At 42.6% G+C, this 72,089-nt stretch overlaps 1 non-coding gene across 1 annotated transcript; it reads right to left on the reverse strand.

Annotated features, from left to right (window-relative positions):
• Positions 1–37,477: 37,477 nt before the first annotated feature.
• On the reverse strand, positions 37,478–37,582 carry LOC121151005. Its single transcript, XR_005883096.1, has one exon. It is a non-coding gene; the product is annotated as a U6 spliceosomal RNA (small nuclear RNA).
• Between the last annotated feature and the right edge of the window lie 34,507 nt (positions 37,583–72,089).

A 72,089-nucleotide genomic window follows, 5' to 3' on the forward strand; every position in this document is an offset into this window, starting at 1 on the left:
TGTAGCTGTAGCAGTCTGATGCAAACAGCCTTTTTATATGTCAGTGTTGTTTTGCAATCACTTATTAGTTTTAGCCTATTTCTAGAGTTTAGAGGGAAAACACCCTCTCTAGAACAATGCCAACCAAAATTTTGCTGATGGTCCCCCAGGAGCCCTGCAACAAACCTTGTAAACCTGGAGGGGGCAGCAAAAGGAGACCGAATTCTATGATCTTTAAAAACCACAGCCTTCAGGTGGGGTGATTCTTGAAGAAACTGAAGATGAAATCATGGGTGTCTCGTGCTTTCTAGGAGAGGAACATCCTCTGAAAGAGGGCGAGATATTGCCATCTTTTAAAAGTTCCAGCTCTGTCTTCAGACCAACTGTTTCTTTCCCTTCCAGTTGGAAGTAGGGAAATCCTGCAGGATCTTGTAGAGATCCATTTCTAATTCTCTCTCTTGACCCAGTTCCGGCCTAGGACAAAACCCCCACCAGATGCTTCAGGCTTGCTTTCCCAGCCCACCTTGGGTAACCTCAGTTTGCAGAAGCACTAAAGGGTGCTTTGGGGCTGTAGGGATGCTTAGCAGGAAGGAGCAGAGTGGGGTAATACCTCCAGGATGCTTAACATTTGAAAGGAGAAGTGTGAACACTGTATTTACATTTAAATTAAAATGGAAACGTCTTATAGGTTCTCTTTCTGAAAGGTGTGTGCAGCGCATCTGCTGCGGCCTATTGTTTATTCATGCTGTAAATCCTTTGAAATGTGTTAAAATGCTCCCCACACATTATAAAGCTCCTGCCACCCCTGGATTACGACTTTGATGTCACCAATCCTGCTTCAAAGGGTTCTCTCTGGGCTATTAATCACAGTTTAGCCTCTGAAGATATCGCCAGGGAAAACATTTGGACATCTTTCTGTTAGACTTGCTAAAACTTTGAAATCTCCAAGTGTCTTGCATATGCACAAATTGCAACATTTCCTTCCATTGACAACTTTTAATTTTGCTGCCCGCGCTGTCAACTGACACTAGAGATACCGATGCAAACAAATCTCTTCACATGCTTGTTTGCAGAGCTGGGGATCAGGGTACTGAAGAAGTGGGGGGTGGGTAGTGAGAGGATAAGTGAATCTGAGAGTTCTAACCTTTCTAAGGTTAAAGGAAGTCAGGATATGAATGGCCTTCCTCCCCCACCATCTAACTAGTTTGTGTGTGACTTTATTTCTGGAGAATAGATAAGACTCTGATCTTCTTTTGCCTTCTTTTTTCTGCTTTGAGACTTATGCAAGTTTGTTCACAGAAAATCATCATCATCATCATCCTGGTAAATTACTAGCTAACATGATGCATTTCCTTATATCAGTGCCTTTCCTGCCTGATCTCATTAAAGTACCTCCCTGTTACCACTCTGATAAGTAGGTAGTTCTGTCCTCGAATATATCATCAGCCAGGAAACTTGTGCTTGGAAGCCTTTTCACTTGTTCAGTGTCTGCTTCTGGCAAATGCAAAACATCACCAAGCTCTGTGATCTGTTAGGAATCCCAGAGGCTCCTGCCTCCTGCTCCCCGTCGCCGTTGATCCATGCCCTGGTGGTGGTGGGGAGGGCACAGTTCCTGCCCACATGCTGAGGGATTGGTGGCTTCAGAATTCGCTATTCCCAAACCTTGTTGCAAGGCATAGACAATACTTGAAGTTGAAGACGTTTGAGAAAATGGCAAAGTATTACCGTCACACTGACTTCTACCCCTTTCTCCTCAAAGCAGGTCATATAATGTAGCAAGACTTTTCTGACTTTATCCCCGAACTCATATCATAAGATGTTCAGGTGACAGATGCCCTCAGTATACACAGAGCAAAGAGGCCCTTGCCTCTGAAGGCACATGGATACTGAGAAGGTTCTGAACAAATGACTTGCTTAAGTCTCCCCGGTTTGTTGTAAGTTGAATATCCCTCATCCAAAATGCTTGGAATAAGATGTATCATGCATCTTGCAATATCTGAATATACATAAATGAAATATCTTGGAGATGGGGCCCAAGTCTAAACAGGAAATTTATGTTTATGTTTTGTGTGTACCTGATACAGCCAGCCTGAATGTAATTTTGTGTGATGTTTTCAGGGTGCCTTTCCACTTGTGGTGCAAGGTGAGCATTCAGAAATCTTCAGACATTGGAGCATTTTGGACTTAAAATTTTCAGATTATGGATGTTCAACCAGTACCGTTGGATCATACTCTTCTCCCTATATTGTATTTTTCTACTGCTCTTCACTTCAGTTCCTTATGAAGATTCTTAACACCACATGAAACTTGTATTTACTAAATTTGTGTGCTTTCTTCGTTGCTCTTTTGTTGCAGAGGCCTCAGCCATGGACCTAGGAAATAATAGAAGCAAAGTTGCCTTTGCTTCCTTTCAGAACTCTTCCTGCCTAATCTGCTTATCAATGTCTGTGCTTCAAACCCTCACAATGGTGCTATCTACTGCCCAGTTTCTTTCTTAGAAAATTCCATTCAGAATCTTTCTTTTCTCAAATTCATTGCTTCCAACAGCTAGCATTGCCTTACCTGGAAACTTCTTTTTATGGTAGTCAAAAACACACAACAGGGCAGGCATTGCTACACCACGTGCTATGTGCCCATGATGTAGGGTTTTTGAGCCTGAATATGGCAGCAACCTCAATTCTTGTCTCGCAGGAAAGAAGAATTTTCGTGCAAACACAGTTTAGCTTTAAAGCAAAATTTATTAGAAAAGCTGAGAAAGGAGACTCCCATCCTAGTGATGGGAGGGGGCTTTGAGATAGAAAAGACCCTTACCCCCATAGTGGCAGGAAGAAAAGTGGAAAAAAGACCCATCTTAATGATGGGGAACGCACCTTTTAAAGGTTTGCTTCAAAGGGGTTTCTCCAAAGACAAAAGGAAACTTCTGGCTCCCATGGTACCTAGCTTTGAGACAAAAGGCCCAGAAAGGTGTCAGACATGCTACTTCCTGGGTCCGTTTTCAATGATAAGGAGACCAGTCTGAGGCCCTCCCACACAATGGCCAGAGACTATGGCTAATCCTTTGGGTGGGGAATTGGTATGTTAATGTCACTCTTGTCTCTTGGAAGAAAGTGCTCTGGTGCATCTAAGACATGGTGGGGAAAATGCCATTTTATCTTTAAAAAGAAAATGGCTTGGGGACCCAGAATGCCCTAACTGCTTACTCCCAGTCTAATTGCTCACACATTGGGACACTGGCATCACATATCTGAGAGCCAGTTTGAATCTTGCCTACTCTACTTCTCATCCAACTCCCTGCTAATGACCCTGGGAATGTAGCTAATAATGATACAAATACTTGGGTCTCTGTCACCCATATGGGAGACATGGATGGAGTTCAGGACTGCTGGCTTCCATCTAGCCTGGCTCTGCCTGTTGCAGACAATTTGGAGAATGAATGAATAGATGTAAGATTTCCTTCCTCTCTGTTTTTCCCTCTCTCTGTGTTATTCTCCTTTTCAGATCAATAAATATATCTTAACACACAACTTGCTCACATACATATAACATGAAATCTACCCTCCTTGTTAGCCTGATCTTGTTCCTACAATAGAGTGCTTGAGGCAGGCTAATTTTGTGAAGCAGAGAGGTTTAGTTGGGCTTGTGGTTCTTGAGATATAATGTGTAAGGATCTCATCTTGCTGAAATTGCAAGAGACAGGGAGTGTATATGTGTGTGTGTGTGTGAGAGAGAGAGACTCTAATTTCTTTATGAAACCACCAGGATTCGGTCTTGAGGACTGTATCCCATTGATCTTCTCTAATCCTTCCTACCTCTCAAGGGCTCTGCTCTAAACATCACAGATAAAGTTTTCACTCTTGTGATTAACAGAAGATTTAGAGAATTAAACTCCTGTGTGAGTTCAGGAGGAGTAATCATTGAACACATCCTATTAAATGGTCAAGTGTACAATAGAGTACCATTGATTATGTGTACATTATTGTATCATAAGTCTGAAAATCTTTCATCTTGAATGACTAAAACCATGGCAGTTTCTCATTTCTTCCTGCTCCCACTCCCTGACAATTATTATTTTGCTCTCTGCTTTGATGAGTTTGACAGTTTCACTTGCATCATCTACTTGGAATTGTAAGGCCGCGCGAAGTGAGGACAGCCTTACCGACTCTTGAGAAAGCAAGTCTCCCCAATGATTAGCGAAGACGAGGCTTGATGCAAAAGCATGAGGTTTTATTTGGGTACCAGCTCGCTGGGGCTGGGGCCAGTTCCTCACGCAGGAGGCCAGACACACCAGTCACTACACAACATGTTTTTTTATAGGCCAAAATCACTTACACAAAGGGCAAAGGCTAAAACCATAAAGCCATGAAATTTTTGGCTTTCTGCTGACCATAGCCTCACAAGAATGCTGTTGCTTGTCACAATTCCCCTCGAGTTTGCTTTTTTCAGACCTTTGGAAACCTTATTGATAAGTCAGGGTTTTTCTGTCTCTGGGGACTTTCCTTCCCCTCACAGTTTCTTAATCTCGTTTCCTTCCGAGATACCCATCTTCAGCTGCTTTTGTACTTTGTACCCTGAATTTCGACTAAGCCTAATTATTTACCAAAGACATCCTATTCAGCTATTCTCAGCAAGTGGGATACAGAAAGCAAAAAAGCAAATTGAACATCTCTATTCTAAATTTTCTCTTTCAGAATCAAGCAGTTTGTGCTTGTATGACTGGCTTACTCAGCAGGCTGTGCTTTAGGCTGACTCATATTACAGCATAGGACAGAAAACTTTTTCTAGGACTGAATATTATTTCATTATATATGTATACTTAGTTTTCTTCATTTATCCATTGATTGAAATTTTATTCATTTCCATTTTTGTGTTATAGGGATAAAGTTGCAAAGAACAAGGCAAAACAAACATCTCTTGGAGACTCTGTTTCTAGTTCTTTTATGGGACTGTTGCATCATGTGGTATAACTATTTTTAGTTTTTAATTTTTAAAAATATATTTGAAAAGCAGAATTACAGAAACAAAGAGAGAGAGAGAGAGAGAGAAATTTTCTCTCTGTTAATCCAAATGGCTTCAACAGCCAGAGCTAGGCCAAGCTGAAGCCAGGAGCCAACAGTTAGGAGTTTCTGCCGGGTCTCCCACCCAGGTGCAGGGGCCCAAGGACTTGGGTCATCTTCCGACCTCCTAGGCATATTAACAAGGTGTTGTATCTGAAGTGGAGCAGTTAGGACTTGAACCAGCACCTGTATAGGGTGCAAGCACTGCAGACAGTGAGTTAACTCCTTGCCATAGCATCAGCCTCTATTTTTAATATTTTAAGAAATCTTCATACTGTGTTTTCATAGCAGCACCATCTTATATTCTGGCCAAGAATACACAGTTTTTAATTTCTCCCAATGCTCTATGGCATCTGTCAATTTCTTTTCTTATGATAATGCACAGCCTAACACATGTGAGATGATGCTTCATCCCATTGTATTTTTGATCTTTATTTCCCAGATGATGAGTGCCACTGCTCATATTCTCATATCCCAATTAGTCATTTGTGTACCTTTTTTGGAGATGTTTTTATTTGGCTTCTGTTAGTTATTTTTAAAGGTGCAAGTTCTAGTTCTAGTTCATAGGATATTACGATAGTTTACGCACAGCTAATTCCCGCATGTTGGCAACGCCCGCGTCGCCATGTACCCCGAGCCCTGAATCGAGCGGAGGGACTAGGGTTATGAGACAGACAAGACAGACAACACACAACACACACTGGGTCATTCTTGTGAGGAGAATGCCAATTTATTTGAAGTCAAGCTGCATCTTTTATAGTCTGCTTGGCCCCTCCCAGGATCCTCCCAATGGTTAAGCCACACCTAAACTCCCCCAAGGACATGCAAAAAGGGGAAGCAGGAAGGAGGGAGATTGCAGTCAAGCCACAGGCTAAATGTATCAGGCCATGATTGCCCCTCCCGTTACACCTTTGAGAAACAAGCTGTGGAGTTAATCCTTGGGAGACCTGGCCGTGCACCCGCAACCTGATTCTTTACTGTGAGCTGAAAATACCAGACACAACAACATATCTTGGGAAGTTTATTCCAGCGGGGCAGGAAAAGGGGAAGGGGAAGAGGGGAAGAGAGGCCAGAAGGAGGAGAGAGGGGAAGAGCAAGGAAGAGAAAGCCAAGAAGAGAGAACCGCACCTGGAGGCCTTTTTGTCTGCCAGGTGTGGGGGGCGGGGATTCAGAGGGATTGAGGTCAAGGCCCCAGGGGATTGGTGCCTGCAGGTGAATGCCTGGGGATGATTGGTGAGTGGGCGGGTTTGGGGAAGGGACTGGGAGATTGGGGGTGGGATTCTCAGGTGGAATGCCAGGTTACATCTGATTGGTAGATGGCTGGACTGGCGCGAATTTTGTGAGCTGTAAGAAGAAATGGCGCAGGGTCCAGGGTGGGATATTGGAATAAGTCCTTACAACTTCTTTGCCCATTTCAAAATGGTATTGGATTACTACTTTGGAGATATTTTTATTCTCATCCTTTGCTCATTTTTTTCCCCTTTGGGTCATTTTTCCTATTTTTGGAAAAAAAAAAAACAGTGGGGTATTAGAAGGAATAATGTTGATTCTATAGATCCTTTGAAATCCAGTGGACTTTTTAACAATATTAAATCTTTCATCCTCTGGATAACAATGTCTTTCCACTTATTTATGCATCGTTTTGTAGTTTTTGGTATATACCTTTTTATGCCTCCTTTGTTAAATTAATTCTGAAGTATTGTATACTTTTTAAAATTTTTATAAATTCATTTGTTTTTGTAATTTCCTTTTTGGGATAGTTTGTATTAGTGTATAGCAATGCAGCAAGATTTTCTAAGTTGATTTTATATCCTGTACTTTTGTTGAATTAATTTATTAGTTGTGACAGTATGTGGGAACTTTAGGGTTTTCTTTATACAAAATGGGTCATATGTGAGGAGAGATAACTTTCTAAACATTTATTTTATTTATTCATTTGAAAGACAGAATTACAGAGAAAGAGGGAAAACAGAAAGATATCTTCTGTTCTGTGGTTCATTTTCCAAAAGACTACAATAACCAGAGCTAGGTAGATCCAAAGTCAGGGAACCAGGAGCCAGGAGCGCCGTCCAGGTCTCCCATGAAGGTATAAAGGAACTGCTTTTTCGGAAACATTAATAGGGAGCTGGATCAGAAGTGAGTATCTAGGACTTGAACCAGCACCCATAAGAGATGGGGGCACCACGGGCGGTGGCTTTATGTAGCATACCATATCACTAGCCCAGAGCAAAGATCTTTCTGACTTAGATGCCTTTTATTTATTTTCCCTGTCCAGCTGCTATAACTAGGACTCCTAATACTCAACTGAATTGAATATATGTGTGTACCCTCCTTGTTAAGTTCCCAATCTTGGAAGAAATATGTTTAGTTTTTGTACTGTTCAGTGTGTTAGCTATGGGTTTTATACATATAGCTTTTACTGTATTCAGGTAATTTCCTTCTGCTCCTGATTTGTTGGAGTGAATGAAATACTGTTTATGCTTTTAAATTGAATATAAATTCAGTTTCTTTTATAAATTATTTCAACATTAGGGCCCAGCGTGGTAGTCTAAGTAGCCAAAGTCCTTGCCTTGCATACACCAATTCTTGTCCCAGATGCTCCACTTCCCCTCTAATTCCATGCCTGTGTCCTGCGAAAGCAGTCAAGGACGGCCCAAAGCCTTGGAACCCTGTACCCATGTGGGACACCCAGAAGAGTCTTCTGGCTCCTGGCTTCAGATTGGCTCAGCTCTGGCTGTTGTAGCCACTTGGGGAGTGAAGTATCAGATAGAAGATCTTTCTGTATATCTGACTTTCCAAGAAAAAAATAAATCTTTAAAAAATATTTCAATAATACTTGAACTCGTTATTATATTTCATGTAATAGAAATTCAAAACTTTACAAATTTTTTAAGTTCATAAAATTGGAAAGTTGTAATTTGGAAATTTGAAAAAATCTGAAAAGTACCAGGTCACAAAGGGAAAAATTATTCAAGGGACCTATCCCTTACATTTACTTCAACTTAAGTTCTTTGTCTTTTTTGTTCAGGTAATTTGGCCCAGACAAAAGCCAGAATTTCGGCAGCCTCCAGATCTCTGCCCCCACATTTCAGCACTGGGAAAGCCAAAGTGAGTAGCAGATTTGTATCCAAACATGGGGTGGACCCGGATACTTATTGGGATATTGCTGCAATGGACAGCCTACTTGTTACCCATACCTGCATGGTCTGATAAAGAAATGGGAGACATTTAGATGTAACAGATTAGGACATTGGAGATAATGTGATTCTCAGATTGACTGCAGTGATGCAAAAAATGGCGCTAGAAAATCAAGTCTGTTCCTAAGAAGAGATGGAACATGTCTCCTTGAGGCTATCTTCATCCTACAGTTGAGGATAACAGGGACCAGTGGAAAAAGTGGAACAGGGAGTAGAAAAAACCCTAATGATTTCCTGGGGCTCTGCTTTATCCTCTGAGGGGATGTTTGAAGGTTTATGAATCCCTGGTTAGTCGATGGTTTTCCTGTTCCAGCCTTACCGATACCCAAGGATCATCTGGCTAATGTTTTTTTTTTTTTTTTTAAAGATTTATTTTTATTATTTCTTTATTGGAAAGGCGGATATACAGAGAGGAGAGACAGAGAGGAAGATCTTCCATCCGATGATTCACTCCCCAAGTGAGCGCAACGGCCGATACTATGCCGATCCGAAGCCAGGAGTCTCTTCCGGGTCTCCCATGCGGGTGCAGGGTCCCAAAGCTTTGGGCCGTCCTCGACTGCTTTCCTGGGCCACAGGCAGGGAGCTGGAAGGGAAGCGGGGCTGCTGGGGTTAGAACCGGCGCCCATATGGGATCCCGGGCGTGCAAGGCGAGGACCTTTAACCACTTGCGCCACCACATCTGGCTAATGTTCACTAGGCATCCTAATGCCCAAAAAGCAAGTATCTTGAAGGTGATGGAGTAAGCACTGCATCTCTCTACACTTTCTTGTCTTTAAAAAGAATAAGCAATCTGGCTACTCACAATACTGTTGGATGTTATTCCCCAGTTGGTATAGAACGTCACTTCTACTGACTTGTCTTGAGAATGAAAGACTACTTGTACATAGTAGGAACTCAAATCACTTTTGTAAAGAAACAATTTTTATATCCAGACTGTTACAATTTATTTTGATACTTTGTTTTTTTACTTTGCTAGTTGGTAGGATATTTAATGGGTGACATGGGCCCTTAGAAAAGATTTTTTGCAGAATGTCATTGGTTCTCAGAGCATCTTGATCTTACATCTAATATTTAGTTTGTGTTTGATATACTAACATCTCATTGCTTCTGAAAGTTATGGACTTAAGAGTTGCTACAAACACAGAATCTGTAAATACTAAGCCGTTGCTCCTAGGAGAAGCAGTGTTAGGTTTCTGCTAGGTTCTTATCAACACTTTCATCAACCAGTCAATAACATAACCTCATTTGATGTGGTTTATTTAGTTATTAATTATTTACTTATGTTTGTTTTGAAAGGCAGAGAAACAAAGAAAGAGGCAGAGACAGTTAGGTTGATCTTTCATCATTGTTCAATTCCCCAAGGACCCTCAGCTGCCGGGGCTGCATCCTGCCAAAGCATGGGAACTCATTCCAGGAGTCCCACACGGTGTCAAGGATGCAGCTACTTGAGCCTCACCTGCTACCTCCCAGGGTGTGCGTTAGCAGGAAGAGGGAATTGTTATCTTTATATAAGACAGTATTTCAACTGTAGCATCTGTGTCATTGAACTCACAGCCAATAACTCTGTAACTGATGTCTGAACAAAGCTCATCTAACATATGTATTTTCTCCTCACAAAATCATAACCTTTTTATGCTTAGGAACACCAGAGGGTAATTTAGTATTATACCTGAGGGCCATTTTAAACAGCAGAAAACAAATAAAAAACACGAACAAAACCATGAAAAGGAAAAAAGGAAGCTTAAAATTGACCTAAAAAATATAAACACATATTATCTTATTTGATTTTGGCTGGACCCCTATACTTCAAGAGACTCAGATTTTCACCATTCTGTGCCTGTCTGTATAGAACCTTGAAAACATTAGTAATATTAACTTCGGGGTTATAAACAAATGTTGGCAAGTGGGCAAATTTACAAATGTAGGGCACACAGATAATGATGTTTTCTGGAGTCCCTGGCCTTCACCAGGTTCTAAAAGGATCGCTTGAAAGTCCACATGATTCTCTTTTCCAGAAGCTGTTCTGCCTTCCACAGCCAGAATCCTGGCACTGCATTGCCTCCTTCCTACACCCGCCATCTACTGTTGTTCACACCCTGACTGCCACCAAAAGTGTACCTTCTGCAGTGTGGCATCTGGCCATACCATTAAAATTACAAAATAACATTCTAAAATAATGACTGTGAAGAGTCTATTTTCAATATCAATCTGCCTTTTGCATTCATTGCATTCATTGTCTGAGAACAGTGATGCTACAGGTTTCTTCTCCCTCTTGTTTTCCTTAAAGAGCACTGTCTCACTTGAGAGCCGTAAAACTTCTTGAAAAAAGGCTCTGTCAGAAAGATAGCAAGTGGATGTAAATAGTGATCATTGACTGAGGCCCAACAAGAAGTATTCAGTTTTCCATTTAGTGCTGAGACATATATGGGACATAGAGTAAATTCGGCTGACAAATGAGGCTAATCTTTCTAATTATAATGTGCTTTCAAACAGAAGCTTTATAAGCTATATTCAACCATGTAGGTATACTTGTATATGATGTTTAGGAAGTAAGATGTAAGAATCAATCCCTAAGCCTGTGGAACTGTATCATAACAAATACATAAATGAAAAAGTCAGAATTGTATTCAGATCTAGGTGTAGCCATAAACTGGCTATAAGACTAAGAAATTTTGATAAAATCTCTGAGACTTTCTCAAACATAGAAAGGGTAAAATATAATAGTATTTAACTCATGCTCATGTAGACGGTTCAGTGACATAATGCAGGCAAAATGCTTAGTTAACGATTTCACATGGAAAACTCAAATGCCTTGTTACTCAAGTTTTGATAACCAAGTGAGATTCGATGTGTGGAGACCATATGTACATGAAGCCTAGCTCTACTGCTGAGGAGACTGCTTCCTTTCCTGGGCTGGGCTTCCTGGGAACTTCATCAGCACTGAGCCCTGTCCGCTAAGGGGGTGGAACAGAGACCTCCAGCACAAGAGGGGTATGCTGACTGCTCTATGGGGAGGGCCTGTGTAGTGCATCTGCTTTCCTTTGTTCAGGTGGGAGGAGCCTTCCTGCAGAACTCATATGCTTTCAGTTTCCTCTTTTCTTACAAAACCATGAACAAGTCTAATATGCCTGCAGGTGCACCCCTGCTTCGAGCTGGCTATGCATGGACTTGGTGATGTCTGAAGTGCAACCCCTGAAACCAAAGCTGCCCTGATCCCAGGGGGTCCTCCCTCGGGTCCTGTTCCTGCTCTCTGTCCTGGGTGATTTTCTGCTTCTAGATAACTTAGCTCTTCCTTCCCTTCTTAAGTAAACCTATTTTCTCTTTTGAAAATCATTTTAAAGTTCACTTTTCAACTTATTTGAAATGCATGCACAAAGAGCAAGAGATCTTCCACTTACTGGCTTATGTCACAACATCATTCAGGATTGGGCCAGGCCAAAGCCAAGAGCCTGGAACTCAATTTAGCTCTGCCATGTGGGTGATAGACTCAACAACTTGCTGCTTCCCAAGGTGTGCATTAACAGCAAGTTGGAATTGGAAGCCAAGCTGGGACTCAAGCAGGATCACTGTGGTCTGGGTGATAGGTGTCCCAAGTGCTGCCTTAACTGCTTTGCCAGATATCTGCCCTGGTACCTCTTTTCTTTATCCAAGCTGGTTGAAGCATTTTCTTCCATTTTGTACAATCTCATGAATGCCCTTTCAGATTAGTCCCATTATTCCCTCATTCCAACCCTCTCTCTCCCTCCATTAGCACCCATCTTTTCTTTCTTTGAGTGAGGCTCAGACATCCTTTCCCTGGATTGTGGAGGTGACCATCTGAGCAGCTGTCCCTGAGTGCTGACAGCAGTATCTGCCAGTCCAAACATTCCTGTTTCTGATACTTGTCACCTGTTAAGAACAGACAGGAACTGCAATTCAAAGACTGAGATTTGGAGCTTAACATGGCATAGTAGGCTTATCCTCTACCTACAGCACAGGCATCTCATATGGATGACAGTTCATGTTCAGGCTGCTTCACTTCTGATCCAGCTTCCTGCGTAGGGCCTGGGAAAGCAGCAGAAGATGTGCTGAGTCCTTGGACTTGGGCACTCATGTAGAAGACTCAGAGGAAGCTCTTCTGACTTCAAAAAGGCCCAGCTCTGGTCATTGTGACCATCTGGGAAATGAACTGGTGGATGGAAAAAATCTTCCTGTATTCCTTCTCTTTGTAGTTCTGCCTTTCAGATAGCAAATAAATAAAGTAAATTTTAAAAAGAAAATAAATAAAGTAAAAATCAGAGACTGGTATTGAAACATCATTCTTATGTTCTGCTAACTAAAAATCAGGGTTTCTGTTGTTGAGGCTGCCTTTGGTAAATTCCTACAATTGTTTTCAACCACATATTCCTTAGAGTCAGGTTGGGTAGTTTGGAGGGATGAGTGGTGATAAGTATATCTCACTGGATTTTTGAATGAATTGACACTTCAAATCCCACCTGCACTGGGCACATGGAAACTCCAAGAGGCAGGAGGATCTGACCAGTGGGAGGTGACTGATCCTTGCCTAATTCCCTGTAGTAAAACCTCAGCTTCAGAGCTGTGTCTTTATAATCACCAAGCCTTGAGGGCCTTTCTTTGAAGAAACAGATCCACCTGATATGCCATCACTGGAGAGCCATTTAGAAGACAGAGAATACAGAAAAGATATTGGGAGTCAGCATGTGGTAAAGAGGGTTAAACCACCACCTGTAATGCTGGCATTCCATATAAGTACTGGCTGTTCTAATTCTGATCCATCTTGCTGCTTATGCCTCTGGGAAAGCCATGGAAGATGACCCAAGTGCTTGGGGCCCTGCCACCTACTTAGGAGACCAGGATGGGGTTCTAGATTTGTGGCTTTGGCCTGATCCAGATCTGTCCATTGGGATCATTTGGGGAATGAACCAAAGGTTGTCAAATTCATTCTCTCTCTTTCTCTGTGTATGTGTCTGTAACTCTGCCTTTCAAGTAAGTAACTAAATCTTCTTAAAAAGAAATAACATTAGTAGAACTATGTATCGTGATCCTAGAGTACAGACAAATGAGAAAAGTACACTTTTTTTCTGTTCTTATAACATTTACTTATATGAAAGACAGAATAGCAGAGAAAAAGTGAGAGAAAGAAAGAGATATTTGATGTACTGGTTCACTTGCCAAATGGCCCTGCATCCTGGGAGGCAGCAGAGGATAGCTGATGTGCTTGGTTCCAGCATCCATGTGGAGACCCTGATGGGGTCCCTAGCTCCTGGCTGTAGCCTGGCCCAGCTCTGGCTCTTTCTGGTATTTAGGGAATAGCTAGTGGATAAAAGATTCTCTCTCTCTCCCTCTCTCCCCCCTCCCCCTCATTCTCTTTCCTTCCTCCCTCTGTCTCTCTCTGTTGCTCTTTCAAGTAAATAAACATTTAAAAATATTCACCATAGTACACTTTGTGTCCTGAATACCATGGCTGCTCAGATGTTTAACCAACAGCCTCCTAGGTTTTGGAAAACATGAAGAATGAGTTAAGTATCTAATTCTCAAACCTATTCCCCCTGCCTGTGTTTCCAGGTGGACACTCTGGAGGTGATCCGGCACCCAGAAGAAACCACAAACATGAAGGGACAAACTATGGCTTCGTACTTCCGGGTATGGATTTTTCTTTGGTAGGGCAAGGTGTATGTGTGTGGAGGGGTGGTTGTACAGTTTTCTGTTTCTTATTTTAAGATTTAAAAATTTTATTTGAAAGGCAGGCTGAAAGAGGGAGAAACACACACAGAGAGATGTATTCTATCCACCAATTCATTCCTCAATGCCTGCATACAGCCAGGGCTGGAACAGCCTGACGTGAGGCACCAGGACCTCTGTCCCACATTGTTACAGAAACACAAGCACCACGGCCATCAGTCGCTGATTGCCCAGGTGTTTTCCCAGGGAGCTGGATCATAACAAACCAAATGAAAGTCAAACTGGTGCTCCACTATAGGATGCTGACTTCATAATCAGTGGCTTAATGTGCTATGCCACAACATCAGCCTCAGTATTCCTGTTCTAAACATTTCATTTCATTTAAGAATTGCATATTTATTTGAGAGGAAGAGCAAGAGAAGAGAGAGACCTTCTGTCTGCTGGTTCACTCTTCAAATACCCACAACAGCCAGCAGGAAGTCACACCAAAAGTCAGGAACCAGGAAGTCCATGTGGGTGACAGGAACTCAAATACCTGAACCATTACATGCCACATCCCAGACATTTTAGCAGAAAGCTGGTCTGGACTTGAACTGCATGCTCTGATATGGGATGCAAGCATCACAACCAGTGGCTTAACCTGTTGTGCCCCAACACTGCCCCCTTAAACATATATTTTTATTTAGCTGACACAGAGTGACTTTACCGGAGGCATTCCAATACACATATGCAATGTGTAATGATCAGATCAGAGTATTTGGCATACTGTGTCCTCAGACATTTCTCATTTAGAATCTTCTTGAGTACTAGTCTGCTACCTCCAAGGAGTCCTTGCCAAGCCTTTTCAGGGATGCTCAGATGTGATATAGTGGTTGAAACATGGACAGAGCACTAGAGCCAGTCATGAAAGAGGGGTGAGGCTGCAGCAGAGAGAGAACATAGTATGTAGCTTTGTCCATTGAGTGTGCTGATGCTGTTAGCATTTGGGCTGTTGCTTCTGAAGATATTGAACTGCAGCCAGGCTTTTCCCCACTTAGCAGTTGTAAAATTCCAGAAGGTGACCTATCAAGTTCAGATGTTGGGAGATTCCGTTTTGGCACTGACGTTATTTTCCCGTGTGGAAATGACTCGTTGCAAAAACTCATTTGCCTGGGCCCTATTATTTCCTATTTCAGCTACCCCAGTTTTTGGTATTTCATCTTGTAAGATGCCCCAGTTAGGTAAAAATGTCACCTCTGGAAGGACTCTTTTTAAAAGCATGCTATTGAGCAAATTTAAGACACAGACATTCTTGTACCAATCTGCCTGATTTGTTGATCTCATAATCTTTGTAAAGCATTGAAGTTGGACGCCCTTTAGAGTTTGTATCGCACTGAGAGCTAGGTCTAGGGAGCTTCACAGAAGAGATGCTGCTGTTAGGCCTGCATCAGAACTTATTTCAGAATAAGGTGGCAAGGTGGCTCACCAGGGATGGAGGGCAGGTGAATGAGAAGCTGGCTCATGAATGGGGGAAGCCAGCACCATAATTTGATGGTCTTGTGGAAGGTTAATAGTTATAATAAGTTTCTAAAGCTAAGAAGTCCAGATTAGCCATTTGTGCTTCAAAACAGCTAAGATTTGAGCTCTGGATTTGAATCGCATGGGCTCCAGACATTTGAGTCTAGGACTCCATCCTTGAAGTGAGTTTTGCTAGATCCTCTCTAGCAGACCTCCTAAGGCATCCAGCCCCCTGTTCCATCACTCTGACCTTTACACATTTCTGACTTGTTTGTGACTTATTTCTTCTCAGCCCCACTGTGATTCCCTCACCTTTAGCAGCTAAATACTCTTCCTTTTAATAATTGTCGATGTGTGTGTGTGCACGTGAGTGTGTTTTCTTATATGATTTATATGTCTATGAATTTGTTCTCAAGATACTACACTCTCCTATTAGCAGATATGCCTCTACCTATAGTTTTTCGGAAATATATATATATATGTATTTATTTCAGAAATACATATATATATATATATATATATATATATATATGACTGTCAGTTTGATGATCTGAAAATACCGATCCTGAGGTACATGTTGTGGTCTAGTGTGTTAAGGTGCTACTTGGATTGGGATACCACATCTCACATTGGAGTGGCTGAAATTGAGTCCCACCTCCACTTCTGTTCCAATCTCCTGCTAACCTACACCCTGTTTTTGGGTCTCTGCCATCCATGTGAGAAACCCAGGTTGAATTCTGGGCTTCTAGATTTTGCCTGGTCTGGCTGTAGCTGTTGTGGGTATTTGGGGAGCATATTAACAGATGGATGTTTGCTCTCTCTGCTTTTCAAGTAAAAATAAATAAACAAACAAATAAGGAAACAAAAAATTAGACTAGTCCCCTCATACTCAGTTTGAAAAAAGTATGAGGCACCAGTTTTGATCTGTGTGAGAATTGATTATTAGAAAAAAAAAAGTAACTGGTTTCCTGTGTAGCTGTCCAGAATATGTGCTCAAGAGAGGAACCCCACCAATAAATGCCCCAAGGGACAAGGAGGCCTCCCTCTCAGGTTTTCCTCATCTTTTCTTCCCCTCTTGCTAGGAGAACCTGGGTCTGACCTCTCAGTACACATCAGCTCATCTTTGTCTTACTGTTTTTCTCAATGCCTGCTTCCTTTCTCTTTCTTTTACTGTGTTTACAGTGTTATAACCAAGGATATCATTGGAATTTGCTTAGATTTCCTGGTGGTTCCCAGGTTAACCCCTTCCCTAAAAGCTGCACACTTTAAAGAATTTTTAGAATTTCATAACTGATGTAAGAGTTGTATGTATTTTTGAGGTCCCATGTGATATTTTGACACATGTATACAATGTGCAGTGGCCAATCAATGCAAATATATCTATCTCCTCAAACACTGATCATCTCTTTGTGACAAAATACTCTAAATCCTTTCTTCTAGTTTGCCTTCAGAATGCACAGCATGTTATCATTATCTGCACTCATTCTACTTTGCCATAGAACACCAGACCTTCTTACTACCTATCTAACTATAACTTAGTGCCAACTAAATAGCCTTTTCCCATCTCTCTTCCCCTTTCTCTTTCTGGCCTCTGGCCAACCACCATTTTATTTCAAATTCTGTGAAATAAATGTTTTTAAGAGTCCAGATCTTAGCAAGATCATGTGGCACTTGTTTTTATGTATTTGACTTAGATCACTTAATATTATAAATTCCATTTCTACCCACATTAATGCAGGTGACGAGATCTCATTCAGTTTTAGGGTTGAGTAGTATCCCTCATGTATATGTGACACATTTTCTTCATCAGTTCATCTGTTGATGGACACCAAGATTGAATCCATTTTCTTGACTCTTGTGAGTAGTGTTACAATAAACATTAAAGTATAGATATCTCTATGATAAAGTCATTTTTATTTCCCTTGGATGTATGTCCTGCATTGGCACTGCTATATGGTAATTCTGGTTTTCTTTTTTGAGAAATTTCTGCAGTGACTATACTAATTTACATTCCCACCAACAGAGTGCAAAGACTCCCTTTTCTGCACTTCCTCACTGGAACTTCTGATCTGCTGTCCTTTTGTGTTGATGTTATTGTTATTCAAAAATTGGCCAATCTAACTGGAAGAAAATGATGCCTCATTGTGGTTTTGATTTGCATAACCAGTGATATTGAGCATCTTTTGTTGTAGCTGTTGATTCTTCTTCTTTCTGAGAAATGTCTGTTTAGATATGCATATTTTAAAATTGGGTTATTTAACTCTTCTACCACAGAGTCGTTTGGTTTCTTTATACATTCTGATTAGCAACTTTGTGTAAGACATTGCTTACAAATATTTCCTCTCATTCCATAGGTTGCTTCTTCATTCATTGAATTTTTCTTTTGCAGTACATCTCTTTAGTTTGATAAAAATCCCATTTGTTCATTTTTGCTCTTATTTCCTGTGTTTTGGGATCTGATTTTAAAAAAATCATGGAACAGTGATGTAGACTGCACCCAGCCAGAGCTGGAAGTGAGTAACTCAATCCAGTTTCCCTCACGTGTAGCAGGGACCCATGTACTTTGGTTATTACCTGCTGCCTCACAGAGTGCATACTCTCCTGAGGCTGGCATCAGGAACTAGACCTTGAATCTAGACACTTCTGTGGATATTTTCATTCACAGTTGGGGAGCATCACCTTGACATAACAAGGACAGGCATTTCAGTTCTGATAATTCAGAATGACCTGGAGCCTGTTCTTAGCTGTGTTTTTGCCACAGGGAGATATTACTTGGCACAGGGGATATTTGAACAAAGCTTTTGAATGTGCAGGCAGATTTCAGGAGAACTTGTATTACCCTCTCATACTGCTGAGCTTGTGTTCTGCCCCCAGAAAGGTTTCTGGGGGCATTCCCAAGCCTCCTACTGCTCAGGAGGTCCCCACAGGCCTGGGTGGCGATGGTACCAGCCTTGCCAACAGTCTCATTCATTTCACGTGTGTCTTTTCCCTGGCAGTATTCGCTGATGGATCTGCTCTCCAGAATGGTGGTTGGACAGCCCCACTTCGTGCGCTGCATTAAACCCAATGACACCCGTGAGGCCCTGCGGTTCTCCCGAGAGAGGGTACTAGCCCAGCTTCGCTCCACTGGAATCCTGGAGACAGTCAGCATCCGTCGGCAGGGCTATTCCCACCGCATCCTCTTTGAGGAGTTTGTGAAAAGGTCAGGCTAATCCCTTTGGGGATCCAATATTTAACATACAGTTTCTCCTCGACCATACAGTCCTCTGGGATTGCTCCTGCTGCAAACTTTCTGCCAAGTATGTCAGACTCCTTAACTACTTCAACGTTGGGGTTTTGTTGTGCTCCCAGGCAGTTGCAGTGACCCCCAGGACAGGGGAAACCTCTTCGGATGGCAGTGTTTTTATGGGTTAGAGTCTTAGATCTCAACTTCTCCCAGTGATTCACAGCTAGGAGGAAAGGATGAGCAGGTCAGAATTCTGGTGGCTTTGAGTGCATGGCAGATCTTACTGCTCTTCCAGGGCCTGGTGGCATAGGTGAGGTCAGGCGACAGGGTATTTTAGGACACTGTTCTCAAACGTATCATCTCATTGGATCCCTGGAAACACCCTGGAGGCTAGGCTCTATTATTGTTCCCATTTTACAAGTGAGGAAATTGGGCAAACAAAGAAATTAAAAGATTTTCCCCAAGTCCCATGTTATAAATGGCAGAACCAGAATTTGAACCCATGAAGCCTGGCTTCCACACTGTGTTTTGAATCTCACCAGTCTACTGCATTCAGTCACTATTAAATTTATTTATTTATTTAGTAAAGTTACAGAGAGGAAGTGGAAAAGACACACACACACAGGGGGTGATCAATCATCCATCTATTGATTCACTCCCCAGATGACCGCAATGTCTAGATTAAAGCCAATAGCCTGTACCTCCATTCAGACTCCTGTGTGAGTGATAGGGAACCCAAGCATTTGGATAATCTTTCACTGCCTTCTGAGGTACATTGGAATTGGAGTACTGTGTCACAATGCCTACCCTCAATCAGTATTTATTGAAATAAATTGCATAGAATTTCCTAAACCTAGAAGCTGCCTTTGTTTAGGAATAAAATGCTAGGGGTGCATACCAATAGCGGGTAAAGCCACTGCTTGCAATGCTAGCATTCCCTATGGGTGCCAGTTCATATCCTGGGTGCCCTAATTTTGGTCCACTCCCTGCTTATGCATCTTGAAAGGCAACAGAGGACAGCCCCAAACCTTGGACCTCTGCCCCTCACATGGGAGACTGGAAGAAGTTCCTGGTTCCTGGTGCCACCTAAGCTGCAGCCACCAGGAGAGAGGCCCAGCAGGTAGAAGATCTGTCTTTCTCACATTCTGTAACTCTTTCAGTCAAATGAATAAATCTTTGAAAAATCAAAAAAGACAAAGGTCCCTACAATGTGAGTTCATAAGTTAAAATTAAGAATGAAGTGGCTTTTTTCAAAAGTGCTTCTGAATCTCCTTTTTTTTTCTTCTTCTTCTTCTTGAATTTGCAGGTGGAACAAGAAAAAAAGATACTTTTAGCACCTGAATGTGACTAGTCAAATATTTTTAGCCTTACAATGCTGAATACATAAAAATATTTAAGAAAACAGGTCAGATGCTAAATAGATTGGCTGTGCTTTGTTGGAATCAGAAAGCCATTAGGCAGGTATGAATGAGTTTCAGAATGTCAGTGAATCTAAGGATATCAAAGATTTCTGAGCCAGCAAGTTAATTGGTATTTTGATCCTTTTGAGCAACTTTAACAGCAAAATGAGTGAACTAGCAGTTTTCCCTCCTTGATGTTATTCAATAAATAGGTGCTCGTCTTATCTTCCTACTCAAGAGTGCTTTTTTTGTGAACTCTTAGAAAATATGCAGACAGTACAATCAAAGGCAGAGTCAAGGTCGGACAGTAGAGGTAAATAAAAGATGTCACTCTTTACTTTTTCCATATTCACTGGCAGTCAGGACTGAAACTTGAAACATTGCCATCTTGGGATGATGTTATTTGGTTCCAGATTTAGGAAGAACTTCCCTGTATCCAGGTTACCCTTGTCTGTAGAGTTAGCCAAACCTGAAAGGCTTCCTTGCTGCTGTTAGATTGTTGAGTTTTTCTGCTGAAATGATAGGCAGAGGTACCTTTCCTTTCTTCTGTGCTCTTGTAGCTTTGGAGGAAAGGGAGTCACCCCAACCAACTCACTCCCATCAATGAGACCAGGTAAGCTGGTAACGCTTATCTCTTCTCAATCTTCTTATCACATAAAACATGGAAAGAGGTTACCTACAATGCTGGGCAGGTAGATAACTGAAAGCCCCTAAAAGCCAGAAAAATCACAGAAAGCGACTGTTGTCCTTGCAGTCATTAGACTCAACACTGGGATAGATATGTGTGACTACATATGTTGGATGTATTTCTGCAAATATCTGAAGATAGGGCTAAGGCTCATAGTTTGATATGAAACTGCGGTAGTAAAATCTCACCATTCAGTGAAGAAACCATAGTTCCAATCTCCTTTCATACAAAATATGTGGCATATAACCCGGTATTTTTCGAATGAGGTTTAGCCCAGCCTTCTAATGTGCCTCCCCACTCTAGTCTTGGCCCACCCAGGTGACTTTCTGACAATGTCACAGAGCTATGTGTATGAAAATGAGAAGATGGGCCTGGCATGGTAGCCTAATGGCTCAAGTTCTCACCTTGCACACACTAGGATCCCATATGGGTGCTGGTTCTAATCCCAGTGGCCCGGCTTCCCATCCAGCTCCCTGCTTGTGGCCTGGGAAAGCAGTTGAGGACTGCCCAAGGCCTTGGGATCCCTGCAGCCATGTGGGAAACCCAGAAGAGGCTCCAGGCTCCTGGCTTCGGATTGATTCAGCTCTAGCCAGTGTGGCCTGGGAGTGAGCCAGCAGATGAAAGATTTTCTTCTCTGTCTCTCCTCTGTATATCTGACTTTGCAATAAATAAATAACTAAATAAATAAAAATTTTAAAAAAGGAAAATGTGAAGATGATCATAACACTGTCCTAAATAGAAACCTATTCCCGTTCCTGACTGTGTATAGGATGAAGTATTTACCAGACAAAACTTTTCAAAATTAGCCCCAAGCTAGTATTATTTTTCTTCCCTCTAGACTGCTGACAGCCTGAGCTGCCCCTCCAGGACCATGCATCACAGTTGAGCTTTGCGCCTCCTCTCTCTGATGGGATGCTTTCTTTATCTGGTGATTTTTTCCCCCACGTTTCAACCTCTGTAGCTCAGGTACCTTTTTTTTTTTTTTTTAAGATTTATTTTTATTATTTTTTCATTGGAAAGGCGGATATACAGAGAGGAGAGACAGAGAGGAAGATCTTCCGTCCAATGATTCACTCCCCAAGTGAGCGCAACAGGCCGATACTATGCCAATCCGAAGCCAGGAGCCTCTTCCGGGTCTCCCACGCGGGTGCAGGTTCCCAAAGCTTTGGGCCGTCCTCGACTGCTTTCCCAGGCCACAGGCAGGGAGCTGGAAGGGAAGCGGGGCTGCCGAGATTAGAACCGGCGCCCATATGGGATCCCGGGCGTGCAAGGCGAGGACCTTTAACCACTTGCGCCACCGCGCCGGGCCCAGCTCAGGTACCTTATCTGTAGAGCCTTCCTGGACTCTGTCAAGCTGCTGATAGTATTGTGGTCTTATTCCCCGTGACTGAACGTCATATCTGTGTATTAGAACTTTTTTTATCGTAATATGCCCATCTGCTTCACTAGGCTGTGAACTTCTGAGGGGCTCAAATGGACCATATTCATTTTTATATTCTTAACACTTCACGTGGTATGGTGTGTGATTCATGGTATGTGCTTGATGTTTCCTGAATGAGGCATTTTATGAGTTGTGAATGCACTTCACTGTGAGTAGTAGAGAAAAAAACCCCATCTTTATGGCTTAAACTACAGTACTGATGTTTTGGATCAGATAATTCTTTGTTATAGGGGGTCTGTCCTTTCTTTGTGAGATGATTACACAGTTTCTTCCCTGGCTTCTAATGACAAGGTGCCAATACCTGCCTCAACCTATTATCAATTGTGATATTCAAAATCTGCCCCAATTATTGTCAGATGCCTTCTTGGAGAGAAACTTCCCAAGTGAGAACCATTGGCAGGTAGATTGTTTGGTTCTCACATACACAGAAATTGAGAGATAAGCTATTTCTAGCATGAGCTAAGTGGTTCCATGATGTCATCAGGAATCTGGATACTTACTTTTTATCATCCTAAATGATGAGTTGACTTTTATTTTCATGGTTGGTACCTATTTTTATCAGGAAAGAAACCATTTCACAGGACCTGACCTCCATTCCAGGACCATTCTTAAGGCAGAGCTGGTGGGTAAGAGGGCTTACAAAGTGAGAAATAGGACTGGGGCTGAGAACACTGTGACTTAAAGGAAAAACTAGTGTTGAGTTAGCCAAAGACAAATGGTCATGGAAATGGAGGAAGCAACTGGTGGTGTTTTTTTAAGAAATGAAATACAGTATTTTTTCTTAAGATTTATTTATTTTTATTGAAAAGTCAGGTATACAAAGAGGAGGAGAGACAGAGAGAAAGATCTTCTGTCCACTGATTCACTTCCCAAGCAGCCACAATGGCTGGACCTGTACCAATCTGAAGCCAGGAGCCCAGAGCCTCTTCTGGGTCTTCCACTTGGGTGCAGGGTCCCAAGACTTGGATTGTCCTTGACTGCTTTCCCAGGCCACAAGCAGGGAGCTAGATGGGAAATGAGGTTGCCAGGATTGGAACTGGCATCCATTTGGGATCATAGCACGTGCAAGGTGAGGACTTTGGGTGCTAGGCTACTGCACCAGGCCTGAAATACAGTATTTCTTAATTGAATAAGGGAGTAACCGAACGAACAAGAAATTGAGTGAATATTGAATGCATAATTCCAGTTCCTCTCAACTCATTTATTTCTTGCTTCTTGCTATCTGTCTTCTTAAAACTGCAGTTTGAGAATCAGCAAGCTCAGAAGTGCCTAAGTAGAGACAATTGAGATTTTAGGATCCTTGTAATCCATTGCCATGGGGAGAACAAAAGCATTTCCTGTTTTGAGCAAAGTGAATTGAATGTCATCACTGGGAAAAGTTCACTGACAAGGACACGATTGCTGACTCATCTTACAGAGCCTCAGCATTGATGCTGGCCCAAAACCAGGTTTCATGTGAGCGTCAGAGAAGAAGCAAGGCATGCTGAGAAAGGCTGAAACACACATCTCAACATTCAGTGAATGCAAGCTTCTGCTTTTTATTCTCTGAGTAGTCAACAGTGAACAAAGAATTAGGAAACACAAATCCTCTGAGACTTCCTTGGATTATTTTTCCTTTACCCTATAACTATGTAAAAGTCAAACAGAAATTGATCTTGATGCACCATTTAGGGATGCTGGTCCAGCTGCAGCAAATTCCCTGGAAATTAATACTGTAGTGAGGAGCATGTTCAGAGGCAATATGTAGTGATGATAGTGGACACCTTTCAGCATTGGGGGTATATTCTGCCGCAGGCTTGTGTGGTGTCTCCATTTTCCTTCTGGAGACAGTGGATGCAAGGGGGCGCTATCTAGGAGATTGGTGGTTCCTAACATCGGCCATACTGTACACTTTCACTTTCATTCCCACCAGTTTTCTTCGTTTAGTTGTGTGAGTTGTTCACCTCTTCCTAAGTGTACGTGTGTGTGTGTGCATGAGTTTACATGCAGATGTCTTTTAGGTAGTTTATGTATTAGGATGTTAGGAAAGTGAAACTGTGACGGATTTTTTTTTCTCTTAACTCTTATATCACCATTATAACCTTGGCTACTGCAATAAATGTATACCTACAATTTTGTTGACAGCCTCTAAGAGACGGCCTGAGCCAGTTTCCTGGGTAGCAGAAGAATTTGAGGTCAGAGAGGTTAAATGGCTTCCCCAGGTCCCATCTCTAGGAATTGGTAGTATCCCTATCTCCAGGCTGCTATGGACAGAAGAGAATTTCTACGACCACCTCCACTCATTTTTAAGTGGTAAAGTATATTCGGGTTGACTTTGTCTCAATGGAAAGGTCTTCCCGATTTAATCAAGGCAATCAAGGCAATTTCAGTGTCCCCAGATGCATTGTTCTAATGCCCTGCTTTTCTGACAGACATCTGACAGCTGCCTTTTACTTATTTGATTAGAATCACCTCTGTCATTGACAGATTTGAGACTCAGCAAGGGATCTGTAGTGGAGATTTGGAAACTGGATGCAAGAGGTAATGCTAATCCTGCTGTTGTCCACAGGTGGCAGTCATAGCAAGTGCAGGATATCACACAGCATATTTCCCTGTTCTGCATTTTCTCCTGGCAGCCTCAGGAGCTAGTTCAGTGACAGAGAAGAAGCCACGTGGACATGCAGGCAGCAGCTGCCCAACTATAGAAACAGTCTAAGAGAAAGAACAAAAGAAAACAAGAAGATAGTATTAAAGTGCACTGATCTATGTTATATAAGTCAGTAGAACTTGTGTTCCCAGAACTCATGCAGTATGTTTCAACTCTGATGTCTAAATGGTTGCTGGGTTAGCAGTGGAAACTGTAATTGTGATGTGTGGGAGTTGTGGTTGGTGGGAGGTTTTTAGGTCATTGAATCTATGTCCTGGGAGAGTGGTTCTCACCAGAGGGTTCAGTGTTTGAGTTCTCCCTCTCTGCTTCCTGGTTCATCATATGATTGTTCCTGCATAGCACTGTGACCAGCTTCCACATAAATGAACTCTCAGGACACCTGCACGTGAACCACAGCCTCCAAACTGAAACAAACCTGTCTTTTCTTCTTGCGGCTTTTAGTTAATGTGATGAAAAACAAACTAATACAGTCTGTTTTTAATTAATATCGTGAAGAATACAAGAGGTTAAGGGAAGGGGAAGGCAGTATTACATCTACTATCTCCCTTTACACAGAGAACAGTCTTCCCAAGAAGGGATGTTATTCTGGTTTCACAAGTGAGGATGATTGCTCCGTCCCATAGTTTGTGAGAAAAAGCAGGATAGGATGTGAGAGTCTAATTCCAGAGCCCACCATCAAAATAAACAAATGTCTGAATATTCATTGTAAAAGCCATCTACAAAAGTTGATCAGTAAGGAAAAAAAAAAAGTCCATTGGTGGTATTGCTAATTGTCAGCTTTATTTTGAAATTTAGCTTCCTATTACAGATTAATCTATGAATAAATTTAGCTTCAGTTTCAAATTCAAGTTCCTACTGCTATTGTGGGCTTTTCCTACTTTTTAGAAGGCCACTCATTTAAAGCTTACAAGAAGGCAGCAGCTGCAGCATCAGAAACAATTATTAAGCGCCTGTTGTGTGCAGAGTGCTACAATAATAAAGCATCAGAAGGAATTTATAATCTCTGAACTTCTACAGTCTAATGCACAGATGAGTGCAACTTCTTATCCTAGGCCCAAATTTGGAGTCTTCCTGAGGACGTAATGGATATAATGGCTTTTCTTTTCTTTCTTTTCTTTTTTTTTTTGGTAGCAGATGGTGGCCAGCTGTTCTCTTTACTCAAGGCCAACTATGAAGGGGAAGAAAATTAAAATAAAGAGGCCTCTGGTAAATATGAGAAAGAACTTAATAAGCTAAATCTGGATTTTATACACACAAAAGGAGATGAGGAATTGGGATAATTATCAAATTATCAAAGCCTAAATAGCTGTGCTACCTCTATTATCTATGTAAGAGAAAGTGATTTGTATGAATTGAATTGTTCAGCTAATTGCCCAGTATTTTGAGAACATGAGTGGACAGTCTAAATTGTTACTGACATAGACTGAGTGTCCTCAATGAATATCTGTAACAGCAAAGTCTTACTAATCCTTGCCGTATGACTGGAGACATTTCCATTTAGATGTGGATTAGATTGAGTGAATAGTAGATCTATTTTTTTTTATCAAGATTTGGGGCAATTATAATTAAACATCATATTTTTATCTAATGTTTGAAATTATTTTTAATTGCAAAAATGCTAAGTGAAAACTATTGTCTTTAAAAATTTTAAATATTACACATCAGGCTACAATGTTTCTTCCTGCACTTCTGATTCCATTTCTCAGCATCTTTCCAACTGTTGCCCTTCTCTTAAGTAGCCAGTGTTATTCTTTTGAGAGTGTTATCCCTTTAGAATCTGCACATGGGTGTACAACACACATGTACCCACCCAGAGCCAGAGAGGAGAGAGAACACTGCATTTTTACTTGAACTTAAATCACACTTTTGTACCATTTGGCAACTTGCTTTCCTATTTTACAATATGTATTAGATATAAGTCCTTGCTCTTACATAGCTCTTATGCATTCCTTTCAGCTGTCTCATTGAAATCTATCATATTTATTTAGCGGTTCCTCCACTGGTACATACTGAAATAGTTTCCAATTATTTGCCTGCAATGCACAATAAACAATCCTCAATATTAAACACATGTGAGGATTTATTTACAGTAAACTCTGAGCAACTGACCTTTCCCAAGGGGAGATGAAAGGCTCCAGAAAGCCCCAAGTCATTTGGCCCTAACAAAGAGAAGAGATGTAGAAACAATGGGAATGGGTTTCTTTGCTCAGGTAAGCCCTATGCTGGAAGGCAGTCACTTCAGTTCCCAGATTCTGTTTCTCTAAGGCAGTGATTCTCCCAGTGAGTGATGTAAGGACTTATTCCAATATTCCACCCTGGACCCTGCACCATTCCTTCTTCCTCACAGCTCACAAAATTCGCGCCAGTCCAGCCATCCACCAATCAGATGTAACCTGGCATTCCACCTGAGAATCCCACTCCCAATCTCCCAGCCCCTTCCCCAAACCCGCCCACTCACCAATCATCCCCAGGCATTCACCTGCAGGCACCAATCCCCTGGGGCCTTGACCTCAATCCCTCCGAATCCCCGCCCCCCCACACCTGGCAGACAAAAAAGGCCCCCAGGTGCGGTTCTCTCTCTCTTGCTCTTGCTCTTGCTCTCCTTGGTTCCTCTCCCCTGCTCTTCCTCTCTCCTTCTTACCTCCCTTCCCTCCCCTTCCCTGTTCCTGCCCCACTCGGTTCTCTCTCTCTCTCTCTCTCTCTCCCTCTCTCTCTCTCTCTCTCTCCCCCCCTCTCTCCCTCTCTCCCTCTCTCCCTCTCTCCCTCTCTCCTCCCTTGCTCTCCCTCTTCCCCCTCCTCCCCTTTTCCCCTTCCCCTATTCCTGCCCCGCTGGAATAAACTTCCTAAGATACCTCGTTGCGTCTGGTGTTTTCAGCTCACGGTAAAGAACCAGGTTGCGAGAATTAGCTGCGCATAAAGTATCATAATATCCTATGACCTAGAACTAGAACTCTTACACTCTTTTAAATAACTAACAAGTGATTCCCTCAAGCTTCAGAATATCCTGGAAGGCTTGTTAAAATGCGAATTTCCGGGCTGGCGGCATGGCCTAACGGCTAGAGTCCTCACCTTGAACGCCCCAGGATCCCATATGGGCGCCAGCGGGCAGCTCCACTTCCCATCCTCTCCCGGCCTGTGGCCAAAGCTTTGGGACCCTGCACCCATGTGGGATACCCGGAAGAAGTTCCTGGATCCTGGCTCTGGATCTGCATAGCATCCGCCGTTGTGCGGAAGATCTTCATCTCTGTCTCTCCTCCTCTCTGTATATCTGACTTTCCAATAAATAAATAAATGTAAAAAAAAAAATGCGGATTTCCAAGTCCCATTCCCAGTGTCTGATACAGTGGGAGCATGTCGTGGATGCATCCCCCAGTGAGAGAGATAGAGAAAAAGACTTTGCATTTTTAACAAGTTTCCAACTCTCTAAAATACCTAGAGTTTCTTTGGCAACAGTCTTGATCTTGTCAGCAAGCTTCCTTCCCATTTAGCAATTCCTAGACTTAAGAATTCACTTCTACTTGCCTCCAGGCAGTCCATTCTGTGTTTAAGGGTGTCTGCTTGCCACCATATCCACTGGAGCCCTGCAAAATCTTTCTTTAGAAGCATCTAGGCCTGCATTCCACTTTCACCCCTTGGGCTTTGGTTCTGAACAAACTGTCTCCCTTCTCTACTCCATGGCAATCAGTGATCATGTTCTCTGAAATCAGAGATTCTCAGACTGCAGCACCTTGAGTATTGTAGGAACTTGAGATTCCTGAAGGCTGGAGCCCAGAGATTCTGACTTTGAACTGTGACCCAGGAACCTATATCTCTTGTGAAACCTCCAAGTGGTTGGCAGTAGGTGGTCTATACTTGACAGTGGAATAGGCACTGCTATATCTTTTTGTTTCTAAATTCAGTGTTTAAATTTCCTCACTACCCTGATTGTGGAAGATTGCCTGCCAGCCAAAATACATGCCAGACATACTTGCAGATGCCTCTCTCTCTGACCTGTTATTCTTCATAGCCCTCGTCCCTTCCCAAGATCATACCCATCATATTTGTCTTTAATGTTTGATTCTATCACTACAACATAAGCTTTGTGAAGACAGGAAAATTATCTGTTGGTCATTCATTTGGTATTTCTGCCTGTTCCTGAAACATCAGTAGATGTTACATAACGTGTTATTTTTTTTTAACATTCATTTATTTGGAAAGTAAGTGACAGAAGAGACAAAGACGGGTCTCCCATTCACTCGTTTTCTCCCCAAATGTTTGCAACGGTCAAGGGTTTGAGCCAGGTGGAAGCTCAAAACCAGGATTCACCATTTAGATGTCCCTTGATGGCAGGAACCCAAGCAATTGTGCCATTATTTGTTAACTACCAAGGTAGCTGCATCAGAAGCGCAGAGTAGCCAGGACTCAAAACAAGCTCTCCAAAATAGGATGTGGGCATCCCAAGTGGCAGCTGAACCCACCATGCCACAATACCCACCCTGTAAAGTATTATTTAATGAACAAGTGACTAGAAAGGAAAAAGCCAGTGTAATTTAGAAGGTGATGTGGGCCAAGTAGAGTTGCATAATAGACTAAGCCAGCATCCCATAATGGGCCCTATTTCAAATTCCCAGCTGCTCTAATTCTGATCTAGCTCCTTGATGATGGCCTGGGAAAGCAGGATGACGGCCTAAGTCCTTGGATCTCTGCACTTATGTGGGAGATCCAGAAGAATCACGTGGTGTAGTGTTAGCTCACACCTGCCAGTTGAAGTCATGTGGGGAGTAAACCAGCAGATGGAAGATCTTTCTCTTCCCCTTCACATTGTAACTTTACCTATGCAACAAAAATAAAATAAATATTTTTTAAAAAGATATAGGGCAGTAGCTGCATTTCTGAGCCCATTAGGCCTTTAGGACCACTCAGGAACCCTGGGTGTACTATTGTCTGAGGACTTCCTCTATGAGTAATCTTTGGATCAAACCTCTTTAGCCTGGACTGCTGTATCTCTTACTTTCTCTTTGTTAAAACAGCATTTAAAAATGATGATTGGCATAAAGAAGACTATGTTGAAATAGTTTACTTTATTCCTATGATGTGAGGAAACCAGACAGGTATTAGAGTATGTTCAAGGAAAAGGTCAAAACAGCACAGTTTGTATGAAGTGAAAAAGTCTCAAAATGAATTGCAAGTAGAGACACAAAAGATTTTCCACAGTGGAAAGGGATTCAGTTAAAATCCTCTGCAGATTGGAAAGAATTTTTGTGTATACTGCAATTTAGGAAGAATTGTCAAGAAGCACAAAGAGGATGAACAGTGATGGAACCTGGTTGGGAGTGTGCTGTGAGCAGTGTCCGTATAGATTCCTTGGAAACAGAAATGCTTTAGTGATACACTAGTGTAAACCAAAGTTGGTGTAGATCCCTCACATTTGTACCAAGGAGAGGCTGACAGCACATGCTCAGATTTAGGAAACGAAACTGACACGTCTATTAAAAGCCTAATATTCCAGATCGCTGCAGTCCCTGGCTATTTCAGTGATGTATCAAGTGCTGAAGTATCAAAGGTCCCTGCAAAATGTCTTAATCACCACACATCCTGCATCATGTATAGAATAAGTGCTAGTTGCAGAGGCAAGGTTAGTGATTGTAAAGAGGCCTGAACACCTGGGAAAGCCTCAGATCTCCCACTCTCCCTCTAGATTGTTTAGCCAGTGGCCTTCTCTATGGCTTTCTTCTCTGCACAAACAGAAGTTTTATCTATGACCGAGTTCCCTTCAGGATCTAAATGTTAAAGTCAGCCTTTCCCTTGCACAGACAAACCTGTGCCCAGGCATGGAGAGTTTTGACACAGGGCAGAGAAGGTCTGTTTGTGAGCACAAAGAGGAACTGCTGAATTGGGGTATCCTAGGCAGTACAAAAGCCTCAACCTTTGCGGTTCCACATAGGCAACTGGCAAACAAAAGGAAAAGAAATGATTGCAAGGGCAGACAGTTATTGAAAAGCTGCCTCTGTCAGGTCGTAGTGTTGTGTAGCACTGGCAAGTGTCTTTAGCAATGTCACAGGGATCTCATTGCTAACGCTGGCTGTATCTCCATTCAGAGTGTAAGTCTAAATGATAACAGATGGCAATGGAGCTGTGTTCATCAAGGTTGTGTGTCAGGCCAAGGCTAAAAGTTCCGGCAGAACTTCATCCTGCAGGCTTGAGTCAAGGGCAGTTTAGACACAGAATTTCTTCCTCTCTGACCCCCCTCTTATAGGGGTTTTTTCCCTTCCTATCTTCAGTTGATTAGATAGGCACATCCGTCTCATGGAGAGGTATCTGTTGAACTAGGACCATTTGTTCTTCTCACCTGTGCACTTGATCCTCTCCTATATCTACTTAGGTCGTCTTTAATTTTTTTCGGCCACTGTTTCATAGTTCTCAGTGCAGAGATCATACAGATGTATTGTCAGCTCTGTACCCATGTGTTTCATATATTTTTTTAAACATTTACTTACTTTTATTGGAAAATCAGACTTTAAAGATGCAATAATATATGTACTGCTTTGTAAATTTTGGTTTCAAGAGATTTACATAAAGTAACACAAGTATTTCTTTTTAAAAATATTTTATTATCATTATTATTATCATCATCATCATTTTATGATACAGTTCCATAGGCTCCTGGGATTTTGCTTATCCCCTCCCCAATTCCCTCCCCCCTCACCTTGTTCCTCTATATCATTACTATAGTATAATTCTTCATACACCGTCATATGTCCATCATTGTGGGCAAGGACAATGGCAGAGTGTCCAGCATCCTATTGTCAAGATACAGTAAACAGTTTCATTGGGAGTCCATCTTTGTCTGGAAGTAGAGATGCATATTCCATTGTATCCTCACATCTGGATTTCATAGTTACTGTACATCCCCTTAAATGAAAAGTCACAATACAAAATCAACATCAGGAAGAAAAATAGAAATTTACAATGCCATGAAGTTAAATAACATGTTACTAGATATGACAGTCTCTATTACACAGCTACTATGCATTCCTTAAATGAAAACAAAATCAATAACAGGAAGAAAAAAGAAATTAACAACACCATGACATTAAATAACATGCTACTGAATGACTAATGTGTCACTGAAGAAATGTAAAAGAAAATCAAGAACCTTCTTGAAGAAAATGATGCTACTGTATGATCTATGTGTCATTGAATAATTTAATCACAAGAAACTTTTGAAGAGATGAAACTAACAAAAACAAAAAAATCAAAATCCTTGAGATATAGTTTCTGCTGATTTTGTTGGTGAAAGGTGTATCTTCTAGACAACAAATAGATGTGTTTTGTTTTTTAATCCAGTGTACTAATCTATGAATTTGATTGGGCTTAAGCAGTATTCAGGGTTAATATGTATGGGTGGTACTTTGGTCCTGTCATTTCAGCAATGGGTTGTTCATTGGTTTAGTCTTCTGTTGTCATTTTACTGGGATATTCTTTACATTTGCCTTTGGTTTTTTTTCGGGTGTTATTCCTCTTCTCTGTCAAGAGAACATCTTTTTTTTTTTTTAAAGATTTATTTTTATTATTTTTTTTATTGGAAAGGAGGATATACAGAGAGGAGAGACAGAGAGGAAGATCTTCCGTCCAATGATTCACTCCCCAAGTGAGTGCAACGGCCGATACTATGCCAGTCCGAAGCCAGGAGCCTCTTCCGGGTCTCCCACACGGGTGCAGGGTCCCAAAGCCTTGGGCCATCCTCGACTGCTTTCCCGGGCCACAGGCAGGGAGCTGGAAGGGAAGCGGGGCTTCTGGGATAGAACCGGCGCCCATATGGGATCCCGGGCGTGCAAGGCGAGGACCCCAACCACTGCGCCACCGCGCTGGGCCCCAAGAGAACATCTTGAAGCATCATTTGTAGGGTGTGTTTGGTAGAGGCATATTCTTTAAACTTTACTGTGGAAGAATTTTATTTCATTTTCAAAGACAAAAGAAAGCTTCCTGGTTATCCTAGGCCGACAATTTTTTTCTTTCACTGGGAGCTTTTGAGGTAAACCCAGACAAAGAACTATCCGTCCTGCTGGTCTGTTTGATTTGACCGGGAGCAGAGACAGAGCAGCAGGTCCCAGATGGGTAGTACGAGAACAGGGTGGATTTCACAGCACAGTCAGCCCTCTAGAGCTGAATTGGGCACCATTTTGCCTAAGGAGGCAAAGGAAAGGACTGAGCATACACTAAACTGAACTGGGAGTGAACTAATTTTTGACTGAGTGAACTGCAGCAACATGGCATTCTACAGGTTCCACCCAAGATAGGTCTGGGTAGCCATCAGACCTGATGGCCAGCAGATCAAGAACTATAGTAGTGGTACATCAGGCAGCATTTTGTACAGTGTGGCAAACGTTTAGGACTACAGGGGACAACAGTGAACTGCACATGTGCTGAGCTCATGAGAACTCACTGAGTTCAGTGGATTGCACTGGTCCCACAGGAAAATAATACTGACTGTGGCATTATACTGGTCAAAATAGGTCCATGTGGCACCAGACCCAACGTTCGACAGGTTCCTGCAAGATCAGCACCACCAACAACCCAGCTATATAGGACACCTGGTATCTCCCTAATCTTGGGACCTGCTCCAACTGTAAGTGGGAGAAAGGTTGCAGAGACAGTAGTGCAACCTCAGCATAATATCACAGGAGGTGGGGAGTGGTGAGCCAGGAGCTGGGGCTACGGAGAACACAGTAGAAATCTAACATAAGAACCCAGACCTTCTCTGGTCTGAAGGTAGAGCTGGCAGAGTAGAGAGATAGTCTCCCCAAGAAACCGATGAACTTATCTGGACAATAAGATGCTGGACTTTATACTTGGTAGATGCTTGTAATGAAAGAATCTCAACTGAATTTGAACTGTGGTAATGCAACAAGGTGGAGAAATCCACCATGGGGGGGGGTTGGGGAGGGGTGGGGGAATCCCAGTGCCTTTAAAACTGTGTCACATAATGCAATGTAATCAATAATAATAATAAAAAAAGAACCCAGACCTGGAACTTGCTGGAGGGAGTGGCACAATTGGCTATAAACAAAGAGCTGGGTATCAACTGCAATAAGTAAAATTGAACTGTAGATCTGTGGCTGACACAGCTTAGAAACCTGCACCAAGAAGAAGAATCTGATAACCACAAGTACAATGAAGAACAAAAAAACAAAAGATGACACACAGGCAAAATGAATATTACCAAAGACTCCCTCCTGCAAAGGAGCAAAACCCTATGCCAACCTCAGAGTTCACTGAGGAAGACATTGAGAAAATAGGGGACACAGAATTCAGAAAACTCATTATAAAGCTTCTGATCAAGAAGCACATACAAGAGTTCAAAGAATTTAAGGAATATGTTACACAAGAAATAGCAGCAGTAAAGCAAATCAAGGCTGATATATCAGAAATTAAGAACACAGTTGAGCAAATTAAAAGTACAGTGGAGAGTCTCCATAATAGAATGAAGCAAGCAGAAGAAAAAATTCCAGGATTGGAAGATATTTCCTGTCATCAGGGGGAAGCAAACAAAAAGCTGGAAGCAGAGCTGGATCAGGCCAAAAGACAATATTAAGAGGCCAAATATAAGAGTTATGGGAGTCCCAGAAGGTACAGAAAGAGAAGCTGGTTTTACAGATATAGTTAATGAAATAATAAGGGAAAATTTCCCTAATCTAGAGAACGTTCTGGTAAACAACCAGGAGGGACACAGAACTCCCAACAGGTTTATCAAAACGATCTTCACCACAACACATGATCATCCAGCTTTGTTCAATTGAACATAAGGAAAAGATCCTTAAATGTGAATGTGAAAAAAAAAAAAATCAACTGACATATAAAGGAATGCCAATTAAACTCACAGGAAACCTCTCACAGGAAACTCTACAGGCCAGAAGAGAATGGAGTGACATATTCCAGATTCTAAAAGAAAAAATTATTGGCCCAGGATAACTCAAGTATTTCTTTTAATGATTTGTTTATTTTTATTGGAAAGATTTACAAAGAGAAAGACAGACAGAAGGATCTCCCATTTGCTGGGTCACTGTGACTAAAGTGGCTACAATAGCTGGAGCTGAGCCTATCTGAAACCAGGAGCCAGGAGCCTCTTCTGATCTCCGATTTGGATACAGGGTTGTCTCTAGTGCCTATATGGGATCTTGGTGCATACAAGCAGGAGATTTAGCCACTGAGCCCATTGTGCCAGGCTTGTTACATTGGATTTTTAGGTAGACAATTATGTCACCCTCAAATTAAGGTAATTGAATTTATTGTTCTTTGTAAATGGACACTTTTGTTTCTTTTTCTTTGCTGACTAGAACCTCTGGGACAATGTAAATAGAATATTGATGAAAGGACATCCTTAATTTGATGCTCATCTTAGATGGATATCATTCAGCATTATTCTTATTGAATATAACAGCTGCAATTTTTTTCATAGACTCCTTTTTTCAAGTTAGTTTGAGTTTGTAGAGAGGTTTTGAGGTTTTTTTTTTTTTTCCAAATTACTATTAAGTATTGAATCTTAAGAATTGTGGTGTAGAAATTATCAAATACTTGCTGTGACCCTGACAATCTCATGTATTAGTAAATTCCTAAAAAAATTAAATTAGGGGGACCTGGCATGGTGGCCTAATGGCTAAAGTCCTTACCTTGAACATACCGGAATTGCATGTGGGCTCCAGTTCTAATACCAGCAGCCCCATTTCCCATCCAGCTCCCTGCTTGTGGCCTGGAAAAGAAGTCAAGGACAGCTCAAAACCTTGGGATCCTGCACCCACATGGTAGACCCAGAAGAAGCTCCAAACTCCTGGCTTTGGTTTGGTGCAGTTCCAGCTGTTGTGATCACTTGGGAATCATCGAACAGAAGATCTTCCTCTCCATATCTCCTCTCTGTATATCTGACTTTTCAATAAAAATAGATAAATCTTTTAAAAAATTATATTAGGGGACCTGTGTTGTGGCATGACAAGTAAAGGTGTCACTTATGTTATGAGTGCCAGTTCAAGTCCTAGCTGCTCTATTTCCCAACTAGCTCTTTGCTAATAATCTGAGAAAAGCAGTGGAAAAAGACTCAAGTGTTTAGCCCTTCTAACCATGTGGAAAACGTGGAAGAAACTCCTAACTCCTGCCTCTGGCCTAGCCCAACACTGGACACTGTAGCCATTTAGGGAGTGGGCCAATGGGTGGAAGATTCCTCTCTCTCTGTCTGTCACTCTCTCTTTGTAACTCTGACTCCCAATTAAATAAGTAAATCTTAAATGATATAATCATACAATTTTTAGAATATAAGAGTGTTAGATTTTGGCAAATGCATTTTCCTCATTTATTGAGGCCATGTTAGTTTTTTGTTTTTGGCTTAAAATTTTATCGAATAAATGAATTCATAATTTTCCTTTATGCTTTTAGTATCTGTAGGATCCATAGGTATTGGTAATTTGTGTCTTTTTCTCTTGACTTCTATGGCTAGAGGCTTACCAATTTTATTAGCTGTTTAAAAAACAGTTTTTTTTTTTTGCTTATTTGTTTAAAACATGGATCCTCTTTATTTTATAATTCAAGTTCAGTGATATTATTTAGTTATATATTGAGTAACATTTTTGTAATTTATGACAGTTAGCAATAAGCTTACGAAGTGGAGCTTCCAAATGTCATTGGAGTTAAAAGCAAACATAGTAATGTATTTTGCTTTTATGCAGAAGTGTAAGACAAAGCACTTAAGCACTTATCCCTTTAAAAAATTTTAATTCTGTTAATGAAACATTTGTTTTAGTCATTTTCCACTTCACTGATTTCTGCTTTGATCTTTATTATTTCATTGGGTTTAATTTGCTGTTCTTTTTCTGATTTCTTATGATGGAGATTGAGGTTATATGATAGGTGTTTAATGCTATAAATTTCTAACAGTGTTCCAGTAGTATCTCAGAAATTCCTAAAGCTTGTGCTTCATTTTCATTCAACTGAAAGTGCTAATACTTCTTTGATTTCCTATTTGACCTGTATGTTATTTAGAAGTCTGTTCATAGATATTTAAAATTTTACAGATTTATTTTGTTGATTTCTAATTTAATTCCACTCTGCTAAGAGATGAACTTGTGTGATTGGAATACTTTTCAAGTTTATTATGTTTTAAAATCCAGAATATGGTCAATCCTAGTAAATGTTTCATGTGCAATTAAAAGGCTATACATTCTGTTATTGGCAGATGTACTATAAATGGTCATTATGTCAAATTGATTGTTCAGACTTTCTGTATCCTTGATGATTTTTTAGCCTACTTGTTCTATCAATTATTGTAAAGGTACATTAAAATCTCTGGTTGTAATTGTGAATATTTTAGAAAATTTATTTCACTTTATTGAAAAGATATATATATAGAGAGAGAATCTTTTACCCACTGGTTCATTCCCCCAAATGGCTGCAGTGGCCAGAGCTGAGCCTATCCAAAGCCAGGATCCAGGAGCTGCTTCTGGGTCTCTCATGTGGGTGGGAGATACCAAATAATATCAACCTCATTATGTTAGATGCTTGGAAATGATTGTAACCTTATGGGTCTTACTTTTCCCAGAAGGCTACAATCATTTCCAAGTAGTTAATTGCATTCCAGAACAAAATACAAAGGTATTTATGGGGGTACAAAAATATCTAGTATCTAATATGAGGAAATTGATATTATTTGTATATTTCTTCAATATTTTTTTATCCTTGCGCAGGGCCCTGCTAATCTTCTCTGTGTTGTTCCAATTTTAGTATATGTGCTGCCAAAGCGAGCACTCAATATTTTTTTAAATGTAACTGCCCACAGTTCTGTTATCTATCCTTTCTGGGATGAAGACATACAGGAAAATATTGTTAATAAATGAAGAGATTTGGGTGGAGGGACTAAAAATAAAAGTTCTAATATTTGTGTTAGTTCAAGATGTATTCTGCCTACGTAGAAGTTAGTAGTTATTAAAAAGATACCCACAAGTGCCTGAAAAATACATATAAATGCTTGAATAGAGATCTTGCTAAGTCTACAACACACACACACACAAAGCCTAGTTTATCACCATTTTATCATACTCTGTTTCCAGATCTATCTACATCTTCAACAAATCTGGCATAAAAATGCATAGGTAGATTGTGTCTTTGGGCCTTGCTTTATTTATGAAGGCTCCTCTTCATGTGAAACTTTGGTAAAAGCTGCGTGCTTCTCTTGTTAGGCTGTCCTTTTTTATAGGGACCTCAGCCATGTAAGAGATGACAGAAAGATATTTTTCCTCTCCTACAGTGTAGACTTTGAATATACCCAGAAACTCTTTGATCAGAAAGTTAGAAAGTTTACTAAAATGAAGTAATTTAAGAAAACCGATGTAGTTGTAGTGATTACATTGAGGAGCCATATCAATACTATAAGGAAGATGTGAGACTCATAGGGAGGATCATTGGGCTATGATCAGTTTGGCTGTCTACAAATAGCTTTGGAAGAAATTTTAAAAAATAGAATGAAAATATGTGCAATGGAACTTAAATGACTTTTATAATAGTTATACTAATATTTAAAGTTGTGACTTTCACTGGAAGAGCCATCTGAATCTCAGCTTCCTGAAAGGATTAGATTTTTTTTTTGCATGTGAAAAGTATCAAGCATTCATTGGTTATGAATTAACAAAGCATTATTAAAAGGAAAAGGTATCTGCAGAAAACATGGAAGTGTGTAAGAGTGAAGTTAGCAAGCATAAATTATGTGTCTTTCATTAGCTAACGTATTTGAATTGATGTTTAAATAGTAATGACTTCATTAGATGAAGCATGTAAGAAGCAGTTAGGAAGCCCGTATTCCATATCAGAGTGCTTGTGTTTGAGTCCTGCCTGTGCTTCTTTTTTTTTTTTTTTAAACTAAGACAACAAATTTTTTTTTTTAAGATTTATTTTTATTATTTTTTTATTGGAAAGGCGGATACACAGAGAGGAAGACCCTCCATCCCATGATCCACTCCCCAAGTGAGCACAACGGCCGATGCTATGCCAGTCCGAAGCCAGGAGCCTCTTCTGGGTCTCCCACGCGGGTGCAGGGTCCCAAAGCTTTGGGCCGTCCTTGACTGCTCTCCCAGGCCACAGGCAGGGAGCTGGAAGGGAAGTGGGGCTGCCAGGATCAGAATCGGTGCCCATATGGGATCCCGGGCGTGCAAGGCGAGGACCTTAACCACTGCGTCACCGCGCCACCGCACCGGGCCCCTGCCTGTGCTTCTTATTCCAGCTTCCTGATTCACATCCTGGAAGGCAGCAGGTGATGGCTAAAGTAATTGGGTCCATCACATCCCAATGGATTTCTGGCTTCAACCTTACCCAGGCTGGGTATTGGAGACTTTTAGGGAGTGAACCAGCAGATAGGAGATTGCTCTCTTTGTCTACCTCCCTCTGTCTCTGCCTTTTTAACAAAAATGAAAGAAAGCAAAAGAGGAATATTAATTATTTAAAAATAAGGCTTGTCAGTGGGCCTGCAGCAATTTTGCCACATGAAATCAAATGGTAACTAAGCATGCCTCATTTGATTCTTTTATTTTGTAGATATTATTACTTGGCATTCCGAGCACACCAGACACCTCCTGCAAGCAAGGAGAGCTGCATTGCCATCTTGGAAAAGTCTAGATTAGAACACTGGGTTCTAGGAAAAACAAAGGTACCATTTTCTTTATGTTCAGATTGCACTTGTGATGCTCTGCTTTGTGCTTTTGACCCTTGCTGGTGATGTCATTGATAAGAATGGCTCTGTAAATTGTGTAGCTTAGCGGGGAAGATACCACCTAACAGTGACTTTACTGGTCTTGAATCGAGGCCAAGGACATTTGGGACCAGAAGAGGAGGGTTTGTTCCCTGTTCTATTTGTTGAGGGCCATTTAACATTTCTAGAATTAGATCATAACAGCTGATTTTAATACATTGCTTTGTCAGCACTGTTCATTCTAGGATCACATATAAATATACACGTTCTATGGCAGCAATGTAATTTTATGGAGTTTTGTCTGTGTTTTCATTAAACATGCCTTGCGTTATTTATTGTATGTCATGGTTATTAGTTTCATCATCTCTTCATATGAGAGAATAGCACACCCCTGCAGGGTCCCAGCTTTGAATGGCCCATCCTGATGGTACAATAAAGCCAGCCTTGCTGAGGTATAGAAGGAAACTCCTCTGCTTCCCCACAGATGTTAGATTGTTGTGGGTCATTGGAGTCCCTCTCCCTCCATACTGCCTCTGTTGGTGTGGGTCATTCCTGTTGCTTGGCACACCCATCAGAAGCTGTGGAGGAAAAAAGTAGAGCTCAAGATGTGCAAACAGAGCTCCCAGCTAGTAGGCGGCAGGCCTGGAGAACATCTACTGACCTAGCTGTCTCTACAGTCAGTAACCAAGGAACAGCTCAATTTGAGAAATCACATTTGCTCCCAAGAAGTCAGTAATATACGCATGTGACAAATCACTATAAACTTTGAGTAAAGGGCCCGGCGCTGTGGCACAGTGGTTAAGGTTCTCGCCTTGCACGCCCGGGATCTCATATGGGCGCCAGTTCTATCCTGGCAGCCCCGCTTCCCTTCCAGCTCCCTGCCTGTGGCCTGGGAGAACAGTCGAGGACAGCCCGTAGTTTGGGACCCTGCACCCATGTGGGAGACCCGGAAGGGGCTCCTGGCTTCGGACTGGCATAGCATCGGCCCGTTGCGCTCACTTGGGGAGTGAATCATCGGACGGAAGATCTTCCTCTCTGTCTCTCCTCTCTGTATATCTGCCTTTCCAATAAAAAAAAAAAAAAAAACCAACTTTGAGTAGATAATGGACTTGATGTTTATAATAAGAAAATACTGGAGTTGATTGAACATCTACTCTGTTTGTAATGCTCAAACCAATGTCTTCTTTCAGGTTTTTCTCAAATATTACCACATTGAGCAATTAAATTTGCTACTGCAAGAAGTCCTTGGCAGAGTGGTCATGCTGCAGGCTTACACCAAGGGCTGGCTCGCAGCCAGGAGATACAAACGTATTCGAGATAAGCGAGAGAAGGGAGCCACAGCCATTCAGTCAGGTGAGTGATGCCCCTTTCAGAAAATCCCCCCTGGGCCTGGCATTTCATGAAGCATTGTGGGCTATCACCCGTCAATCCTTCTTAAGTCTCAGTGGCAGGTCAGGTGCTGGGGAGACAAGTAGCCATGAGAAGCCCATACTGGTCTCTGGCCACGTGGAGAGACAGATGAATCACCCCAATACCCTGAGGTGAGTGGGAAAATGCAGGCAGCATGAGCAGGCTGTTGAGGGAAACCTTCAGGTGAGCAGTGATAGGCCCCAATTCCTTAAATGACTGATACTGTATGCTTCTGGCCCATGACCAGATTTCCCATGGCGCAGTTACTAATAGCATTTCCAGAAGGCTTATCTAGGCCACATGGAATGGGTAAGCCATAAAATGAATGGCCACAACCACTCTCCTGCACCAGCCCTGGTCAGTGCCTCTCTGAACCCATGTGTGTGTCACTTGTGCTGCACACAATACTAGTGCCCTGTGATAAGACCAAGACTTTGTGAACGCACCAGATCTCCAAGAGAGTTGATGGTTTCCTTTGTGTGCTCATAACCCATAGTCATCATGGGCCTTAGTCTGCTTTGCATGTTATCAGCTCACCCAGTCACATGGAATGTTCTAATGCTCAGGCTGAAATGTGGAGTGCAGATAGCTGCTTGTACTCTTGGGTGTGGCGATTAGGGTACCTCAACTCCTTATCTGAGGGACCTAATCCTCCCCACCAGTTCATTCCTTTTTCTTCCCCTCCTCTTTGCCTATTTTCCCTGTTTCTTCTTTCTCATTTCATATCTGCCTCCCTTAGCTTGTGAGAGAAGTTCAGAAAGTTTATGGAGGGGTGAATATCTGGCATAGTGGTGAAGACTCTGCTTGGGAGTCTTAAGACTCTCCTATTAGAGTGCCTAATTCAAGTCCCAGCACTGCTTCTGTTTCCACCTTCCTGCTAATGCGTATCTGTGGGAAGCAGCTAGTGGTAGCTCAAGTACTCAGATCCCTGCCACCTACATGTAAGGACCAGATTGAATTCCAGGTTTCCACCTCCCTTAGCTTTGGCAGTGTGGGCATCTGAGAAGCGAACCAGCAGGTGGGAGATCTCTGTCTCCTTGCTTTTCCAATAATGGAAAAATAAATGAAAAGTTTAAGAAACTTTAAAATTCAACAAGTTTATAGAAATTAACTTAAAAGTATGAGCTTATTTTGATACATTTTTCATCATATATGGAAAGTGGGTATCATACAAAAAGCATAAATGGATTCCAACTTTTTGTTTTTTTACATCAGTATAAATTCACAGTGTGGACAATGTGGTGCAGTGGGCTATGGCTTTCACTTAAGGCATCTACATCCTATATCTGAGAGCTGGTTGTTGTCCCTGTTCCTCTACTTGTAATCCGATTTCCTGCTAATGTACTTAGGAACGCCATGGAGGAAGACCTGAGTGCTTGGGTCCTGGTCTTCCTCTAAGAGATCCAGAAGGAATTCCTGGCTTCCTGCTTTAGTCTGGCCCAGTCCCTGCTGTTGAGGGCATTTGGAGAGTGAACCAGCAGATGAACGACCTCTATCTCTCTCTGTCTCTGTCATTTTCAAATAAGTTAACCAAAAATCAACTCAGATTTTTGAATCTCTTGTTCATTACCTTACTGAACTACCCTCAATACTTCTTGGCACAGAGGTCTAACTCCCCAAAGGCTAATCCTGTGTTGTTTATTTGTCACCTGGACTCTCCCTCTTACTCTTTCTGTGAAAGTTGCACCAACTTTCATGCTCATGGGGTCTTCCCAAATAAGAATTACTGAAAGAGTCATTTCATTCCCAGTCCTTCCTACAATCCCTCCAAGCCCTGTAAACTCACACCCTATCCCCAAGCCTGAAGAAAGATTTCATTCCTGGATTGGAATGATAGGGAGCCACCTCCGCCAGAGAGTCCCACAGGACCCACAAGTGTTCTGGAAAGCCACTGCTTCAACAAAAGCAATTTAAAGTTATCTTGGAGGAGGCCATACCATGAATGTCGGGAGTTCTAACCTCCCTTCTTCTCCACTGTAGCACACATATCTCTGCTGAGTTCATTCAGTGAGAAGGCTGGAGGGAGGAGGCGAGGCGTGATAGATTGGAGGGGAAAACAGCTTATATCAATTCCCTGGCACGTTCTTAAATTAATGTCATTCCTAGCACATGGTTTTATATTTTTAGCCTGGAGAGGATATGATGCACGGAGGAAATTTAAGGAAATAAGCAACAGGAGGATTGAGTCTGCTGTTGATATTCAAGCAGGTAATTAAAACAACGTTTTGGCAGCATCCCCTTGAAATGTTCTATGATTAAGTTCCAGTGAGTTCCAGAAAGCGGGAAGGCTAATCCTTCAGGAGCACAGGGGATGAGCTAAGAGTAGAGATCCTGATACTTGTTCCAACTCACCCCCATGGGATCCTGAGGGAGGGTAACAGTGACAGAGTGAGAGGACTTAAGCCTCAGCCATTTTAGCTCCCCAGTTGTTTTAACTCCCTTTCTGAAGTCAGATCCCATCCCTCAGCGACTCTTGTCCTGGGTTTCTAAAACTCAGCCCAATCCCAAGCCCTGTACCTTGCCCTACCCCACCCCTTAGCATTCCTTTCCAACTACCTGGCAGAGGGAAAGGCCCACAGAATCTGAAGAGCCTGAGAAAAGCTGTCTCAATCAACCCTGCCCACTGTCCTCCTCTCCAGACCCACTAAGCTGTATAAGACCCAGCCTGCCAGAAGACGGGGCTGCTGCCATGTGCTTGCTCCATATGCGTGCTGCTTGGCTAAGGGTGCCCTGAATAGGCACTCCTGTAGTCATGGATTCCTAGAGGAGGCAACTGAGGCACAGAGATGTGGAATAAGGTGCTCATGATCACACAGCGTCTAAGTGGCAGGGTTAGCGTGAGGACACAGGCACCGAAGATGGAATCCATTTTAAATTCTGTCAACCGAACATATCTCCTCCTCAGAGTCACTGGAAATGAGAACTCTGTGTCAGTGTCTGGAGCCAGCTTTCAGCCTTGGAATATATATATATGCAGGACCCTTCTCTCAGCATCACAGAGGAATAACTCAGAGTCTCTCTCAGCCACTGGAGTTTCCCAAATCCAGACCACTGTGTAGCTAGCCTGGGTCCTTTCGGCACCATCAAGTGAGCCCTTGGCAGCCCAAGAGCTGGGAGCTCTGGTTACTCAGACATCCATGCACACCCTGGCTCCTGATCACTCTACTCTTGTGCATTCTGCAAGGGGAACATCCACTTGGTTGCCAGCCCTGGTTTCTCCCTCATGCAAACCTTCATGGTCCTATTTGAGAATCTGGAAGGAATGGGTTCCTGAGCATGCCAGAAGTTCAGCAAGCTAAAGAAATTAGAGATGGAATGAGAAAGAAGGAGGCAGGGCAGCAGACTGAGCAGCCATGGAGGGGGTAGGGTTTCAGACATCATGCAGCTGGTTCCAAGCTCCTTGGTAAAGCAACTGCATCCTTTTCAAGGAGGTTGCAGCTCCTGGAATACTTCTCAGACCCCTCCAAAGGCCACAGGAGAGGCTGATGTCTTCATTCAGAACTAAATTGTTTGCGAAGTAGGGGTTCCATTTAAATACAAATGGGTTATTTTGAGCACCCAACTCCTAGAAATTCTAAGCTGCATCACATCAAAGCTTCTGGAAGAGAGATGCAATTCTTGTTTTAGCTTAAAGAGAACTCAACCTGCATAACTGTTTCTCTAGTCTCTCTGGCTCTTACACACACACACACACACACACACACACACACACACACACACTATGATTTCTGCTGTTACAGTTGATTCCAAAGCCCAACACATGCTTTAAAATACAGAGCTTGAACACTAAGGACATCAGAATCACAAATCTGACTTTCCTTATTTGAAAATCATCATTAGAGGAATCCCCATGGTTCGTGCTGTTCCTGCCACATGGTCACACTGCATAGAAACTGACATAAGCATGCCTATCATCATAAGGTGGGGGAAAGGGTGGCTGGCAGGATCATGTCGCATGTTGCTTAGTGGCACTGGAGAGAGAACATTTCTTTAAGGTACCTCTTGAACTGTAGCTTTGCAAGTTACTCCCTTCCATCGCTCACAGCCGCATTCCCACCTATCAAATGGTGTCACACTTCTGTTAACCCAACCTGCAGAGGCAGAAGGTGAGGGTGGCAGGAACAAAGATGACTCTAATGCCAAAGGGTTGCCAAAACAGTCTGTCTTTCAGACAATTCTTTGGGCAGAAACTGATGCCCTGGTTTTGTGTTGGTGACAGAAAAAAAAAAGATGCACCAAGAATGGTGCCCATAGCAGTTTCATGGCAGTCTACTTTGACTTGCAAATGTTTTCCTTATCTGTAGATTGGACAACAGGATTATGTTTATATAAAAGAAAATCAATTCATTCTGACTTTTCTGTTTAACATTATGATCTTCCCAAAGCAGCATTGTCTCATGACTAGTTCCTCTGCACCATGGGGACATTTCTGAATAGGACAAGAGCCACATAGGGTCCATCCCCTTTCTTTTGGAGCCTGTAAAATGTAGGTTAGGAATGCTCTGTTGGCATGGACCATTTCTGGTTGCATTCAAAGTTTGTTCTCTAACTTATTATTTTTTCAACAAATAATTTTGTTTGGAATTTCCATCCTGTGGGATGCATCTGTTTGTATTTCTAGCTCTGGCCCATGGTCTTTTCTTTTTAATGGTGTTACTAAGATGTGTTATATATTTTTAAAAGAGCAGCCCTTGAAATTTAGGAAGCATTTGGCCTACATGTTGCTACAGAGCAGCACATATTGAAATTTGTTTTCCTTTCATCTCCTTCCCAATAAAAGCAGCCGCCTGGCTTATCCCTTTAGCTTCCTCAGAACTTCCTTTCAGAATTCCCAATCTATTACGGCACCTTCACATACCAGAAACAAGATGCCTTTTCATGCTGTCAACCTTTTTCATCTGAAATGTAAATTAATTCTTGCTGGTATGCCCTGACAGAGATCAAAGTCGGGGTATTAACCTTCACAGGCTTGCTCCTCCTAGGGACTAGGCGGCCACCACTAGGAGTCCCACATTCCTGCTATCAGGTGCTCCGTCTAGGAGCCACTATCCTTTTGTAAATGACAGCATCAGCATCCTTACCTTCAACTGGGTAAGAAATCATCTGCAGGCAGGGCTAATTCCTGAGCATAGAGTTTGTTCATTTGAATTGTGGACCCTCCACCCAGAACACAGGGGTTGGGTTAAGTGGTTCTGACAGTGGGAGAGCTTTGTGTGATGGAGGGAGGGACAAGGCTGCAGCCTGGAAAGCCTTCTCCTAGCTCAGAGGGTCCTTCTTGCCTGTCAGTCTTTGAGGTAGGCCACATTTGCATTTTCCAAACAAACAGATGCCTTTCAAATACATGAGCTGCTGAGTTGGGGATCTCTGTGGGCCCAAACAGTCCACCAGCCCCTGATCAAATGTTGGAAGAGAAAACAAATGGGAAAAATATCGTAGGTACACAAGGATATAGTTCCTGTGCGGATCTCCTTGTGCACTCAAGAGAGGGCCTGTATGAGAAACAGGAGGGCTTTTGGGGTTCTTTTGGGAGGTGGGAGTGAGCAACTGGGCAAGACCCCTTGGTGAGAAGTGGCATGCTTTATTGTTTTTATTTATGGTTAATTCTGGTCATGGACTCCCATCAGAGAAAAATGCCCCCTTTAAGTTTCAAAGAATTAAAGAAAAAAACCCTGTTATTAAAAATAAAGATTGCACACATCAGTGTTCAGGTAGCTGGTGGATTCTAAGTATAAATAATGATGTGTTTTTGACTACTGATCCATTCTAAAAATGATGGCTCAGAAAGTAGATCTAGCTAGAAATATTCCATTAAAAAGCGCATACATTTTTTTTAAGATTTATTTATTTTTATTACAAAGTCAGAGATACAGAGAGGAGAAGAGACAGAGAGGAAGATCTTCCATTTGATGATTCACTCCCCAAGTGAGCGCAATGGCGGGTGCTGCGCTGATCCAAAGCCAGGAGCCAGGAACTTCTTTCCAGGTCTCCCACATGAGTGGAGGGTCCCAAAGCATTGGGCCGTCCTCGACTGCTTTCCCAGACCATAAGCAGGGAGCTGGATGGGAAATGGAGCTGCTGGGATTAGACCAGTGCCCATATGGGATCCCGGGGCATTCAAGGCAAGGACTTTAACCACTAGACCATGCTGCCGGGTCCATGTGCATACATTTCTTATTGAATAGTGTCAGAAGGAAACAATCTTCAGGAAATTTTTATTAATGATTTGTCATTCTTTAGTTTTTCAAAAGCACTGGTTTTGAAATTGCCCCATCATTCAGAAACTATTTTTAAAATGAAAGCAAAAGGATGGACTTCCCCAAGTCACCACACGGAGGAACAGGAACTGTCTGATCAATAGTTTAGTACACATTTTAGTGGCATCATTTTTGTGCTGTGGAAGTTGTCCTCTAGATTCTCTCATCAGCTTCCCAACTATTTCCCTTCTTAGGCCCTGGCTATAAAACAGAGATACTTCAAAAAATCCTGGAAAATGGAACTCAAAGATAAGTTTACTATGGTGCAAAGAAAGGATATCCAGAAAGTCTTTGGGGAACGAATATGGTGAAAAAAATTGCATGGATTAAAATATTTGTATGCCAGAATATAGTTTTTTCTCTTCATGTTCCCCAAACTCGCAGATGTACTCAGACAAGCACACAAGAGGGGGAAGGTTTTAGTGGCACTGGCAAACAGACACTGCTAACGCCCAAATTTATCAAACTCTTGGAAGTTTATAACTCACAAACTGGAAACCAGCTTCCATCTGCCCCCACTCTTTCATTTGCTAGAGTAAGAATGATAAGACTGTTTTTCCTCAAAACACTGTTGTAAATAGAAAGGCAGGTTTTGTTTTCTGTATTAACAGATAAAATGGGAACAAATATAGAGATTTTAAATGATTGATTGATTGATTACATTGCATTATGTGACACAGTTTTATAGGCACTGAGATTCCCCCCTCCCCTCCCCTCCCCAACCCCCCCCCCCCATGGAGGATTCCTCCACCTTGTTGCATTACCACAGTTCAAATTCAGTTGAGATTCTTGCATTGCAAGCATCTACCAAGGATAAAGTCCAGTATCTTATTGTCCAGAAAAGTTCAACTGTTTCTTGGGGAGACTATCTCTGGTCTGAAGGTAGAGCCAGCAGAGTATCATCCCGATCAACTAAAAGTCCCGACATTACATCAGTAACAATTTATAACGTTATGGAATTTGTTGACATGGTATTGAGTAACCAATATGTTAAAAGAAAGAAAGAAAAAAGAAGAATGCAAGTTCTGAACCACATCCTGTGACTGCTACATTGACATTTCAATTCTTACTTTATATACAACTGGGTTTTATACACCTTAAAATGGCTGTGGATTACTATTCAGCTGTCTCATGTCTATTTTAATTTTAGTATTTAGCAGTTTATAGCGTTGAAGCATGATTTTGCATAACCTGGCTGTTTTTCAGGCAGTCTAACTCTATAACTGTAACACGACATATGTCAACAGTTTAGGTGAACAGTTTTAGGAGGGGTGTGCAGAGAAATCTTCAATACCCTAGTGAGGAGTAACTAATCTTTGTGTCCCACCCAGTGAATTATAAGTGCATCCCCACTGATCGTTTCCTGTCTGTTTCTAAGCTTTCCTTGCTGTTCTCTGTCTATCTATTCTAGTTTTTTTTTTTTCATTTATTTGTTCATTTGTTTGTTAGTTTGTTTTGAGGGGTTTCTGGAGCGATCCTGATGGTCATTACGAGAAAGGGTGGGGACCCAAAGTCAGACCAGGCAAGAACCAGAGAAAGCTCCTCTCTCTAGTCCCGAAGGAAGTTTACTGTTCTGTTTCTGTGGACTGCTCAGTGCTCCTGGTTGCCGTTCCGATGACCTTGAATCCTGCAAGGCAGGATTTGGGCTTCTTTCATCCCATGTGGGAGATCCAAATGGAGGTGGGTGACCTCATTAAGTAAGTTATCTCTCCTGTGTGTTTGCAACTGTAAGCATTGGTGCTCTTTCCAATAAGCCATAGGAGGGAGTAGCCTATGACTGGTTAGGGCCTAGCACCTACTGGCATCGGCAAAATCTGGATCTGGGAGTGGTTCTGGTGGGGAAACTAGGGAAACTCCCCTATTGGGCCATTGCTACCACTGGTGATTCAGGCATGTGATTCAGGCCTAGGTGTTGGTCAGACCAGGCAGGATAGCTCCACCTGTCCACATGTGTGGAGTGGATTTGGAAGGAGGTGGACCAGGCAGGGACAAGCCAGCCCTAGCTCACTGGCAAGTGCAGGAGCCAGGCTGGAATGCAGGGCATGTCTGGTTAGGCTATTACACCTGCTGGTTGCATGAATCAGAAGGGAGCAGGCTAGCAGGGCCAGGCTGTAGCACTCACCAGGGAGAGTTGGGACTGGAGGCAGGCAGGGTCAGGCCATGCTGTAGCATCTGATGGCAAAGATCAAGACAGGATGGGTTATGCAGAACTGGGTCAGAGAAATCACTGGCATGTGCAAGGGAACAGGCCTGATTGGAGAGCTTACAAGATACACCAGCTAGGTTGTGGTTCCCACTGGTGAACACGAAGGCCAGAATGGGGGTGGTGGTCTGGGCTGGACATGGTCGCAGTGTCCCTCAGCATGGGCATGGACGGGTTCTGAGTTGTGCCATACTGGGCTTGACTCCAGCATCCACTGGTGCTTGTGAGAGCCAGAGTGAGTATAGGACAGGCTGGGCTAGGTTTCTGCTGCCACTGGGCCACATGAGCGATGCATCAAGACATGGGCTAGGTATGGCTGAGCTATAATACCCAACAGTAAGAACCAAGTTGGGTATGGGCTAGCAAGACAAGGCCACTGTTCCTGCCAGAACAGGAGGTGGACTAAGCGAGCCTAGGCCAAGGGCCCACTGATATGCATGAGGTCAGGTGGGACAGTGGTGAAGCTGACTGCAGATAACATAGGCAGAGCATCCTGCACAGAAACCAGGTAAAGGGTAGGTGTTCAGTGATGGACTGAACACAAGTTCCTTCTCTGTACTGCTTTGTTGGATGTAAACCTCACTAGGAAAAAATTGTGAGTCTGTGAAATATCCCTCTCAATGATCCTAATAGCAAAATAGGGGAAATTATCCCCCTTTGGGAGAAAAATAATATCTGTTAGATTTCAAATACAGCTACAGTAAAATATTTTTTTAAAAAAGTAGTATTTTGCAGGCTTGGTACAATAGCCTAGCAGCTAAAGTCCTCACCTTGCATTTGCTGGGATCCCATATGGGTGCCAGTTCTAATCCCAATGGCACCAATTCCCATCCAGCTCCCTGTTTGTCGCCTGGGAAAGCAGTCAAGAATGTCATAAAGCTTTGGGACCCTGCACCTGCGTGGGAGACCGGAGGAGGCTCCTGGATCCTGCCTTCAGAATGGCTCAGCTTCAGGTGTTGTGGCTGCTTGGGGAGTGAATCATACGATGGAAAATCTTCCTCTCTGTCTCTCCTCCACTCTGTATATCTGACTTTCTAATGAAAATAAAAAATAAATCTTAAAAAATATTTTCCAAGTCTTAACTTAGGGCTTATTTATTCAACAGGGAGATATTAGAATACTACAGTGATGTGAGTGTTATTTTGATTTTATTTCTACTAAGTCTTGTGTACCAGCATGCTGAGGGCTTAATTTATCCGAGAAGATGTATTTTTCAAGGATCTCATAGTTGTTGAGACTTAAATGATGTGGTACTAAACCATTTCCCACCCCACCTCCCACCCCTACTTACTGATATGAAGTACTTGGGAAACTTGTGAAAAGAGACCAAATCCCTTATCATCCCCCTTTTGTGTGGCCAGAAATCCTAAAGGCCAGGAGATAAATTTTGCTGGGATCTGTTGCCTGCTGGTCGGGAAGCACATTGTCTTTCAGATGTCTGAAGACTTGGAAGATCCTGCGTGCCTGTCATGTTTAAGCCACAGTGATGGGTGATTGGCAGCAGAACAGCTGAGCAACAGCCATTTGGCGAGGATTTCAAACCCCAACACGATGAGCATGAAGTCTGACTGGCCAAGTACAGAGGCAGAGGCAAGGGTGACAGCTGGTAGCCATTCTCCTCAATAAAGTTGTGGCAGTTGAAATGTACAAGCGCCCAGAGCTTGCTAATTTTACAGACTTTGAGCCAAGTGCTTAGTGTCAGAACCAGCTAGGGTCAATGATGTAAATGGGTGTGAAGTGTCCTTCTTGACAGCAAGGCTTCCCTGTCAAACTCTTCCCATGGGTTAGAAGCAGATTAGGTCCTGCTTTCCAGAACTCAATCCAGTTTGCAGACAAGGATAATTTTTTAAAAATTATTATTCTAGTCAGGTTTCTTAAGGTTTAATTTACCTACAGCAAAATTCAGTTTGATAAAATTGGATAAACACAGTCAAGCATTCCCTCCCCCTTTCAAACAAGAACATTTCCAGAGTGTTCCTTTATGCCTTTTTGTTGTTTAATTGCCTTCATCCTCAGTTCCTAATGACCACAAGTGGGTTTTCTGTCTCTAGTTTTGCTTTTTCCAAAGTGTGCTGTGAATGCTGTTAGATTATGGTCTGATGTTATTCAGTTAGCATAAAGCTTTGAGATCTACACTCACTGCTACATAGTCTGTTCCTTTTCGTGGCTGAGCAGGATTTCATTGTATGGATGTGCCACATTGCATCCATTCACCAGCTGAAAGGCATTTAGCATTAGTTGTTTCAAGTTTTTGGTGATTATGCAGAAAGCCATTACAAAATCCAACTATTAACTTTCAGAGCTTGAAAATAAGAAAAATGTGTAAGAAAGCAAATGGCTTTGCTTCCTAGGAAGCCAGTGTGGAAGCTCTTGTTTAATAAGACTTCCAGAGACCAAGGGAGACTGAAGTTTTAATTCCTCATTGACTGCTCTTCCACCCATAATCTTAAAAAAAAAAAAAAAGATTTATTTATTTGTATTGGAAAGGTAAGTTTCCAGAAATAAGAGAAGACAGAGCAAGCAAACAAGCAAGCAAGCAAACAAGCAGTGAGCTGAGCTGATTTGAAGCTAGGAGCTTCTTCTGGGTCTCCCACATGGGTACAGGAGTCCAAGGCTTTGGGCCACTCTCTTATTGCTTTCCCAGGACACAAGCAGGGAGCTGGATAGAAAGTGGAGAAGCTGGGACTTAAACCAGTGATTGCAAGGGAATAGCTAATTGAGCCATAGTGCTGGGCTCCAAATGCTTTTGTATCCTTTCTGCACAATGCATTCTTCTAAGTCCTTCTGAGGTAGCCACAAAGCAACATAATTTTTTAAAATGGTAATTTCCTCATAAAGAGGAGGCAGCCTCCTCTGCAACCAGGATCTGTACCCTGCCCAGGCTTGAAAAGGTCATGAAATTGGCCAACACACAGAGGCACAACCAGCAAAGGGTTCTCTGGAACTTCCCACTGACTTTCTTGGAGGCAGATGAAGAGATCATAGCTTACATGAAGTAAATCCCATTGGAGACTGATGGGTATACATATTGAATGGAGAGGGGGTCCCTTGATGCTCAGCAGGTGGTGAATGTCCCTCAGACAGTCGTGTACCAGGGCAGGCAAGAAAGTGACTTTTAAAATAAAAGAGAGCCTCCCTTTCCAGCCCCTAAGATGGGCCAAGCAATTACCAGGCAAGGCTTTGCTTGAACTCAAAGTTCAACTGGGGTAGCAACCGAAATACAATGGACAAACACTCTCTCAGGTCTGAATCCCCTAGGCTTTCTTTGTGTGTTGGTGACCCAGGCCAGGAGAAAGGGTTTGTTCCTGAGCTCTAGTCTGCAAGGAAGAATCCGACTTACTGAGTTCTGCATTTGGTAGCTGCAGGCCTTTCGGACCTCCCACAAGTTGATTCTTTATGTTCTGATAGGTAGCTACTGACCAGCTGTCACTCATGCTGGCTCCCTGTGTAATTTACTGACAGTGGGTAAAGCAGGGAGGGCTGGGCTCTCCAGGTTGTTCTGTTTGAGCCTGCTCTGCAAGGGACTGTGGCACTCTTTGCCACGTCCTCTGTGAGGGCTGGAGAGTTTACCCAGCCTAGATCACCAGTCAGGAAATCTGCCAGGTCATGGTTCCTCCTGGACAGTGCCTGGCTCTGTCTTTTGGCTGGGTCATTAAGTGCCTGGTGCTGCCAGGACAAAGCCTCTGCCTGCAGCTGCGGGCCTATGGAACTGTTAGGGGATCAGATGTGTGCAAGAATATGGGAAGGTCTGAATTTTTATTTCCAGCAGATGCTGTGGCACAGCCTAATCCTGCCCACTACACATTTGGCCCTCACACACACCAGTAAGAAATGCAGCCTAGTCAGAGTGGTATCCAATAGGCCCTATCAGGCCCACTCCCAGCCTCAGTTCCTGCGTGTGCTGATACATGCAGCAGACTGGGCTAGTCCATTCCATATCCCCCTCAGCTTTTGCACATATCACTGGGTGCTACTGCCCAGCTCAGCTCAACCAACCCCACCTTGCAGCCCACACTTATGCTGGCAGGTGCTATAGTCTGTCCAACTAGGCCCACCCCCAGCCACCATCACTAGTTTTCTAAGATGCCATATTGGGTTAACACAAACTTTCTAGTCTTAAAAGACATTTATTCTCAGATTATTCTGGAAGCTATAAGTCCAAAATCAAGATATAACGAAGCATTGATTTCTACTGGGGTCTCTCAAAGAGATCTCCCAAATACTAACCAGGCCCAACCCTGCTTAGCTTCAGAGATCAGATGAGATAGGGTATGTTCAAGCTGTAGACTGGGGAGAATCTTGTAGATTTCTCTGCCCTGGCTTCTGCTGGTTCCTTGGCTTGCAGATCCTTGCCTCGTCTCTCAGCTTTAATTGTCACAGGCAATTTTCCCTAGTGTCTCAGCATCTTCACATGGCACTCACCAGTCATTGGATTTAGGATCCAGCTTATTCTAGAATGACCAGTTTCCAAGCCAAGTCACATTCTGAGGTTCTGAGTGGACATGAATTTTGGGAGAAACTTAGTTAACCACCATCCTCTTAAAAGAATCAGGGTGCTTTCATATTTCTTAAAAATTGTTACTCCACATTTAGGACACAAAATCCTTAAAGTATCTTTAAGTATAATCTAAGGCTGTCAGCATTACCTAACATGGGAACATATACAAGACTACCTTAAAGGAATGGAGGGGTAACAGTGGCACTCAGCTGGGTGTGAGAAGATGATGCCCAAGACAGAAGAGTCAACTTGAAAGAGGGAGTGGGACAGGATGAATAAAAAAAGCCAGACTGAAAAAAAATTTTGGAAAAGACGAAATTCAGGAAATCCAATTAGTCTAGTATGGTATACCTACAAGAACTACTGGCAGAATCATAAATAGCCAGAATAGAAGGCAGGTACAAGAAGAGTGAGAAGCAGTTCTAGATCACACACAAGGGAGAAGGGAGATGGGGACATACTTGGAACTGACTACTTGGCCCAGGGACTTACCTGAAAGTACCTGCCTCCTTCAGATACTTCAGGCCGAAGAGCTTGAAACATTTTTCATTCCTCCTGACCTTGTGGTCAGGGAGACTGGAAGATGAGATACCAGCCAGGGAAAATTCTTTTTGATTTTTCTTGGCCAGAGCCATCTGGTTCAAGAATCCAGAATGAGCTAAGGTAAAAACAATGGGGAACTACAATTGTAATATTCCTCACATGAACAGCATATTTGGCCTTTGACAACATAATAAAAGTTGGTTGGGGAATAGGGCTGCCAGAGTACATGGAGGCAGTAAGGAACAGTTTTCTGGGGAACACCTCACCCCTCTCTACTTCCCTGGTGGGAGCAACTGAAACCAGAAAGTCATCCATAGTCAAATCAGGAGGCCTGGCCTTGTACACTTGTGACCTCTGTCGATCAGTATCCCTATTTGACTAATGCCATCTATCAGTGACACGGAGGCTATCCACATTATCCAACACAACCCAACTAGTGGAATCTAGCCAAGACAACTGTGTATTCTCCCATTAGTGTGTCTTTCTCAACCACACCGTATTAACCACTAAATGTGACCATTGGACCTAAAGTGAGACTTGCCACCTCAGAGCTGCTAACCCTGGGGAAGGTGTGGGATTCCCTAGCTGAGTTGCATCTGCAGGTTTGTGTGGGCATGTAATCATGAGGAGTTCCTCTTTTTTTTGCTCCATGCCACAGGTGACATTTGAAACTGAAGCAGTAATGCTCATCCTGCGGTCACAAGGGACTACAGTGGAAGTGCCCATGTTCAAGGCTGCAGTGTACCTGGTGGTCACGATGGTCAGAACATTAGAGATTTTGGCTGGGTGTTCTCTATTCAGGCACACTGCAGAGAAGGCTCCAAAGCTGGCATTGATCTTGTTATATAGAAAGGGTCACAACCTGTGCTCTCAGTGTGAACACAGGCATGTTTATGTCAGCTTGACTCACACTTAGGATCTTCCTGTGATTCAGACGTTGATATGCTGACCTCAGAGTACTCAAGAGCACTTCACCGAGCACCATGCACAAGAAGTTAGGATGTGGGTTTCAGGTGTGAGCCCTGCATTAGTGGATATCCCGACCCTTCAGTCATTGTGAAATGAGAGAACTGGGCGAAGAACATCAGCTTCAAGAAGGGAAGCCTCACTTTTTTTGAACTTTCACTTGGAGAAGTAGTTATGATTTTTTTTTTAATTTACTTTTGTTGGAAAGGTAGATTTCCAGAGAGAAAGAGAGACTAAGATTTTTTTTGTCTGCTGGTTCACTCCCCAAGTAGACATAATGACTAGAGCGGATCCAACCTGAAGCCAGGAGCAAGGAGCCAAGAACTTCTAGGTCTCCCATGTGTGTGCAGGATCCCAAGGCTTTGGGCCATCCTCTACTACTTTCCCAGGCTACAAGCATGGAGCTGGATGGGAAGTGGAGCAGCTAGGATAAAAACCGGTACAGGCAAGATTTTGCCAGTAGGCTATCACCCTGGACCTGTAGCTATGATTTTTTTACCTCTGCCCTTTCACACTGGCATTTGCTGAGAAGTGAGGATGAATTGCTAGGGTTTCAGTTTATCTCCCAGGCCCTGCACCATGGTCCTGCACACAAGGTCGGGAGGCTCCTTGGGAACCTGTTGCCTAGCTGGTAATTCAAAGAAATTTGCACAGAATGAGAACTTTACTTTGGGGTGAGAAAGTCAAGGAGAAAGAGCAAAAGAGATAGGAAGTCATAGAGGGCAGTTGTGTTTCTGGAACCTGAAGAGACTGGGGTGGAGACAGAATTCTTAGTTTCACAAGAAGGGGGTGTCAATGGTTAGTGACCTGGAGTCTAGACTGCCTTTTTCTTTAGCAGATTCATAGGAGGATCTCCATAGTTGCGGCAGCTGTGTTCCCTTGGGCCTGATAGGTGGTATTAAGGCAACAATGTAGACTAGTTTTTAGGAGGTTGTACCCTTCTCTGTGACACTACAGTTCGCCCATCATCCCCTCTGTCTGGTACTTTGCATATTTGTATTTGCCACATGGCCCCAAGGGTGACTGAGTTTGCAACACCTGCTACTGTGTTCTCATTTTCTTTCCTCCTGAAAGTCAAATGCTTTTCCATTTTATTTCCACACAGACATGGCTCATGGAACTCACTTCAAATCTTAGAAGGGTTGGATTTCCCTGAGAATTCCACTCCCAGTGTTGCTTTGGGTCACTAAGCTAGAACCACACAGGAACCTTCCCTGAGGAAAGCTGACCTGGCTCCAGAGAAACCCCTTCTCGCCGCACCTGCCCACTCCTGCAGCGTGGAACTATATGGGCATTTACAAGATGCAGGCACATCATTTGCTTGCCCAGCCTTGTCACCTTGTCACTGGTCTAATTCCTTTCACCTGACTCATTCCCTAAAAAGGAACCAACCCCCGCCTCTCTCTCTCTCTCTCTCTCTCTCTCTCTCTATCTCTATCTCTATCTCTATCTCTATCTCTATCTCTTTCCAATCTCCTTGTTTGGTGACTCATTTGTCAAAGAGGAGTCAGGTGATTGGAGCTGTCACCAAAATATACTTAAAAGTCTGTGACAACTTGGGCTCCTGCTTTGAACTCACAGGCTTGATCATCTTAACTTATTTAAGTTGATTTCCATCATCTGACCCAAATCCTTCTCCCTGCTCTTGGGGCAAAGCTGGGCCGTACTGAGGCCGATTTCAACTAAGCTTTATTAAGAATATTCTGTAAGTTTCTGTTTGGTTTTTATACTTCAAATAACTTCTAGAAATCAATATTTTGATGACTGAAGTGTAAATGAATAAGAACATGGAATATGTTTTCCCTTCAATTACATGAACAGAAATTCTATGGGTTTTGGAAGCCCAGGCAAAGTAACTGGGGGCAATTGCAAAGCTCCAAGTAAGGGTAATAATTGTTCCCCTTTCTTCTGGTCCTGGATGTGACACCTTTCTAAGGTGAGTCACAGTTTAAAAGGCACTTCTGTTCCCTATTCTGCCCTTCCTGTACTTGTTACTTCTTTAGGTTGCTATTAAGACTGTCATTATTACTCTCTTTTAAAATAAGGACCTCAAAATTGTCATAAAGCTAAAGTTTCCATTCTTAGCTTTCCACATGGGCAATACCATTTGGTCTTGATCAATGGTAGCTCTTGGTATTGCTGAATTGGGCAGAGAATAAAATTAAAAATTATTTGTGGGTGGCACTGTGGCACAGTGAGTTAAACTGTCATTTAAGACTCCCATATCCTGGTTTAAGTCCTGGCTACTCCTATTTCAATCTAGTTTCCTGCTAAGGCATCTTGGGAGGCAGCAAGTAATGGTTCAAGTGCCTGAGCTCCTGCCACCCTCATGGGATGGCAGGGCTCCTGGAGGGTTTGGGCTCCTGGCTTTGGTCTGACCCACTGCTGCTTTTACAAGGTGCATTTCGGGGGAATGCACCAATGGATAGAAGATTTTCTCACTGTCTTTCAAGTAAATGAAAACGAATGACACTTTAACAGTGGGTGTCACATCTTGCTTCAGTGCTGTTTATCACAGTATTACAAGGGAGTGTGGGCCAAACCACTTTAGAATTACCAACAAGGAAAAAATGGACCTGGAGCTCCAAATGTATGAGTTCATTAGTCAGAGTAAGGCAGGAAGGGAACAAATCCACAACTGAAATTCTGATGGACATTTTTTCCTCTTCTTTGAATATTATTTCACAGTTTGGCCATATTGGGCAAATGTGTGTATATGTGTATATAATAATACAAATGTAATGTTTGATTTAAATTTCTCTTTGGTGTTTATAGCAATGATAACAAAAGATTGTTTTAGTCACCACTAATTGCTCAAGGAATTGCATTTCTTAAGAACAAGATCTATTAATGTGTAAGGAGCCAAACTGGCAACAGCAAAGCATGCTTTTCCCAGATCATCACAAAAGTAGTTGCATTCCACATTTTGTTCTTATACTTCATCTCTGTCTTACGTTCTATCATTACATCATCAACCTTTTACATTTTATGAGTCTTGCATAATAAACCACAGTGGCAGGCTTTGCAGAGTACCTTTGTTGATTACGTTTTGGTTTGGGTAATCTGATGTATTTTAAACATAGGTAGAAAATAAGTATGCAGTCTCCTTACCACCGCAGTTGATCAGCAGTGACTACTCCCTACTGTGTCTCAGCCTCAGTCATTAAAATTACCTAGGGAGCTTTAGTCATGGCTGCAGGCCCCCCAGATCATGTCAGAAGTTTATGGGTACTCAGGCATATTTACATCTCCATGGCTAGGATTCAGTGTTATGGATCTGGAAGCAGGACCAGGGTCACCTGGGGAGCTTGTTGGGCCGTTGGATTGCCAGGCCTCACTCCTACGGTTTTGATTCATTAGTTGTGGGATGGAGCTGGGTGTTTACAGGTGATGTTGATGCTGCTTCATCAGGGATCCCATGTGGGGAACCACTGAGCTCAGTCCTATGTTAAGAAACTTGAAGCTGAGTAAGGTTGGATGAAGAGGAGATTGGGTGGGTTTGTGGGGGTAGGGAATACCTGTTTAGTCACAGTGGTGTGGTCACGAGAGAGATGAATGTTTGTTGCCCCTGCTTTTCAGAAACTCAGCAGTAAACTGTCCTCTTGGGCTACTGAAGGGTGATTCCCTATTTACATGTACTGCTATCGATGTGTGATGATTTGTTCCTTGACCTCCCATCAGTGTCAGCTGGAACTGCATTCTGGCATGCTAACTGTGTAGGCCAGGGCTATCATAACCATTGTGTGTGATTTTTATTGGGTCCTACCTCATCTCTGCCAACCATTTATATCTATTGCTAGAGAATAGATACTTATTTTCCTATTTTTCCAGTTGGTTGGCTGGGATATAGCACCCAGCAAGCCCAGAACAAGTCAGTTTTAATGACATACCTTAGAAAAAGTCTGCAGAACATCAGGGAGCAGCAAGCAGGCAGGAGCAAGGGATGGGGATATACATTGCTGGTGACACCTAATCTTGCCTGCCGTGGCACTCATCCTTGACCCTCTAAGCACTTATATGTTTTCTCAGTTCTGCAGGGCAGTGTAGATCCTAAAAGTTACCTAGAAGTGGAATGCAACAATGGTCAAGCAGAGACAACAAGCAACGCTATTACTGAGAAAATACGGTGAGTCTTACCCATTTGTGTCCTATTGTAAAGCCAGGTTCTCTGTGCCCATGATAATTAAACAGAAGTGCTTTTCCCAATGTGTTATTTTGGTAAGTTGGAGAGGGTGGAGCCCTAAATTATTTCCCATCAGATGTCATTACCCTGTGGGCAAAAGTCTTCATTTTACAAGTCAACCTGAATGTGCCTTTTGGGTTTTCTTCATGATTAAACCTAGATATCACCTTATTAGGTTGAAGCAGTGGTTCTCAGCTGGGGACAGTGTTGTCTCCTTTCCCACTATGGTGGACATTTGGCAATGTCTGGGAACTTTTGTGGTTGTCAAACCGGGAGGGGTGGGAAAGGAAGGGCTGTGCTACTGGTGAGTGAAGGCTAGCAATGTTGCTAAACATCCTGCAATGCACAGCGCTGTCTTCCCACAACAAAGAGTTGTCCAGCCCCAAATGTCAGTATCCCCAAAGTTGAGAAACCAAAGATTTAAGTTAAAGCATAAAGTGAGTATCATTTCCTGTTTACTCTTTAGTGAAGTATAATTCTGAAGGAGTGAAGCAGAGCTTGCTTGAGGCCTTCACATATTGTTTAAAGGGGACACTTGAGCTGCCCAAAGTCTGCAGAGACCATGGCCCTGGGTAAATGTTGGCTCAGGCCAGGCCTGGAATGCTGGAGACTCAAGGAACTCCTAGCCCTGTTCTTCAAGGAAGCCTTCTCTCAGAGCGTGTTTAGTCCCCATCACATATGTGACCAGGAAGAGATGTAGCTACAGAAATGAGTGGGCAAGGTGAAGTAAACCAAAGCAGCTCACCTTTCTCATTTTCCCCCGGATTGATTGTGGGGAACTTCATTACATTTAGACACAGATCCTTGGAAAGTTCTTTGTATCTTTTCATCTGGAAAAATAGGTCTTGATTTGCAATTTCAAAAATTCTTCATTTTTTGAGATACCTAAATACTTTGGAACTGAAAAAGTTAAATCAGAGTACCTTAGGATTACTTTGAAAGTATATTGCTTTAGAGTACTTGCTTGAAGAGTCATCATACTAGCTCACTTTAAGGAGCTATAGGAGGTATAGAATTTTTGATTTAGAAATAAACCATCAAGTTTGGCATGCAGCAGGTTTGGTTCCTGGTCTTAGTACCAGCATTTGCAGTCATTTGACCTTGGGCGAGTTGAACCATTTTGAAAAATGACTTTAAGTTCAGCCTGGCTTTTCTCAAGCTCAGTCAATGATTGATTTTACCAAGAATATCAAGACAAATTTCTGAACTCTTTCACTCCACCTTAGGATTTGCTGCTACCGCCAACTGTCCTTTCTTCTTTGTGCTTATGTCCCAGACCACGGATCCTCTTTCTTGCAGAGCCACTCCTGCCTCTAAGCCCAACTGTCAGCAACCATGATCCTGTGCCATCTTTTCTATTTTCTCTCCCTTTTGCGTATATCTCTCCTTATCCTAACAAAAGGTTGCCCTTGGCCCTGCTCCTTGTTCTTCTTAATTTTACCACCAGACTTCTTCAGACTGACATCCATGTTTGCCACCTCACCTAGCTGACTCCTCTCTCCTTAATCCTGAGATTAGCTTTTTGCCCTCAGCATGTCTCTTAAATGGTCCTTGGGAAGTTCAGCTCCCAAATACTATAGCCTCATTTCCTATAGAGTCCCTGAAGTATTTAGTTCCTTGGGCCATGCTTTCCTTGAACTGCTTCTTGCATGATATCTGCAGTGCTGTATTCTTTGGTTCCAAAACCACTAAAGGACAGGAAATTCAATCCAGGTCTCTCACATGGGTGGTAGGCACCCAATTACTTGAGCCTACCAGATTCTGTGTTTAAGGACATTGGAGTTAGGTATATCAAACCCAGGTATCCAGTCCAGAATAGGAAAAGAATGTCTCAGCTGGTGTCTTAACCACTAGGCTAAATGCATGCCCCAGCACTTGATATGTTGTGAGAAAAATTTTCCTGCTCAACCATTTGGCATGATTATAACAAAAAAAGATCCAGAATAATTTGTCAGACTGTATGCCAAGGTCCCCTTGCCAAGGGAGCTGGAGGTTCTATTTTCTCCTCCATGTTTGTGAACTCAGTGTCCTGTAGATCAAACGGGTTTACAGAAAAATTTTGGCATGGGATGGAGAGATGAGGAGTGGGTAGAATGAGAGCTAAGTTGTATCAGTGATGTTCTCGTGGCAAGTACCAGACCTCCAACCCATAAATTAAGGATCTTCAGGGCAAGTGGTCCAAAGACAGAAAATCTCAGCAGATTCAGCCACTCAAGGTTCCATTTAAGAGCCGGGTTCCTTACATCTGTTAGGCTGTTCTTGCTATGTCCGCAGTACCCTTACCTATGGCCACAAGGTGGGTTAGCAGTGTTAATCATGACTTTCTCACCTTCCTGAAGCAGGAAGGAAGGGGTAGATGGGAAGTGGGCTTTCTTCACGAGTCTCTCCATTTTATTTTAATTTTTTTTTTTTTTTTGGAGTAAAACCTTTCCTGGAACTCCTCCAAGAGACTCCCTTTGTATCCCATTGGTCAGAATTTGCAATGAAAGACTTTGCAGGGGAGCTGCAAAGTAGATTGGGAGAGTGAGTATGCTTTTTCAGTGTCTGAAGGAGAGAGCAGGCTAAGAAGAAAGGGATTGGAAAAGCAATTAATGGTGTGTGTCAGGAGAATCCTGATGGGGTAGTGATGGGAAAAGATAGGTACCAGGGAGAAATGAAGAAAAGGCAAAATCAGAGGGAAGGGAAGAATTCATAATGGAGACCCACATGTGACAGAAAATACTGCTGAAAATCAGAACTACAGTAAAGTGTTGAGGTCATCATGTAGATTCAGATTCACCCAACCTTTACTGCTATGCCAGGCCTTTCCCTAAGCCTTATCTCACATAATTCCCATACCAGCCTTTTTGGTTGGCATTACCCAGTGTATGATGTAGATGTATATTCCAAATATGAGGCAAACGAAGACAAGTGGCTCTCAATGCTGGGTCAGAAACCAGGCCTGGGTTGGATACATTGTATTTGCCCACTTCATTAGCTGGTCAATAAACCATTGGACCACAGTGTAGCATATGTAGAATATATGATAGGAGCAGAGTGTGAGTCCAGCTCTTCTACCTTCAACCTCTGTAATAACGGCTAACACTTGGTATTTATTATGTCCTGGGCACTGTGTATTTTGTATGCATTATCCTGTTTGTTTCATGAAAGAGGTATTTTAAAATAATTTCTGATATATAATATAGGTAACTGGCAATTGGAACTTAATGAAGTGACAGGACCAGGATTTGAACATAGGCCTGCTGACTCAGGCATCCATGCTTCTAACTCTGTCTTCTAGACCTCTGTCTCCAAATGATCACCCAGGGATTTCTCAGCAATATTCTTGTTTTCTTTATGCCTGTCATCAATCAAAGCTAAAATCATAGCCAGCTCATACTCAAACCTGATGACCTAAAACCACCAGCCTGTGACTGGGAGAGAGAATTCCCATGCCCATTGCTGAGAGAAGCCTGCAGCAGCCTTGGAAAGACCTGGCATGATGTGAGGGGAGCTAACTTGTCCCAGGGTCAGGAAGCCTTGGGTAAAAACTGGTAGTCAGAGGATGGATGACATCTCTGCTCCAGTTCCTGTGTAAGGCTGTGACCACATAGAATGAATGACAGGCTGGGAATGGTCTTTCATGTCATGGGGCTTTGTTCCCACAATGGTAATCCTCTATTTTATTGCTGAGAAGTACAATGGAAGGATTATACTGCCATAATTTAATTTGTCCTGCATATGGCAAAGCTCTCACCAGGCTTTTATGTGGCATTCTTCCTCACAGCTAGCCTGTTGGTGTGAAAAAGGAGGCCAGAGGAAGCAGGCCTGGCATGAAGACCACGGGGAAGAGATTCTTACCCATCAGCGTCTAGCAATCCCGCAAAGACACTGCTGGTTATGGGCCCCTTCCCTGAGGATTCAGGCCTGGAGGAATGGGAGCCTCCCTGAGGAGAGCCAGCCACTCACACAAGGGAAGACTGAACGCATATCTTCCCTGTGTGTCATCCTTGCGGCTTTGAGGCTCTGAGCCAGCTGGGCTGACCTCAGAACTGTAGAGACAGAGGAATAGTCTCCAGGTCGGCTGGGCTGACTGTGGGGCAGATTTTCACATGGGCTGTGAAGTACGAGCTTGCCACGTTTCTTGACTCAGACACTCCTTTGGCAGGGAGCAGGGCTGAGAAGGGGGAGTGCACTACAGCAGTGCATGGCAGTACAAGGATGATGGAGGAGAGCAAATCCCCAGCCAGTTCCCTCCTGTTGTGGCCAAATTGGCGCACTCATATGCCAGTGGGGCCTCCGTTGTGTGCAACCACAGAGACTGTGGCCACAGGGTACAGCAGCAGTTACAGGGACGAGAGCCTTCTTGTAGGAAGTGTGTGTGTGCCGTTGATGTCCTATGAGAGGTCTTCTAAACACCCAGGAGAATGAGTACTAAGAAGAAACTGTAGTTGAGTTTAAAAAAAGTCTGGTACTGAAACTTTAATTGTACTTTTCCATTAATGTATGAAGTGTTCTCATACACGGCATCTCATTTAGTTAGAAAAAGGATGGGCATTGGTGATGGACCTGCATTGGAATCCTAGTTCAACTGCTTTTAAGTTATATGCTGTTGGATAATTTCTTTCCTCTCTCTTAACAACAGTGCCCTAGAGTACCTGGGAGGATTAGAGAGATTTAGGAAAAGGAACGAGCACAGTTTTAAACACATCAGAAATGCTCTAAAAGGGATAACAATAGATGTAGCAATCATTGTAGTCTTGTTAGGATTTAAAAAGTTTCTATAATTCTAAACCCAATGGGCCCGACAGCATAGCCTAGTGGCTAAAGTCCTCGCCTTGAATGCGCCAGGATCCCATATGGGCACCGGTTCTAATCCCGGCAGCTCCACTTCCCATCCAGCTCCCTGCTTGTGGCCTGGAAAAGCAGTCGAGGATGGGCCAAAGCTTTGGGACCCTGCACCCATGTGGGATACTGGGAAGAAGTTTCTGGCTCCTGGCTTGGGCTCAGCACAGCATCGGCCATTGTGCTCACTTGGGGAGTGAATCATCGGACAGAAGATCTTCTTCTCTGTCTCTCCTCCTCTCTGTATCTCTGACTTTCCAATAAATAAATAAATCTTAAAAAAAAAAAAACCCCAATGAAGGTCTCTCAGGTTTAGTGCTTAAATCATAGCCTAAACATAGACATTGAGGTTTCTAATATTGGAGAAACTTTTTTAAACAGTTCTCTCTGTTTTGAGAGCTAAATTTTATTTTCTAGGGTTCCTAGCTCTTTTATTTTTTAAAGATTTATTTTATTTATTTGAAAGGTAAAGTTTCAAAGAGAAAGATTTTCCATCCTCTGGTTCACTGCCCAATTAGCTGCAATGGCCAGGACAGGGTTGGGCCAAAGCCAAGTGCCCGGAACCTCATCTGGGGCTCCCCTGTGAATGCAGGGGCCCAAGGATTAAGGCCAGTTGGATCAGAAACAGGGAGCAGCCAGAAACCAGTTCCCCTAGGGGATGCTGGTATTGCAGGCAGTGGCTTAACAGGCTATGCCTCAACACCAGTTCCAGCATTCCTGGCTCTTAACACAGAGGCAAATTATGCTGAACTGGGGTCTAGGACTCACCCCTGCAATCTGGCCAGGATGCCACTACCACACACTCAGAGCTCAGTTACAGCCTTTTTAGACTTTCTATCTTATGAAAATATTAGCTGGTCACATTCATTTTCAAAACCTTTTTGAAGCCAGAAATGTTATCACCAGCTGAAAGAAGCTTCAAGGAAAAAAATGTGTTTTGAGTTATATTTTTCCTTGTGGATATGCTTATGGCTGTACATAAATATTTATCTGAACTATTTCAACGAACTCCAAACCATCAGTGATCCTTATGCAAAGAACCATTTTGGAAGAATTTGTGTGTGTCAAGGATGTCAGCAATCTCTTGCTAGGACCAGATTCTAGGGACCTGGAGGCCCCCTTTAAAATATGCCAAGCAGTTTGGTGGTTTCTCAGTGTGTCTTTTATTTTTCTATTTCTGTGTCTCTCTCTTGCTGTTCCTTCTGAACAGAACAGCTTTCTTTACCTGTTGATAGTTTACCCATGCCTAGCAAGGTCTTCATTTAAGTGGCACCTTCTGTGGGGCTATGAAGCAGACAGGGGCAGGAGGAGAGCATCCCAGGCAAGAGAAGCAGAGTAGGCCATGGCCCAGGCCAGGTGGGAGATGTGCGGGGGAGAAGGCTGAGGCTGGACGGGGAGGACACTGGGCAGGGAGAGATGGTCACTGGGTAGGGCAAACGAGAGGTCTTAGGCATGAAATACTTTGGGAATTTTTTTTCCCTAGGGCAAAAACGTGCAAGCCCATAGTGTTTGAGGAGAACACGGTCTGTAGAACTGTGTGTCTTTAAAAATTTTTTCTTAATTACTTTTCAGCATATAAAAATAGACTTCGTGTAACAATGTAAATTTCTGGTAGCTCTTGGAAACTTGAAGTATCTGGCAACAATGTGCTGAAAGTGAGGGGAGGCTGCCTTCCACAGTCCCTACTCTTTGGCCTGCATCATCCATACCCCGCCCTCCCAGCCTCTGAGCTCAATTCCTGTCCACCATGTGCGAGGGCACCATCCAGGTGGAAGAAATGACTTAGCCACAGTCGCTGCAGCCAGACTACCTCTTTTCTGACCCAGGTCTGTGTTCTGCCAGCTCAGAGATCATGTAAAGTATGTTTGTAATAATAACATCTACTATGTATGGCCATTGGGATTGAAAGCCTCACAATATACTTAGAAGACTACCTTGCTTTGGTGGTAAGTAGATAAAAAATGTGAGCTAATATAGCGATAGGCATTAGTCTACTTTTCATGACCATAATGAAATACTTGGAGTACACTTCTTTATAAAGAAAAGGCCTATGGTTTTTCAGGTGGGGTGCAAGGTCAGTGGCCCTTGTGCAGTGATACCTCTCCTGCCAACAGAGTCCCACGGTGGTGTAGTTTTACATGTTTAGGATCAGGGAACACATGTGTGTATCTGTCTGACCTGTCATCCTTCTAATAATGCTACCAGATTCCCCTCCCAGGGCCTCCACCTTTCTAATCCTAATCCCTCCATCTCTCAGCCCCACAATCAGCTTGAATTTCTGCCCTCTCCCTGACTCACAACGGTGATTAGATTGCAGCACATGAATCCCTGGAGGACACTCAAGACAGATGTAAACCACATCACTATAACTCAAGCAAGATGATAAGCTGCCATTTATTTCTGCATTACAGAATTCAAAATCTTTGACCACTACAGGCATGAAATGAAAAAACTGCTGAGTGAACAAATGAATATGCAATCCTTCAGTTTTTATGACTATGGAGTCAAAAGTGAAATTTAATGCTGCCTTTAGGGATAGATGTTTGCCTTAGCGGTTAAGACATCGCTCGGCATGCCTACATCCCAGAAAGGAGTGCCAGGGTTCAGGTTCACACTCCATTCTGAATCCTAGCTTCCTGTTGGTGTGTTCCTTTGGAGGCAACAGTGATGATTCAAGTACTTGGGTCCCTGCCACCCACATAAGAGCCCTGGACTGGTTCCTGGCCTTCATCCCAGCTCAGCCCCAACTGTTGCAGCCATTTGGGGACTGAACCAGTTGATCAGGGAATCTCTCTCTCTCTCTCTCTCTCTCTCCCCCTTTCAAGAAACTAAAAAAAAATTTAAGGGGTAAATGCTTTTTATTTTTCCTGAAGTTTGACTTAAGTGTACTAAAACCTGACAATACTAATTAAGTAAGTGAAGAGGGTTCCAGCATAGCCATGCCACTTTTTCTACAATGGATCATCTATTTTTCTACCTAAAACAGTAACCCAGAGTTTGGGAAGATGCCTAATTACATGTTTTCTTTAGGAAGCTCAGTTATTGACAAATGTCTCTCTGTGGTTAAACTTTGACAGAAATGATGTTAGATTTGTTTAGCTCTGTGGTCTCCATATGCCCCTCCCTCCCATGAGAGCCACACTTCACTTGAAGGCAATGTCGTGGGGCCCTGTACTGCAGATAAAAATGAACGATTTGGCACAAATACCAGTGTCTGAAAGATGGCTGAAAGCACCACAGCATCCTGCCAAGGCCTTTATTGTGATCACCTATGGACACAAATTTGGTCGATTATGGTGACCTATTCCTGAACACGTTTTCGTTGCTTAACAACATTGGCCCACAATGTTGGATTTGTGTTCTTTCTGGAAAATTGGCACATTTACAAAGTTAATTTTTAGGGGTCAGTTATCTAAAACTCAAGATCTAAAACATTGCTCTTTAAATTTATACGTGAAAATGTCAGAGTTTTCTTTGGTGTAATGCTTCTAATATCTTGAAAATTTTTTCATTATCTTCCTCCTGCATTCTTTTTCTCTTTACCTAGGGAATATGGACATATCTAAAGTTCTGGCTTAATCTAGAAGATAATGCAAGCAGTGGCACAATATGGTAGATTCTCTGACCGTTGTCCTCTCTCTCTTCCTCCTGCTATATTACCCATTTTTGAGTGTAGGAAATTCAATACATTCCTGTTATCTATTTTCTGTCTTCATCCAGACACTTCCCATTTTCAGGCTCACAATGGGTTTCTGCCAAAAATATGTTTTCATGGTAAGCCTAGCTGGAAGAATCTGTGGGTAAAATAGATATGTAAATTGGAAATCCTGTAGAAACAAAATCTGTCAAACTGAATTTTATGTGAATATTTTGTTAGCAAACACTTAGCAAGACCTAGATTATAATCCTACAAAACAAAAGGTTAAATTTGTGTATTTCTACCATCTTTGTACCTTAATTTCATTTTCTTATCTGAGTTAGAAGGGGAAAAATAGTGTTTTAGTTTCACATGTATTTTGTGCGTTAAACAGCAGGTGGTTCTTAACTCTGGGCCACAAATATGCCAATGTATTTTCCACTTGCATCGTCCCAGTCTGTTTAAGTGAAGAAACTTGAGCAAGTGTTATTGTAAACACTGAACAGTGGTGCTGCCATCATCTTTCCATGTGCATTGCCACGACTCCTCAGACTTGTCCCTTTGGGGAACAGACAAAATGGAGAGGAGGGATGAATTTGTTCTTTTCCTCTGAATGGTGGCAGCCCGGAAGACAAAGCAGTAGAGTGCAGAATAGAACTGACGTGACTGCTGTGACTGGGAATTAGATCATAACCAGTCTTGGATACTGAGATTCTAATGGCCCAAGATCCACACAGTTTGGAGATGCTGGCGGGAGTGGCCCAGACCCTCCCTGGAGGGCTCTTGGTGTCAACAAGAACAGCCAGTGTTCCTGGCCAGCTCCCAGGACTCCGAATGGGGTTATCATTTTTGTTTGCTTTGCAAATATCTTAATGGGAAGTGGTTCAACACCACCTATGGGTTAATCTGAAGGGTTCTGCTTGGCAGCTGTTACCTCCATGAACCACATGGCCGCCCCGGGTGGAGAAGAATCAGGCTGACTGTTAACTACCCCGTGCCAGGTGGAGGCATCTTCTTTGCTTATTGGATTTACTCACTGGCAGGAAGCACCTTGTTATCTTTTATTTTTAGTCCTTTCCTCCTGGGAGGGCAAGGGTGTTATTTTCAGATCCAATGGTGCTTTTCATTCTAAGGCAGGGCAGTTATTTAAATTACTATCAATACCATAAAGCATTCATCTTTCACCTACACTTAACTTGTTTTCATGGAATCTGAAATCTAGTGTTAAGAATGATAATGTAGTGATGGACGTAGAGGAGGATATAGTTGCCAGAAGAAGAATCTAGAATGTCAGCCTTCGGGGTGGGACAAGCTGGAACCTTATTTTCACCTGAGAGCTAAGTCACAGGATAGTGAGTTTTTGAAGACTTTGTTCTGTTCCCTCAGTTTCCCCTCCCCAGGCCCAAGTGTGGCTCTTCTTGACCAAAGGTTAAGAATGCATTCCTGGAGGGCAACATTTTGGTACAGTGGATTAAACTGCTGCTTGTATACAATATCAGTGTGCTAGCTTGAGTCTGGTTCCTCTGCTTCCTATCTCGCTCCCTGCTAATGTGTCTGCAAATATAGCCAAAGGTGGCTGAAGTGCTTAGGCCCCTGCCAGCCAGGTGGGAGAACAGGATGGATTTCTGTACTCCCGGCTTCAGCCTGGCCCAGAATTGGCTATTGTGGCTGTTTGGGGCATGAACCACTGTATAAAATCAATCTTTGTCTGTTTGTCTCTGTTTCTCTCTCTGCCTTACACATAAAAAAAGAAGTAGATCTTAAGAGAGACAGAGACAGACACTGACTGAATTCCTGGGTGATGGGACCAAGCCATTCCTTTCCGGATCTGTGTCTGCTGACCTTGGCCTTTTGTGCTTTCCTTGTTAGATTTCAGGCAGGGTTGGGTGGTTTTACAAAGCAGTTTAGGGAAGTCCCTGGATAGACTGAGTTTTGAAATGCCCCATTTGTAAAAATACAGTAAGTCCAGATGATTCTGTAGGTTCTGGCAGAAATGTCCAGCTGCAACCCACCTTCCTGGAACAGGGCAGCTCTGCTTCTACACCTTTTTCTTTCCTATGGGGTTTACACACCTATTAATAGGGCTTCCCAGTAGTTGTGAGCAGGGATTCTGTGGCTCACAAGACCTGCGACTTCTGAGAAGAACTTCATGAAATTATTTTCTCCGGCCCTCAATCTTGTCATGTTTAAATGGAAGATCAAACAGCATAATCTCTGCCTCACCAAGTCGCGGATGTTAAATAACATATACAAAGTGCATAGCATTCCGTCTGACACATAAAAAGCACTCCTAATTAGTAGTAAAACCTGGAGTTGTTGTTACCTGTGATGTGTCTTCCTTTCTTTATGTAATCCTTGGTGTTATGCACATTTTTTCCCCTGAAGTATTGATTTTGAAGTCTGTGATTCATAACCCTTTAAAACTCAGTCAGTGTTAGGGTGGGCACTTGTAGCAGTGACAGCACAGCTTGATGTGCTCTCTCTGCATGATGGTAGTGCCTAGATGCAAGTTCTGGCTCTGTTCCCTGATTCCAGCCTCCTGCTATTGCACACCTTGAGACGCAGGTGAGGGCTCAAGTAGTTCTTGGCTCTCAGTTTTGGCCTGGCCCAGCCTTGGCTATTGCACGTATTTGGAAAGGATATCATTAGATGAGAGATCTGTCTTTCTTCCTTCCAAATTAAAACAAGCAAATAAATGAATAAATAAGCTAGTGTTAAATTGAGAACAATGTGGATATAAAACTAAATGGCAGTAAAGGAAAATAATCCATTGAATAAAATAAGGACTAATAAATTCCCATTGATAAAGGGAAAAAGAGAAGGAATACAGTAAGCTCTCCTTATAACAATATGTGAAATAATAAATGTAGGGTGGAATGATGGAAACACAAAATCATCATTTGTTAGCTACCAAAATAATTTCAGGCAAGAATCACAAATGGATGCTGTAATTAGTAGGTAAAAACTTAAGGAGCAGAAAGCTCTTTGCTTAGTCTCTAGGCCAATTGCTGTGAGATGCTTACTTGCCAAAGGTCAGGAGGACCCCTGGGGGAAGCCAGTTTAACCAAAGGATCAACATGTGCAGCGTATGCCTCCTGATATGGGGGCACTGAAAAGACAGCATCCATTTTGTGGACTTCCTGCCAAAGTGCATAGCCTGAACATAACTATGAGGAAACAGAAGACAGCCCCAAATGGAGAGTCTTGTGCAGAACACGCCCACAAGCTTCAAGATGCAGCATGGGGGAAGACTGAGGAACTCTTAAAAGAGACTAAGTCTGTAGAGTGGATAGCACTATCATATCAATGTGATGTTCCCTGATGCTGATATAAGATAATGTCTCCATTTTAGGGAAAAGATTTATTTATGTGCTTAAAAGGCAGAGGGAGGAGGGGGTAGAAAGAGAGAGAATCATTCATGCACTGGTTTATTTCCCAAATGACCACAACACCCAGGACTATTCCAGATTGAAGTCAGAGCAAAGGATTTCATCTGGGTCTCCTATTTGGATGGCAGGAACCTGAGTACTTGGGCCACCATCTACTTTCTCCTAGCGCATTCCTTTGCAGGAAACTGAATTGGAAACAGAGATGATACTCAATTCCAGGTCATCAGATAAGACTGTGGGCATTTTCAGCCAGCAGCTTGACACACTAAACCATAGCACCTGTCCAGCAGAAACATTTAAAGGTGTTCAGTAACTCTTTGTAGGATTAGTGAATGATGGAGGACGCTGAGGAGCTTATACTACACTCATCACACACATGGTTCTTATAATCCTACTAAATCTTGAGACTTGCCACAAATTGAAAACTTGAGTGTATTGGGCTTCTTAAATAAAACATTTATTTTTATATATTTGGAAAGCAAAGTGACAGGGAAAGAGAGAGACCTCTTATTCACTCATTCACTTTACAAATATTTGCAACAACCAGAACTGGATCAGGCTGAAGCCCGGAGCCAGAAACTTCATCTGGGTCTCCTACATAGATGACAGGGCCATTTTTAGCTGCTTTCCCAGGAGCTTGGATGAAAAGTGGAGTAACAGGTACTCA

Source organism: Ochotona curzoniae, unplaced genomic scaffold (assembly GCF_017591425.1).
Source record: "Ochotona curzoniae isolate NIBS_2020 unplaced genomic scaffold, NIBS_Ocur_1.0 contig_2210, whole genome shotgun sequence".
NCBI classification, from domain to species: domain Eukaryota; kingdom Metazoa; phylum Chordata; class Mammalia; order Lagomorpha; family Ochotonidae; genus Ochotona; species Ochotona curzoniae.